Source organism: Lactuca sativa, chromosome 9 (genome assembly GCF_002870075.4).
Source record: "Lactuca sativa cultivar Salinas chromosome 9, Lsat_Salinas_v11, whole genome shotgun sequence".
Lineage (NCBI taxonomy): Eukaryota > Viridiplantae > Streptophyta > Magnoliopsida > Asterales > Asteraceae > Lactuca > Lactuca sativa.
In genome coordinates this window covers 214,244,693-214,316,781 of record NC_056631.2, presented here as the reverse complement: position 1 = coordinate 214,316,781, position 72,089 = coordinate 214,244,693, and the positions used below count along the sequence as shown (strand labels likewise).

Genomic DNA, 72,089 nt, shown 5'->3' with positions numbered 1-72,089 from the left:
ATCAGTGTAAATAGCTAGAGTCATTGGCATTGTTGGGACACAAGATGTGCTAGTTGGTTTTTGGGAATTGTGTTGTTTGGAAGGGTTATACATGGTGTCCTAGCTTTGGTAAGCACCGGTCATCAGCAAGGTGAGCATTGGAACGTAATGAGGATTGGGAATCCTGCAATTTTTTGTGCAGAATGGACTTAGTTGAATCTAACTGGGGGAGAACAACCTAGGTATCTAGGACGGAAGCAAGGGTAAAAGTGTTGTAATACTACGGGGGATCCGTAACATTCACTAACGGTCAGTTAGGGTATAGTGTTGTAAGACTGCGAGTGAGCTGTAGCATTCACTAGCAGTAGAGAGTGTTGTAAGATTACATGGGAGTCGTAGCATTCATTAGTGGTAGAGAGTGTTGTAAGACTGTGGGGGTGTCGTGGCATTCACGGACTTTATCAGGTGATCTGGACTAAGATAGGCTAGTTCGCAGGGTTGTGGGGGAACTACTGCTTAGTTAGCATCAGGACCACAGGTGATTGACCGATCAGTTATCCGGGGGTGAGCCGTCTGGTTATTGGAATTTTGGATTGGAACCGGTGGAGACTGTTGAGCTAAGGGTTGTATCGTGTGATACATGATCTTGTGGCCGAGTAGTGCATGTTGTTGTAGGGTTGTGTTTGGGTAGCCCTATTATAGGACCTCATAAGAACCTAGTGGTTGGACCGGGAGCAAGACTGGAAGTCTGAAGGAATCGGCTAAAGGTATTTATTAGGCGGACGAGTAAAGGATGACGGGAAGTCATGGGGCATTATGCAAATGAGGATTCAAGGATCTATGGATGGGAATGAAGTAACAATTCGGATTTGGATAAGAACCCTAATCAGAATTCGTGTCGGATTCTATTTCAGTGAGACAGGATGTGGTACACCTATATGCCAAGGGCATCCAGAGCAGATTTCCAGAGTGGTGAACGGTTTGATTTGCTGGTAGTTTAAGCCATTGCGAAGTGTCTCGGGTGGCTCTATCTATAATAAAGTCACGACATGTCTGAATCAGGAAACGGTGGGTCGGAGGAGACTGGGTAAGATGTAAGACTACAACTATTCTGGTAGTATACACCTTTTTGCGTCGGATTCAGTAGCGACAGTTTGTCAGCCAATCACAATCGGATGGATCAATCAGCTGGAAGGAGATAGGGAAGTTATGGTTAGAAAAGGTATCCTTCTGAGGACACAAGGGACTGATGAGTGTGGTTTGGCTTAACAATCAGGTAGGTGTACGGTGTCCTAGAAAGTTGGTAGACTGGTTGTTCTTCTAGAAAACAACCATGTGGCAGAAAGAGGGGTAGGAGCGACATCAGTGACTTGGGGGTTTGTGTGTGGAATTTCTTGTTATTAGGTAGTCACAATTGATTAGTGATTTCGTTTATTAGGAAGCCTCAAGGCATTGCGAGTGTGAAGTATTCTATTTACACTGGTTTTCTGGTGGAACGAGTTCGTTGATAATTCAATGTGGGCAGTCTATCAGGGAGACAGACCACCTCGAGGCTTTAGCTTTTAGATGAAACAGATGTGATCAGGTTGCAAGTAATTCGTTCATTCTTGGATTTCATGTTGCTGAAGTTGTCGCCCTGGAAAGGGATTATCAGGTTTCAAAAGAGAGGCCTGATGGGGCCTCTGTATACAGGCCGTTCAAGATCTCGGCCCGGATGGGCAAGGTGGCGTATCGCTTGGATATGTCGGAGGAGCTTAGCCAAATTCACAACACATTTCATGTGTCATAGCTTCAGAATTGTTTCACGGACAAGTCCACAGTCGTTTCATTGGACAAAATTCAGATGGATGAGAGTTTGAACTACATCAAGAAGCCACCTGCGATCCTGGTTAGGAAGACCAAGGTTCTTTGGAATAAGGAAGTAAGGTTGGTAGAATTACAAAGGCATCATCAAAGCGGCTCCGAAGGGACTTGGGAGCCGGAAGAGGTGATGCGAGAGAATTACCCGAATTTGTTTGGGTCAGCAGACTTCGAGGACGAAGTCCAGTTCAAGTGGGGGACTTGTAACATCTGATCCATGTATCATTGGGTTTGGTTGAATTTTAAGGGTTGTGGTGCATGGAATCGGCGAGTTGGGAGTCCAAACCCTAAAGCTTAAGATGACTTTTGGTGTAAAGTCAAATTCGTAGGAAATTGAGTCTAGTTTCCAGAAATATAAATTTAAGGTCATTTGGAGATCCGTAGCTCGAGTTATGACCAAAAAACTGAACATTGGTCAAATCTGAAAAATGCTAAAAATGAAACAATAACACAAACAATTCAAGTAATGTTAAAACTATTTTTCTAAGCACACATCCCTAAAGAAGATTATATTTTTTTAAGAGTTTGTGCATGCTTTATGTATTTCTTACATAATTATATGATGAATGTCATGCTATGATTTTATATCATGTTACATGTTATGATGATACATTATAAACAACTTTTTTGACAACATATTTTTTGGCAATATTATCCTATTGATTTTTTAATAATCTTGAAGGTACAAATGAAGAACTAAACACCTCTAGAAGATGAAAGTGGTGCCACAACTCCTTGTATGATTGTGATGAACAAAGAGAATGTTGGATATCGTCGACTTTATGGTAGAGGCATTAGTAATAAATTAAAAAAAAAAGTGGGTGGTGGTTATGCATCATGCATGATTTCGGCGGGACTTATGGAATCATTCAAAGCAAGTGAAGTTGAAAGAAATAAGTTCATTGAAATGCGAAAAGAGATTCAAGAGGACCACAAAAAACATGTCGAATTAGAAGCTATGTGAATAGATAGCAACAACCAAAGAGAAAACTTTGATGTCATGATGAGGAAGTTTATGGAACAATAACCTCCAGAAGGTCGATAGTTGCTAATATGATTTATCTTCTTTGTTTAGTACATGTCTAGAACGTTTTTCAATTTTTTTTTTTTTGTGATTATAGTTGAGAAATTTGTGTTGACTTTGATTTATGGTTGTTATTTTGAATTTAGACATGTCAAAGGACACCATAAACTTATATATGCTATTTATGTTATTATTCTTATGGTATAATTTTAGTAGTAATGAATATCCATAGCAATGTAGTAAAACATATGCAGCATTTACATGACTAGAAAATAGATGTAGGATTAGCATTAGAAAAGTCACCAAATAAATTTGCTTTTGACTGTAAACAAGATTGAATTTTTTTGCAATTAGAGAGGTAATAAAGATTGCATACATTTGTCATAGAGAAAGGTTGCAATTCTTTACTAGAAATATAATAAAGGTTGCAATTGATTATTAAAAAAGTTACATTTTCCTAACTAAAACGGTTAAAAAGTTTGCATCTAATTGTAAAAAAAGTTGCATGTAAGCATAAAAAAGTTTCTTTATCATAATAAAGGTTACATTTAAAAAGGTGGCATCTAAAAAGATTTGCAACTATTTCGGAAAGGGTTGCATTTTCCAAAAAAAAAAGTTGCTTTAGGTATAATGCAACTTTACCTAATGCAACCTTTGGTAAAAGGTTGCTTTAGGCTTTATGCAACTTTTTTAAGGCCTAATGCAACTTTTTAGCGGGGTTGCATTAGCTGCATTTTGTTGTAGTGATAGCATAAGCATAGTTCACTTACAACGGGTTTTATAGAAAACCAAAATTCACTTGGAGCAGTGTTTCTAAACCGAAAGACACTTTTTCTCGGGACTCCGGGAGCCTCGGGGCTTCCTTCGGGTGCTAGGGGGTTTACCTAGGCTTTAGGGGCTTAAGATAGGCTAGAGAGAGAAAGAAACTAGAGATAGTAAGTTTTGGTGTGAAAATGGAGGTAGCCCTCGGCCTCTATTTATAGCTGCGAGCCCTCACTGAACGCGCTGCGTTCGGTTGATCTACACAAGGCGTAGAGACGCGTGTTGCAAGGGTGTTGGGGCGACGTGGCCTGCTGCGAGACCATGCGTTTCCAAGAACGCGAGGCGTCTAATCTGCGTACGCGAGGCGTACTCGTACGGTGGGCATTCGATGCGAGCGTTGGGCTTCCGAGATGTGGTGTGTCAAGATCTTGTGCGAGACCATGAACAGCAAGCGATGGCTAGGATTCGGCCACGTCAACGGTTTCGCTTCACATTTCGCAATTTTCCTTCCCGACTTCAAAAATACGTAACTTTCACATATGAGCTCCGTATTCGACGTTCTTTAAATCCACGCGTAGGTGGGAACGTACTCTACAACTTTCGTTTAGACACCTTGGCTAATTTTGAATTTATTTTAAATTTTATATTATTAACAGGCCGGGACAGGAATGGTCAGTTAAAAATCCATAACTTCTTCATCCGACGTCCGTTTTCGCCTATCTTTTTATCGTCACACTACTATTAACGAGATCTTCGATTCTCGATTAGGTTGTGTCGGCTAAATACCGCTCATTCTAATATTTGCACTCCGGGTTGTACATCGCTAAACCGAAACTTCGAAAAATCATAAATTCCTCATACAAAGTCAAATTTGGTGTAACACCGTGAAATTTCAAAAAAAAATTCGTTTCAAATTAATAAAAATACTCCAATCACATATTCTCAGAAATGTGTATCATAGGTTTTTCACTGAACATAAGTACAAATCACAATCCCCAGAATCCCAAAACATCTTCACTGCAAGTGTGTACTGATCATGACGGCGCCTTCCCGCGACCATCACTGGTACCTGAAACACATACACAAAACACTATAAGCATTTAGTGAGTTCCCCAAAAATACCACGTAGACACATATCAGCCACTCAAAGCTGTAACTCTGATGACCCTCTGGTCGAATATCTCTGTGGGACCCTCATGGTCCCATAACTCTATGGACCCACTGGTCTGAACTCTGTAAACTCTAAATCATGCATATCATATATCAAATAGAAATCACAACACATAAATAGCATACAAGATACACTGTCATATAACTCTGATTACCACTCTAGGTAAAGTATAGTGAGAAGACTCACCTCGAAGATGTCGGATAATCACTCACGCTCAATCCTCCGACCTAACTTCCTCCTATAGCATAAATACATCTCTAATTAATACTTTCCTGGCTTAGTTTGACTAATTCCCTTAAGTCAACACAAGTCAACTCTGGTCCACATTGGTCAATGGCCACCCTTTGACCCAACTCGTCGAGTCAGGCGCTGACTCGGCGAGTTCAGACGTGAACTCAAGTCCCCGAAATCCCCTCTGACTCACTGAGTCACTCTCCCAACTCGGCAAGCCATCAACTTTGTGAATCACGGGACAACCCAGTCCAACTCGTCGAGTCTGCTCATGGACTCGGCGAGTTCATTCCATGCTCAAACTCAAAAGACCTTCTGAGGTCAGATCTGTTCCTCTAATCCATAGACTTGACCTTCCTAAGCTCATTTAACACGTAAAGGTTCAATCTTGATACTCATGCAACGTCCAAACAACTCTATTTGATGAATTAGCCCCAAATGCAACATCCTAAGTCCATTTCTTCCATAACTCATCATAAAGCAAGATGGATAAAGCTCTCTGGACCACTATGGGTCCAGATCTGAAGTCAAAACATGATAAGGGACCATATATCCAACAAATCATCCAAATAAAGTGTATAGAAAACCCTAAGTCCATGGATTCTTCAACAAAACAGAAAAGGATCGATATGCTACCGCACGAATGATGTTATTTGCTTGAGATCCACAGATATGCAACCTCCTTGGTCTCCTCTAAGCTGGAACCACCTTATACTTGCAAAACCAACCCACAAAGATCAAATAATGGCTTCTTTCCTCTCACAAATGCTCAAGCACTCTTAGGGTTTCTCTCAATGGTATGGTAGCTGCAAATGGTGGCTATAAGGGTCCTTAAATAGGTACCACACCCGAGAAATTAGGGTTTCTTTCGTCAGCTCTGACTCGGCGAGTGCACTCCCCCGACTCGTCGAGTTTAATCATTTTCCACGTCACCCATTCGCGACCTGACTCGTCGAGTCTATGCACCAACTCGTCGAGTCACTCAACACAACTCAAAATATAATATAAATTAATGTACCTGGGAACCCGGGCGTTACAATTCTATGACAACCCAAAGTTCTTTCCGTTATTGTAACCCGTTTCGTCAGTAAAAATTCGTCATTTTCGAATTGTTTCCGTTATGTTTTTAAATTAAGTCGTTAATTTTGAGTCGTTTATTATGACTTAATGGGTGTTCAAACACGTTAATAACACAAGAAAATATTCTAAATTAATAATTAGTGAATTTTTAGTTTCGACCATATCGGGTTACGACAACTTTATCGGGTGCCACCAAAAGCATCGTATAACGTCAGTATCGGGTAGAATTTCACCGTGTCCAAAACTTGAACCATATATAAAGCTCAATTGACTTCATTTGAAGCTTTTGCACCCTCTCTCACTACTATCTCTCTCTCTCTCTACAACTCAATTCTTGGTCCAAAATCATCCAATTCAAGCTCCAAATCATCAAGGTAATCATCCTAACTCATTGTATAACCTCTTCAACCTTCAAATCCGTGTTCAAACTATGTATTAGGACCATAAACATGTGTTTATGGCCCTGGAACACTCATGGGCCGTGAACACATATAAAATGGGTTTTGGAGCCCAAAAACCCTCCCAAATCACTCTTGGAGCTTGGAATCGACCTAAGGACTTATTGGAATGGACTTGGAACACCTTGAACTCAACATTTGGGGAGTAAACATGAGTTTACTGCCCAAGAACATGCTTGGGCCATAAACTCCATATCATGGGCAGTAAACTCAATTTAAAGTGTTAAGATGCCACTTAAACACATCATAAGCCTTGGATTAAAGTCTAGAAGCTACCACAATCGATTTAGGGGCCTTAACTTGATTAAAACCACTCCTGTAGGAGCTTACGGCTGTAAAACCCCCAAGGATAGGTTCCTGGGCCGTAAACTCCTATACCTTAGTCAAATGACGCCCTAAATCCATTATATGGCTTGTAAAATGACTTAGAATCACATATGATTAATCTAGGGCCACCAAATCATAAAAAGAAAGGGTACTTAGGAGCTTACGGCCGTAAAATCCTAGTTCACGACCGTAAAATCCATTTGATGGTTCCTTTGGTGGTTTAATTCCTTCCTATGCCTTAGATTAAATCCTAGCAACATTCCCCAAGTGATATTTGACCCTTGAGCACCTTAAAACCCATCATCCATGAGTTCACGGCCATGAACTCATGTGGACATGGTCTTAGGGCCGAAAACTCCCTAAGGAGTTTACTCTTGAAGAGCAAACTCATTATCTAAGCCCTATTCATCCATAAGTGCCACCCGGGTCACTCCAAACACTTGTTTTGAAGTGTTTTTGCGTCTTGGAGTGTATAATCACATCTAATTAGTGAATTAAAGTCTAATTAGATATATTTGTATATCATTCCATATTACATAGGAACCTCGCGCGTTATCAAGCCCCAAACTAAAACTTAGCATCCAAATCGACTCGTTTCTCGACTAGTGAGTTCATACCCCCTACGCTTTTTTCAGTGTTTTTCAATGTTTTCAGGGGGGAAATACAAGCAAACTATAAATGTTTTCGAAACTTAAAACTAATGTAATTCTATAAATATCTAGCAAACTTTTAGATATCTTTACCCCTTATGTATTATGCGGAGCATAAGGGATGTTTTATCGAATATAACCACATGGATTTCAGTAAAGGAAACAATCAAACTAATCAAATTATTATGGGAATAATTTGGGATCTTCAGTTCTCGTTTTGTGAATTCGGATTTCATGCAATGTTAATAGATAAACTATGTCTGATTCAGTTTATCTCTATTTGATGTAAAGTATTATGCCAGATAGTTTCTTTGTATTCTACTATTTATACGTTATTATTATTCGAAACGATTATTATGTTTGTTAACGATCGAGTACACCGTGAATAATTTTATACTAGCTTATGAGATTCGTCTTCATTAAACCCTTTGGGATATCAGTAAATCCTCCCCGGAAGTGTAACCAGAGTCTCCTGGAGGGAGAGCATGGAATTTGTGAATAGATCTTTTCGGGACTGACAATCCCACACCTAAACTGCTAGCTACAGTTAGGCGGGCACGCCTGGGGTGACAAATTCTGGATATCGTCCGACGTTTGACGAACGTCAAGGAGGTCTCGTTTTCATACTAACATGCTTACCCGACTCACAATACATATTAAAACATAGTTTATTCACGAATATTATATCTATCTTTGATCTAGTCCGGGATGGTATTCCCATGGTTTTCAATCTATAGTTTTATGTATTAAAACTATCTAGTACGTGATGGTATTCCCATGGTTTTCAATCTATAGTTTTATGTATTAAAACTATCTAGTACGAGATGGTATTCCCATGGTTTTCAATCTATAGTTTCGTGTATTAAAAACTACCTACTGTGATACGAGATGGTATTCCCATGGTTTTCAATCTAGAGTTATACGTATTAAACTATCTTAATAAGAAAATATGGGATTTTCTTGGATAACAACTTTTTCAGAAAACTAAAGGAAACATGTTCATTTTCAGAAAACAAAAAACTTATGAACTCACCAGCTTTATGCTGATTTTCAAACTGCTTGTATTCTCAGGTCCGCATTAGACAGGTACCCAGCAAGTCCTTTTGACGAAGATGGAGTTCGTAGAAGACACTTCTTTACTTTTGATCATATATACATATGTATAACACTTCTAACTTTTTACTTTCAAACAAATGTAAATTCTAATATGTAATGTAATGGTTGTTTACTTCGCTTACTATGTACATTGGTTATGATACTTAACATGAAGTCACCTCCGCCCCGGAATGTTTCCGCCCTGGGTTTCGGGGTGTGACAAATTCTCCCCCACTAGAATCAGACTTCGCCCCCGAAGTCTCGCTATGCAAACAACTCTAGATACTGCTCCCGCATTTGTAACTCCGGCTCCCAAGTCAGCTCGGACCCCTTCCAATGTTGCCACTGGACCTGAACCAGGGACACCTTCTTGTCTCCTCAGAACCTTGATTCTCCTATCTCGGATCGCGATCGGCCTCTCAACATAGTTCAGGCTCGCATCCACCTGAATGTCCTCTAATCGAACCACTGCTGACTCATTGGCAATACACTCCCTTAACTGAGACACGTGGAAGGTATCATGAATCTGACTCAGCTTGGCAGGTAGCTCCAAACGATACGTTACTTTGCCCACCCTAGCTGTCACCCTAAATGGACCGATATATCGAGGTCCCAACTTGCCTCTCTTCCTGAATCGAATCACACCTTTTCAAGGTGATAACTTCAGGAGAACGAAATCATCAACCTGAAACTCGAGCTCTGAACGAAGCCTATCAGCGTAGCTCTTCTGGCGACTCTGGGCCGTCAGCAACCTCTTCCTGTCCTCTGAATCTGCTCAGTCGTCTGGAGCACAATCTCCGTACTACCCATCACACACTGTCCTACCTCTTCCCAACAAATGGGAGTCCGACACCTCCTTCCATACAACAGCTCGAAGGGGAGGCATACCGATGATCGAATGGTGGCTGTTGTTATAAGAAAACTCAGCAAAAGGTAGATACGTGTCTCATCTTCCTCCGAAGTCTAATACACACGCCCGAAGCATGTCCTCGAGTGTTTGGATAGTCCGTTCACTCTGACCGTCGATATGAGGGTGATAAGCAGTGCTGAAATGCAATCTTGTACCCAACTCCTCATGAAACTTCTTCTAGAACCTGGAAGTAAAACGTACATCTCGATCTGACACAATCGAGATCGGCACTCCATGCTGAGACACCACCTCCCTCACATATATCTCTGCCAACTTCTCTGCAGAAGAGCTCTCACTGATAGCAAGGAAGTGAGCACTCTTCATCAATCGATCCACAATCACCCAAATTGCATCGACACCCCTTGGGGTTCTTGGCAATTTGGTGATGAAATCCATAGAAATTTGTTCCCGCTTCCACTGAGAAACCTCAAGTGGCTGCAACTTGCCATGCGGACGCTGGTGCTCGGCCTTAACCCGGCGATAGGTCAAGTACCTCTCTACAATCCATGCAACATATCTCTTCATACAAGGCCACCAGTAGTCTCTCTTCAGATCCAAATACATCATAGTGGCCCCGGGATGGATCGAGAATCATGATCTATGCGCCTCCTCCATCAAAACACTGCATGCCCCGCCAATAAACGGCACCCAGATCTGACCATGAAAAGTCATAAGCCCTCGGTTATCAGTCACAAACTCAGATACCTGCCCAATCACTCGCTCCTTCTTGCGGTTTTCCGGTCTCACAGCCTCTGCCTGGGCCTCACGAATGGTATCTAACACCGGAGTCATCACGGTCATTCTCTTACACATACCTTGTATCGGAACACTCTCTGCCTTCCGACTCAGGGCATCAGCTACCACATTCGCCTTGCCCGAGTGGTACAGGATCTCACAATCGTAATCCTTCACCACATCCAGCCATTTCCTCTACTGCATATTCAGGTTGGGCTGATCCATCAAATACATCAAACTCTTGTGGTCTGTGTAAATGGTACACCGAACCCTATACAAATAGTGGGGTTATATCTTGAGGGCGAACACTACCGCTCCCAACTCCAGATTGTGAGTGGGATACCTTGCCTCATGAGGCTTCAGCTGCCTCGATGCATATGCTATCACTTGCCCTCTCTGCATAAGCACTGCACCCAACCCTGATATCGATGCATCGCAGTATACCACACAATCCTCAACTCCCTCTGGAAGGGATAACACTGGGGCTTCACACAACTTTCGGCGAAGAGTCTCAAATGAGGTCTGATGCTCCAGACCCCATGAGAAAACAACTCCTTTCCGGGTCAACGGGGTAAGTGGCACTGCAATCTTGGAGAAATCCTTGATGAATCTCTAGTAATAACCAGCCAATCAAAGAAAACTTCTAATCTCGGTAGCGGATTTTGGCACCTTCCAACTCATCACCGCCTCAATCTTGGCCGGGTCGACCAATATACCATTCTGATTGACAAGATGCCCCAAGAACTGGACCTCTCGTAACCAGAAATCGCACTTGGAGAATTTGGCATAAAGCCTCTGCGATCTCAACACCCCGAGGACTTCCCTCAAATGCTCCTCATGCTGCTCTCGGGATCGAGAATACACTAGAATATCATCAATGAACACAATCACCGATTGATCCAACATCGGCCTGCATACCCTGTTCATGAGATCCATGAATGTTGCTGGTGCATTGGTGAGCCCGAAGGGCATCACCACGAACTCATAATGCCCATAACGCGTCATAAACGCCATCTTCTGGATATCCTCATCACGTACCCTCATCTGGTGATATCCGGACCTCAAGTCTATCCTGGAAAACCAAGACGCCCCCTGCAACTGATCAAACAGATCACCGATCCTTAGCAACGGGTAACGGTTCTTGACCGTAAGTTTGTTCAACTCCCGGTAATCAATGAACATTCGGCGTGAACCATCCTTTTTCCTAACAAAAAGGATCGGAGCTCCCCAAGGCGAGCTACTCGGCCGAATAAACCCTTTCCCCAACAGCTCCTGAAGCTGCGAGGATAACTCCTGCATCTCTGGCGGCGCAAGACGATAAGGCGCCTTAGCGATAGGCGCTGCTCCCGGAACCAAATCAATGCGAAACTCTACCTGCCTTTCGGGAGGCACACCCGACAATTCCTCAGGAAAAACATCCGGAAACTCGCGCACCACTGGAACATCATCAACCGAACTCGGCCTACCCGCGGCTGCTCGGGTATTCAACACATAGGCTACAAACCCCTTGCAACCCTGCTGAAGACTCTGTCTGGCTGAACAAAACGTTGACTCACTTCGGGTACCCTCGCCATATACCGTCAACACTCCCCCACTAGGGTCTTGTATCATCACCAACTGTCACTCGCAGTCAATAACAGCCCCGAAGCGGCTAAACCAATCCATGCCCACTATAACGCACACGTCCCCCATTGCTATCGGAACTAGATCTATCGGAAACTCAACACCGAAGATCTCAAGCACACATCCCTGGCATTCACCACTCGCTCGTTGGCTATAGAAACCCACATAGGTCAACTCATCGCCTCCCGTTGAATACTGATGTGCTGGCTGAACGCTAAAGACACAAATGACCGACTCGCACTCGAGTCAAATAACACCAAAGCAAGTACAAAATTCATAAGAAAAGTACCTACACATATCATAATATAAACATAATATCTCACGCATAGCATAAATAAATGGAAGGATACATACCAGGCACAACATCAGGCGCTACACGGACCTCCTCCGCTGTCAACTGAAAGGCTCTCCCACGAGCCTTGGGCGCGTCAGCCTTCACTGGCCGACTCTCTGTAGCTTGCACCGCAGCAGGGGAAGATCCGTGTGGTGCTCCCTGTGCCAACCCCCGCAGATGTGGGCACTCGGCCTTCCGATGGCCAGTCTGGTTGCAGTGGAAACATACTGCAAATCCCTTGGGGCAGTCCTTCGCCATATGCCCCTCCTTGTCACACTCTTAGAAAGATCCAGATCTACATACCCCCTCATGACCCTTGCCGCACTTACCACAAGTGCGGCCCTTCTGGCTCCCTGACCTCGCATCAGCGGGGTTTGCCTGCTCGGCTGTCGGCTGAGACTGAGCCGGTCGCCTCTCCATCCTCTGAGACTCGGCCTCCTCCCTGACATGTGTCTCGAGCTCGATCTCCCTCTTCCGAGCATTTTCCTGAAGCTCGACAAATGTACGGTACGTCGAGTTCGCCACGAACTCATGAATGTCCCTCCTCAGAATACTCAGATATCGACTCATGCGTGCCTGATCTGTAGACACCTGCTCATGGCAAAACATCGCCCTCTCGTGAAACATCCTGGTAATCGTGGTAACAGACTTAATACCCTGCTTGAGGGTCAAGAACTCCTGGGCCAGCCGTTCCCTTTCCACCGGGGAACCTACTCATCTCGAAAGATATCGGTAAACCTCTCCCAGGTCACCTCAACAAGCTCTGCAAAAGTGAAGTGTGTTGTCGCGAACTTCCACCAATCCTTCGCCCCCAAGCGAAGCTGGTTCAAAGCGAACCGTACCCTCAGATGCTTCGGACATGAACATGTGTAGAAGCACCCCTCAATATCAGAGATCCACCTCATCGCGGCTATCGGATCCTGAGTCCCATCGAACTCTAGTGGTTTCGTGTTGCTGAACACCCGGTACAGCAATGCGTCACCTCCCTGAGGCCTGGCAGCAGCAACGGCTGCAGTGGCTGCAACAACAGCAGCATCAGTAAGAGCAGCGTACCGCTCATCAAAAGTCTCAATCAGAGTGGTCTTGATAGACCCGAACATCTCTGAAATCTCAGATCATATGGCAGCAGCCACCTCATCATGAGTCATCTGGCGGAGCTCCTCATCGCTCGCAACCCCCTCGCTAGTCCCTGGCCTGTGGCGTGTCCCAATCATGATGTCTCTGAAACACAACATAAAAGATTATTAGAGACCTGCTTGAGCATACTCGCACTTGATAACTCAACCCTACTTGCTCCCCAACATCCTAAGGATTCCTACTTGGACTGTTCACTGACCTGGTGTTTCCAGTAGTACGGGCCCTATACTACCTTCCACACTGCATCAGTATTCATTCCAAGTTCCGCTCCACGGATCCCGTATCACAAGTACTCTATCTCTTGCTGCATACATAAGCTACTCTCACTGCTAGCTACTCTCTCTCTCTCTCAAGCATCTCGTAGTAGTAATCTCCCTAGGCTGAGGCATCACAAATCAGACAAATCTAGTCCTAATACGAATACTTAGCCTACTCTAGCATGCATATTAATCATAACATATCTCATGACACATAATATGAGGGTATTTTTGGGAAATCACCGTTCGGGCGCTGGCTAATCGTACACACTGCTTTCCTCTGTTTTATTCTCAATCCTTTTACTCTTAGGAAAAATCATTTATTTTATGAAAACTTTCTCAAATCCTTAGTTTGAGTTCGAATACACCCGAAGGTGGATCAGAATCCCTCAAACCAAGGCTCTGATACCAAATTGTAACACCGTGAAATTTCAAAACAATTTTTCATTTCAAATTAATAAAAATAATCCAATCACATATTCTCAAAAAACGTGTATCAAAGGTTTTTCATTGAACATAAGTACAAATCACAATCCCCATAATCCCAAAACATCTTCACTGCAAGTGTGTACTGATCATGTCGGCACCTTCCCGCGATCATCACTGGTATCTGAAACACATACACAAAACACTGTAAGCATAAATGCTTAGTGAGTTCCCCAAAAATACCACGTAGACACATATCAGCCACTCAAAGCTGTAACTCTGATGACCCTCTGGTCGAATATCTCTGTGGGACCCTCATGGTCCCATAACTCTATGGACCCACTGGTCCGAACTCTGTAAACTCTAAATCATGCATATCACATATCAAATAGAAATCACAACACATAAATAGCATCCAAGATACACTGTCACATAACTCTGATTACCACTCTAGGTAAAGTATAGTGAGAAGACTCACCTCGAAGATGTCGGATAGTCACTCGCGCTCAATCCTCCAACCTAGCTTCCTCCTATAGCATAAATACATCTCTAATTAATACTTTCCTGACTTATTTTGACTAATGCCCTTAAGTCAACACAAGTCAACTCTGGTCCACGTTGGTCAATGGCCACCCTTTGACCCAACTCGTCGAGTCAGGCGCTGACTCGGCGAATTCAGACGTGAACTCAAGTCCCCTAAATCCCCCTCTGGCTCACTGAGTCACTCTCCCAACTCGGCAAGCCATCAACTGTGTGAGTCACGGGACAACCCAATCCGACTCGTCGAGTCTGCTCATGGACTCGGCGAGTTCATTCCATGCTCAAACTTAAAAGACCTTCTTAGGTCAGATCTGTTCCTCTACTCCATAGACCTGACCTTCCTAAGCTCATTAAACACGTAAAGGTTCAATCTTGATACTCATGCAACATCCAAACAACTCTATTTGATGAGGTAGCCCCAAATGCAACATCCTAAGTCCATTTCTTCCATAACTCATCATAAAGCAAGATGGATAAAGCTCTCTGGACCACTATGGGTCCAGATCTGAAGTCAAAACATGATAAGGGACCATATATCCAACAAATCATCCCAATAAAGGGTATAGAAAACCCTAAATCCATGGATTCTTCAACAAAACATAAAAGGATCGATATGCTACCTCACGGATGATGTTCTTTGCTTGAGATCCACAGATATGAAATCTCCTTGGTCTCTTCTAAGCTGGAACCACCTTCTTCTTGCAAAACCAACCCACAAAGATCAAATAATGGCTCCTGTCCTCTCACAAACGCTCAAGCACTCTTAGGGTTTCTCTCAAGGGTCTGGTAGCCGCAAATGGTGGCTATAAGGGTCCTTAAATAGGTCCCAAACCCAAGAAATTAGGGTTTCTTTCGTCGGCTCTAGCTCGGCGAGTGTACTCCCCCGACTCATCGAGTCTAATCATTTTCCACGTGACCCATTCGCGACCTGATTCGTCGAGTGTATGCACCAACTCGTCGAGTCACTCAACACAACTCAAAATATAATATAAATTAATATACCTAGGAACCCGGGCGTTACATTTGGGCGTTCTTTTTATGGATGCTCTCAGGTTAACATATTCTAAGACTTTCATTTAGATAAGTAAGGCTAAAAGTCGATCTATCATAAATTCACTATTTACATTTCCCGGTGTCGTGCCGGTTCCGTTGCGAAACTTCGACGGGTCATAACTTCTTCGTTATAACTCGGATTTCGGCGTTATTTATATCCCCGGAATCCTTGTTTCGACCACTACAACTTTATGTAAAGATATCAGATTTATATCACAATTAATTTTTGACGCTTATTTTTATCCTTTATTTAGTATACATTTATAAATAAGGAATAAACACATAATTCACATAATACCCAAATAATTCATCTTTATTACTTCCAAAATAGTTACAATAATTAACCTATAGTATTACATCATCTACTACTCCTTAGCCCTAGAACACGGGCGTTATAGTTACATTGTTCAAAGAACAAAGATCGATGTAGCATATGACTTAAGCTAGAAGATTGAAGTAAAAGATAATTGAATCAATCAATAGAAGTATCACAATCACCGTGAAAGTAAGAAACTTGTAGCTAGAAGTGCTACATGCTAGAATGTGATTATATCACATTAGAACATGAAGGGAGGTATGTTTCATTCTGGAATTTGACTCTATAAGACCTGAGTCTAAGCGTTGCATCATATGATGAGAGATCACTAGAATATAACCTAATTGTCTATCACGATAATCGAAGTAAATAACTTATCTTAAGCTAAGACTGTTTACAAAGGAGCAAGAGTCTCCAATAAAGGTCATGTTTGTAACTTGAAGGTTACGATTAAAAGTCCAATGTGAGATAAAGAATAGGTGAAAGATTGAGCACCACCAGCATTCAAGAGATCCTATAGTTAGATACTCATTTGAAAGGATATAAGAGTTACGGTTATTACCTAGGATGATATGCTAACATATTTAGTCATTATAGAAGCCCTATTTTGTTGATGATAACCGGGACGTATTCATCCTAAGGGGGAGATAATTGTAACGCACGCAGATTGGGGCTAGTCAATTTAGAGATAATATGCATTAAAAATGAATTTTTAATAGATGATTATTTAGAGTAACTAATGTTAACCAAAATTATTATATATGTCACAAGGATTTTGTACATATAAGGAACACTGAAATCCAAACTATAACAGAAAAGTTATAACTCGTCGAAGTTTTGCGACTAAACCGGCATGACACCGCATATCCTAAAAAGTGAATTTTTGACAAAATACTTTTTAGCCTTATCGATCTAAACGAAAGTCGAAGTATATGTTAAACCGAGAGTGTGCATATAGACAATGTCCAAATCTAACTTCGTGTGAAGAAGTTATGGTTTTTCTAAGATTTAGCATAGTAGTGCACAACTTGGAAATCGAATTTTAGACCGATATATTTTTAGCTGACACAACCTAAATAAGAATTGAAGATTTTGTTAATAAGAGATCAACGATATAAAGACAGTAAAAAACGGATGACAAATGACAAAGTTATGAATTTTTAATAGACTTTAATTGTCTAAGGGGTTGTTTGGTAGCCTCTTAATTGACAAATTAAGAGGCAACCTCTTAATTATTCAGATTAAGAGTGTTTGGTAGCCTATGAATTAAACCCTCTTAAACTTTCAGAAGCCTCTTAAACTTTCAGATATCAGCTTATATCTGAATAAAAAAGAAACACGCTCTTCCCTCTTTTGCCCTCAAACACATTCGTCCATCAACACAAATCGATTCTACTATTCATTGTCTCGTTGTTCTTTTCCCACATCCGAACAACTCCAGCGCCGATCATCTTCTCTCATCACCGACCAAATCCGCCAACATCTTCCCGTTGTTGACCTCGGACAGCATAGCCGCCCCCATCTTCGACCTCACACACACGAGTCTTCAACAATGCCATCGTCGCCAGTGATGGTATCTGGCCTCGACAGCGCCGACGATAGCCACTGAACCGCCTTGATACACCGGGTTTGTTTATCTCTAATTTTCTAAAATCGATTTCTGTGAAATCTATTCTTCTAGTCTACACATGAAACCATTCCCCCTAATTTGTTATTAGCTATGATACACGATTTTGAAGTCTGATCGGATGCTAGGGTTTTTTGACCACTTTCAATTTTACTGCACAGGAATGGAATTGAGGTGAAAATTTGTTTTTTTTCTTTTTCTGAAATCTGATTTGGTGCAATCTCAAGAAATTCAGAAATATGTTGGATGTATTATTTAGTTGATGATTATCTCCTTAGACTACTACTATAATTAGGCATTTAAAATGAAGGTTATGGTGTTTCGCTGGAAAAGGATCAACATTAGTTATTGAGGAGTTTTTTTTTTTCCAAAAAAATGATTAACAATTTGATGTGTTGTGCATGCAAAGAATCTTACATGTGACTGTTAGATGTGGAAGATGAACAGAAAAAACATATGAGAATTAACGTAATCGAGTCACTATAATTTTGCATATATATTGTCAAGTTTTCCCATGTTCCTTTTTTACTTGTCTTGTTAACTTTTTTAAACAGATTATCATTTTTTCTACCTTCATACACCTACTGCAGGTAGTTTCTTTAATCCCCTAAAAGTTTGCATTTATACTTTCTTATGTATTTGAGTTTTAGTGATTTTACATAAATATTGTTTATCTTTTGTAAATTTGTTATTTGTATTAGTTACAAAGGTTCAACAAAATAACGAGGGTATTTTGGGAAACAAGTGATTTTACATAAATATTGAAGACCTTGATGAAATTTGAAGACGTTGCTATATATTGAACATGTGGTGAATTTAAGTAAAGAAATTATGGTTTACGCAAAAGGGTATTTTGGAAAACAAGTGAAAATTGACAAGAGAAGAGAAGATTTTTTACTTTAGGTTATCATTATTTTGGAGCTTTTAATTGTTTTGGGTACAACAATTAAAAATTGGTTTGTCATTTGTGATATGAAATCTTGATTTTCTTGTATTATTGCAATTAACTGCTTTGGGTATAATCAAGAAATGATAATGGTATGTTTGATTCGGATTTATGTCTAATCTTGTTTTATGTTTAACCTGGATTTTATACGGTGTTTGTATATATTTTTATAATTATTCAATAAATTGATTCAGTTATTTTATAATAAAAAATGTCAAATTCAGCAAAAAAACACAGAAGGGTAAAATGGTCATTTTTATAATTCAGCATTGCAATTCAGAGGTTCCAACCAAACAACATTTGTACATTCAGATCTTAAAAATTCAGACCCTCTTAGAAATTCAGACCTCTTAAAAATTCAGCTCTTAAAAATTCAGATCCTGCCAAACAGCCCCTAAGTCTGTTAAAATATAACTTAAAAAATAAATTCAAAACTAGCTGACAGAGTCTAAACAAAAGTTGTACATCGTGTCGCTACCTACGCGTAGATATAAAGAACCTTAAAAATGGAGCTCGCATGAGAAAGTTACGGATTTTAGAAAATAATTAGTTTTTGTTAATTAACTTCAGATTTAACACGTGGCTAAATCTTGATCGTTGCTTTCTCCCCACGCCATGCCACCGGATGCTGACAAGTGGCAGTGAACGCCCCGCTTAGCTGTTGGTAAGCCCCACGTACTGAGTACACCCATCGTACAGCTCTAGTACGCCCCGTGTACGTACTTCGCCCAGCCTATAAATAAAGTTCGTTTCTTCTCATTTTTTCACAGCAATTCACTTCAATTCTCTCCCAAGCACCCCAAACCCTCTAGGCTTTTTCCTAGCACCTCTTAGGTGTTAGAAGTGAGTTCCGGAGCGCCGGAAAGCCCCGAATGGCTTGAATTTTTTTTTAAAAACCGGTTTTCAGTTGAACTGTTCCAATGATCGATTTTCGGTTAAGCCTATTCGATCGTTGGTTCAACCCGACTTCAATAATTTTTATGCAATTTCTATTTTCCTACATATAAAATCACTAATTTTTATGCAATTTCTATTTTCCTACATATAAAATCAATAATTTTTCTACATTTGACAGTGATGTGCGTCGATCCTTAAGTTGTGTATACTTCGAGTCAACCAGGTCAATTGAATCGTTCAATTTGCTTTGAAAATATGTTGTTTTGTTAACAAATAATTGAAATTCAACTATCCATGTTTAATGAACCGGTTCAAACGGTTTTTTATCATTTCTATCATGTTGGTTCAACCTAGTGTTTAAAGAAACCGTCTGGTTTGATCTAGACTAGAAATTGACATAAACCCGGTTGTTGTTGAACCGTTCTCTTCTACGGTACCAGATCCAATTGGCTCAAACAGTCGGTTCAAACCGATTTTTAAAACATTGCTCAGAAGTAAAATACAAAGACTTTTTTATTTCAACTGCTAATAAATATTTATTTTAAGTAAAATGTTGTTATTCAACAATGATCAAACTCTCACTCGCACATATATTGTTATATTTTAAATTAAATCATTATTCAAACACTTATAATACGAGTACTTCCGAAATAAACGTAGTCCGTAAACCGCTCATCACTTGGTTCTTCGCCTGCAAAATTGCATTCAATAAGTCAAAACACATCGCAAAAAAAATATAGATTAATTGCTAAATTAAAGGAAACCAACAAATGGAAGATGCATCGCATAAAGAAGAATTATAGTTTATTTGCGAGTGGATCTCGTCTTTAGTAGTTACATGTTCCCTGTACCTTACAGTTTCTTGTTTGTTGATGGTTTCTTACGAATTTAATAAAATCTAATATGATTATTATAAAAATTGATTGAATATTATTCTATTTTTTCAAACGGATGTTTAATAGTTATAAATAAAATTCAACAAGTTTGTTAATTCGCTTACGCCCGGATTTAAACCGGTGACCTTCAATCAAAAAAAGTTACACCTTTACCGAACGAACTAGACCCACATTGGTCAATTCCGAAATGTTATTCTCATTTAGACTCTGAAATGAGAAATCACATCATTAGTTATCGTACATTTTTGTATCATAAAATATTAATATTATCGTTTTTATTCAAATATTTGGTTAATATCACTCTAAGACACAACAGTGTTTCCATAACCAGCTTAAGGGCATTTTTTTGGCAAAATTAGATGGAACATGATAGTTTTTATTTTTATATGACTCTTCAGCAAAAATAGTTTGAAACATTTAAAACATATAAAATTATATAAAATGAATTATTTAAAACACGTCATTGATTTTATCAAAAGGTAATTAAATCAATTTAAAAAAAATAAAAAAAAAAAAAACACCTTTTGTTAAATGTTAGTCGAAGTAACTTTTTGGATTTGAAGGTTTCCGCTTTAACTAAAAACTAAAGGCTACTACTTGCAAACAAATTGTTTCTTTTTCTCAAGTTTTTTCTTACAAACTAAATGCTAGAATCTGCCAAAAAATTATGTGTCGAACACCTGCTAAATTGTCGATCCATGTTAAATCGCCAATCCACAATAGTTCATATTTTCATAAATTGTCGATCCATGTTAAATCGCCAATCCACAATAGTTCATATTTTCAAATCTTCAATTAAAATTTGAAATACTTTTATGACATTGAAGTTTCATAAAGAAATTATGCATATACCCTTTATCATTGTTTTATATACCTACAAAATATCTCGTCGCCAAGTCCATGCATCACAATACGGGTTAGTGGCTGAAGTAGATGTAAAAGGTTGAATGAAATGTTCACAGTTACCATATAGTAAATATAGTAGTTTAAGAAAACCAATATTTATCCTATGTCTTCTCTAGACTTAAGTCGTGTTGGTGAAATTAGCTGGAAGTTATAGTTGGAAGCTGGAAGTGGTAGCTTTTATTTGTATAAGAGTGGTCACCAGTTGGGTTGTGATGCTTTGGTAAAACATATGAAAAATATGTTGGATAACCTATTAACCCATGTTTAAATTCTTGCATTATTCAGCCCATATGACCATGGAGGTTCGTCTGTAACAACTCAATGGCATGAGTTAGAGTCTCATGTTCGCAGCGTGGTATTAGTCGAGGTTCATGGAGCATGTGGCAAAGCAAAGGCTCCTACAAAGGGGGTTTGTTGCTCCTAGAAGAGGTTTGGAATACTTGGGAGTGATATGGAGCAACAAGGGAACCTTGTTGCACCATATGTTGAAGGGATGGGCCAAGAAGGATGATGTTGCACCAAACGCATTCCTTATTGCGCCATTATACTCCCTCTTGCGCCATGAGGATCCCTCTTGCGTCATCGAGTACTCCTATTGAGCCATGGAGTATGCTCTTATGCCATGCATGGCCTTGTTGTGCCATGTATGTTCATGTTGCACCAAGGTGGTGTTGTTGCTCAAATCTTGATGTTCTTGTGACACACTTGAAGCCTATTGCACCATCTATACCCTTGTTGCACCATTATGATGCAAGTTGAACCATCTTGGTCCTTAATGAGCCAAGTATGCTATGAAGTCCTCTATGTTGCTCAAGAATATTCCAAAAGATGTTGCATGACGGAATATGATTAGTTACCTCCATTCATAGGCCTATGGGCTAATGGGCTTGGCCCATTAGGGTTTTAGGCCTGATCTGTCTACTATAAATAAGGATGCATGCCAGGTCATTTTGTATCTTGAATTATAGAGTGATAGGCGAATCTCTATGTAATTGTACTTGTAACCTCTGTTTGAGAGCTCTAAAATAAAAGAATACCCCCCCCCCTCCTGCCCATAGACATAGCTCACCTTGACCGAACCACGTGAATACTGTGTCTTGTGTGCTTAGAGTTTTGCTAGTTATCCTCTTTACTTCCTAACAAGTGGTATCAAAGTTGTGGTTTGCACTCCTATGATTAAAGATGGCATCTCACACGACTGATTTGGAGAAGTTCAATGGCTCAAATGACTTCATTTTGTGAAAGGTGAAGATGGGGGCTCTTCTAGTTCAACAAGGATGTGCGGCGGCACTGGAAGGAGAGGCAGAATTGCCAAAGGACGTGGTAGGTGATAAGAAGGTGGACATTCTGGCGAAGTCACATAGTGCCATTTTTTTTAGCTTAATAGATGAAGTACTGAGGCAAATGTTGTACCGAAAACAAAGGTTCTATCTGAAGCAAAGGTTAGATCTACAAGCTGTTGACGTGAAGATTAAAGATGAACATTAGGCGCTCATTCTCTTATGTTCTTGTAACGCCCGGGTTTCAAGGCTAAGCATTTTTGTCAATGTAATAGTCTAGGTTAACTCTTGTAACTCTTTTTGAAGTAATAAAGATGAAATATTTGAGTATTATGTGAATTATGTGTGTTTATGTGTTTATTATTTAATTATAAATGTATAATTAATAAATAATAAAAATGAGCGTCAAAATTAAAGTGTGAGATAATCCTGATATCTCTACATAAAGTTGTAGAATATGTCTCAAGGTTTCCGTACATATAAAGAATGCCGAAATCCGAGTTATAACGAAGAAGTTATGACCCGTCGAAGTTTTCGCGACAGAACCGGCACGATATCGGAAAACGTAAATAGTGAATTTACGATAAAGCGAGATTTAGCGTTAGCAATCTAAACGAAAGTCGTAGAATATGTTAAACTAAGAACACCGATAAAAAGAACGCCCAAATCTGACTTCATATGAAGAAGTTATGATTTTTCGAAGTTTCAGAATAGCAGTGTACAGCCCGAGAATCGAAGATCTCGTTGAGAGTAGCGTAACGAGAAAAAGATGGGCGAAAACGGACGTCGGATGAAGAAGTTATGAGGATTTAACGGACCAATCCTGTCCTGGTCTGTTAATACTATAAAATTTAAAATCGATTCAAAATTAGCCGACGGAGCCTAAACGAAAGTTGTAGAGTACGTTCCCACCTTCGCGTGGATATAAAGAACGTCAAAAATGGAGCTCGTACGCGAAAGTTACGAATTTTTAAAGTTAGAAAGTGAAATTGCGAAATCTGATGCTAGAACGATGACGTGGCAAGATCCTGACCGTCGCTTGCTGATCACAGCTCGCTTCGGATGGCCGACACGTCGCCTCTCGGACGCCCAACGTTCTCTTTATGCGCCGCGTGCGAGGACGGAACACCTCGCGTACTTCAGCCTCCTGTGGTCCAGCTTGAGCCACGTCGCGCCCTTCGGAGGATGCCACCTGCTGATCTTATACGAGCCATTACGCCCAACGTAGGTCCGAGGTACGCCCAGCGTACCTAGGCCTCGCATGCTATAAAAGGCAGCGAAGGCAGCTTCATTTCTCACCCATTTTTCACTTCTCTCTCTACAATCTTTCTCTACAACCCCAAACCCCCCTAAACCCTAGAAAAACCCCCTAGCACCCTAGGGAAGCCCCGAGGCTCCTGGAGTCCCGAGAAAAAGGAGTCTTTCGGTTTCGAAACGCTGCTTCAATTAAGTTTTGGTTTTCGATAAAATTCGCTGTAAGTGTGCTACGCTTACGCAATTTTTAATATAACTTTCAAATAATTATAGGAATGTTATTAGGTTCTTAAAATAATTATTTGGGCTATTATTATGAGTTATATTGAGTGTTATTAACTCTTATATAATAATAATAATAATAGTCAGACAATTAATTTGTCGCGGTTATCGTTAGACTAAACCCTAGTGGTATCAATACTAGGTTTTATCGAAGGAAAATCGTTTTGAGAGTATCGAAGCGCTGTCTGAGTGCTGAGTCACCACCTTTCAGGTGAGTGCATAGTTACTTTCAGCTTACACATAGATATGAAGTATTTTATATAAATTACGTGCTATGTGTGCATATTATCTGAATACTTGCTATCTATGCTGGATGAACATTGTTATACATGTTTTCAATGATTTAAACTGTATATGTATTTTCTATCTACGAAAATGTTGGGGTAAAACATGGGTAGATGTAATAGGTGATGTGTGATAAAATGATGAGAGGCCTCGATGTTGATGTTGTTGATTCTTTCATCTAGCGGAGTATGGATGACAACCACGGACTCTTCTAGACAGTCCAGTGGAACACAAGCAGGCTCGCAACCTGTAGGTGTTTGTGAACGATGTCTTCACCGGTGTACTCCATCCCCCACATGGTTGCCTTTAGGACATTTATTGCTGAGGAATCCCCTTAGCAGTGGTGTCCGTCCCGATGATGATCCTTAGGCTAGGTCCCTTATGATAGGTGTTTAGGGACGTAAAGTGAGGATAACAGGAACGGGTAATCGGGTTATTGTTGATTGATGAAATTAATAAACTTATTTATTGTGGGTTGAAAACCCTATGTGCTCACCAGGCTCCCAAGCCTGACCCACTCAGTTTTATGTATTACAGGTAGTCGCGCTTGAGCATAGATATGATGTTGGAGAAGGGATTACGGATATAGGCCTGTAGATATGAAATAATGTAGTAAGGCTTATATTGTACTGTTTATGCTTTTGACCAGTACGAACATGACATCCCAAGTCTTTTAATGAAATACATTTCTATGGAAATGCTTTTGATAAATCTTTATCATATTTTGTTTTGGGACAAATTCTGCAACACTTTTATTTAAAATGTTACTCTGATTTTTAAACAAAGCATAAACAAACCGGTCTTTTCTGGCCGTGATTTTGGGGATGTCACAGTTGGTATCATAGCATTAGTTTAAGCGAACTAGGAATTTGTAGGATTTCTAGACTTAAACTTAGAATGCTAAGCGATGATTGTGAGGTGTGAGCACTAGTTTATTTTAGGAATTGTGCCTAAAATGATTTTATGTTCTAAATGCTTTGTGCATGATATGCTGTTATTTTGTTCGGATCTATGGTCTGTTGCCGACCGGATCTGGAAACCTTATGTGTTTAGGATTCTAAATGTACGACTACGACATTAGAACTAGCATGTAAACGTTTCGGAGTGATAAGGACGATTTAAACGTCTATCCTAAATAAAGATCTAAATTCACCTTATTCGGTGTATATATCAAGATGGCAAGGACCCGTAGTGGAAACGTAAACGCAAATGGAGATAGGAACCAACCCCCAGTGGTTCAACAAATACCTGTTGTAGAAGAAGTTGCACCTGAACCAGTCACGATGGTCGGAGTGCAAGCGATGATCCAGGCTATGTTGGATCGTCAAATGGAGGAAACTAGACGTTTGCTCCGGCAAAATCGAGAGGAAGAGACTATTCAGATCGAACAGCCCGAGTTGAACGAAGGGCAGACTGAGGAGGGAAACTACAGTGGGACTGTTGGTCAAGCCAACCCACCAATAGTTAGGCAAAACCACCAGGATGGAGAAAATGATGGACGTGGATGCAAATACAAGGATTTCCTTACGTCCAAACCACCGAGTCTATCTGGAAGCCCGAAGCCGGTGGAAGTCATGAACTGGATCTTTGAGATGGAGACGATGTTTGAGAGTTGCGAGTGTAGCAATAGGCAGAAGACCGCTCTCGCGGTTCCTCTATTGAAATTTGGGGTACTAAGCTGGTGGAAGCTACTAGCTGACTCAATGCCCAAAGATGAAGCAAGCAAGATGTCGTAGGAGGATTTTCTGGTACAGTTGAAGATGCAATACTGCGTTGAGCAGGATCTTCTGGAAATCAACAACGAATTCCAGAATCTGAAGAAGGGAAGAATGAGCGTTACTGAATACGCTGCAAGCTTTACTGAGAAAATGAAGCTTGTTCCTCACCTCGTCCCAACTGAACTCTCCAAGGTTAACAAATTTGCCCTCGGATTACCAGCGGACTTCGGTCCAATGGTTAAGCAAACTACCACTCTGAAAGCCGCCATCTGGGCTGCTAAGAATGTGGAGACCCAGATACGAGAGAAGGGTCTGGAGAGAGCGGAAGTGGGAGAGAAAAGGAAATTTGACGGATCCTCAAGGTCCGGTAAGAAGGGTAGATTCTCGAAGTCTGGTTCGAGAGGAGGAGGATCAGAATCGAAGTGGTGTGGCAAGTGCAAAAAGAAGCACTCTGGGAAGTGTGACGGAGGGGTCACTTGTTTCAAGTGTAGAAAGCCTGGGCACTACACCAACGAATGCACGTTCACTAAGAAGGTATGTTATGAGTGCAACGAGGAGGGGCACATTTCAAAGGATTGCCCGAAGAAGAAGGAGGCAGGAAAACACAACATACCACCGAAGCCGAAGGCGAGAGCCTTCCAAATGACGTTCGAGGCTGCGAAGGAGGCAGCAGACGTCGCTTCAGGTACCTTTCTTGTAAATGGTTTGCCTGCAAATATACTATTTGATTCCGGAGCCAACTACTCCTTTGTGTCGGTGGGAAATTAGCATTGCCTGTAGAAAAACTAGATAATGCCCTGATTGTAGAAGTTGCCAGTGGCAAATTCGTACCTGTTAGTAATCGTATTAGGAACATCGTCATTGACCTAAACAGAAACGAATTCCACGAAGAGCTATTTCCCATAGAGTTAAACGGTTTCGACATCATTTTGGGTATGGATTGGCTTAGCGCCAACGATGCTGAGATTCAATGCCGAAAGAAGATAGTAAGGGTGAACCCACCCGGAAATGAATCATTTATGGTGTACGGGGACAAACACAGAGTGAATTCTGGAATCATATCCCTGATGAAAGCCAGGAAATGTTTGTCCAAAGGATGTGCATCGTACTTGGCATTCGTAATCGATGCTAAGAAAGAAAAGAAAGAGGTGCAGAATATACCGGTTGTATGTGATTATCCGGAAGTCTTTCCCGAAGATCTTCCCGGATTACCACCTGATAGACAAGTGGAATTTCGTATAGACTTGTTACCAGGAACAACACCGATAGCAAAAGCACCATACCGATTAGCACCGACGGAGATGAAGGAGCTCATGACGCAACTTCAGGAGCTGTTGGACAACGGTTTCATTCGACCTAGTTCATCACCCTGGGGAGCTCCGGTGTTATTCGTGAAGAAGAAGGACGGAAGTATGAGAATGTGTATAGACTACCGAGAGCTGAATAAGGCAACGGTGAAGAACAAGTATCCATTGCCGAGGATTGATGACCTATTCGATCAGCTGCAAGGTTCGAGCTACTTCTCAAAGATTGATCTTAGGTCAGGATATCATCAGCTGAAGGTGAGAGAGCAGGATATTGAGAAGACTGCATTCAGAACAAGATATGGACACTACGAGTTCTTGGTTATGTCGTTCGGAATAATCAATGCTCCAACAGCATTCATGGATTTGATAAACAGGGGTTGTAAACCATTCCTCGATAAATCCGTGATAGTATTCATCGACGACGTTCTCATCTACTCGAAAAGCCAACAGGAGCATGGCAAGCATCTGCGGGAGGTATTAGAAGTGTTGAAGAAGGAGAAGCTTTTTGCAAAGTTCTCCAAATACGACTTTTGGATACGGGAAGTTCAATTCTTAGGTCATGTTGTTAACTAAGAGGGAATAATGGTTGACCCCGCAAAGATCGAGGCTGTAATGAAGTGGGAACGTCCAAAGAGTCCCACGGAGATTCGAAGCTTTCTAGGATTAGCCGGATATTATCTACGATTTATCCAAGGCTTTTCTTCGATAGCTGCTCCATTAACAACTTTGACTCATAAAGGAGCTACGTATTCATGGAGTGAGAAACACGATGAGGCATTCGAGAAGCTAAAGAAGAAATCATGTGAAGCACCGATACTTTCTCTACCCAATGGAGTTGAAGACTTTGCGGTTTATAGTGATGCATCTGGAGTTGGGTTGGGTTGTGTTCTGACCCAAAGAGAAAAGGTGATAGCTTACGCATCTCGACAATTGAAAGAGCACGAAAAGAACTACCCCACTCATGATCTGGAGTTGGCAGCGGTAGTATTTGCCGTAAAGATATGGAGGCATTACCTCTACGGCACGAAGTGCAAGCTCTTCACTAATCATAAGAGTCTCCAGTATCTCTTTAATCAGAAGGAGTTGAACATGAGGCAACGACGCTGGCTAGAACTTCTCAAGGACTACGACTGTGAGATACTTTACCACCCAGGTAAAGCAAATATTGTTGCTGATGCTCTCAGTCGGAAAGTCAATCTTGAAAGGAAAAGGCCAAGAGCGTTAAGAATTGAAGTCGTCTCGACGATTGTGGAAAGTATCAGGAAAGCTCAAGAAGAAGCTTTAGAGAAGAATGACCGAAAGGAAGAACGTTAGTGTTCGGTACCAACAATCGAGGACTGAAGGTATTCCAAGATCGAATTTGGGTACCTAAGACGGGAGGAATAAGATATCTTCTGATGGAAGAAGCACATAAGACCATGTACTCAATTCATCCCGGTAGCACTAAAATGTATAGGGACCAAAAACCCTACTACTGGTGGCCGACGAAGAAGCTCGATGTTACGAAGTATGTGGCCGAGTGCGTAACATGTGTGAGGGTTAAGGCACAACATCAAAAAAACGTATGGGAGTTTAGAACCTTTACCTGTACCCATGGGTAAATGGGAAGACATCACCATAAATTTTGTGACTAAACTGTCCAGAACGAAGAACGGACACGACATGATTTGGGTAGTCGTGGATCGTTTCACCAAGAGTGCACACTTCATAGCAGCCAACGAGAAGTGCTCTATGGATAAGCTCGCAAATTCTTACGTGAAGGAAATTGTAATTGTTCACGGTGTCCCTCTTACGATTGTGTCAGATCGTGATAGTCGTTTCACGTCGAGGTTTTGGAGGAGTCTACAAGAGGAATTGGGTACGAACTTATGTTTGAGTACTGCTTACCATCCGCAAACCGATGGTCAGAGCGAAAGAACGATTCAGACACTGGAAGATATGCTGAGAGCATGTACCCTCAAATTCCAAGGGAATTAGGACTAGCACTTACCTCTGGTAGAATTCTCATACAACAACAGTTTCCACTCGAGCATCAAGATGGCACCTTATCAAGCCTTGTATGGACAAAAGTTTCGTACGCCGTCTTGTTGGCTTGAAGCTGGAGAGAAGCAGTTTATGGGACCCGAGATAGTCCATGAGACTGCTGAGAAGTTGAAGGTGATTAGGGTTAGAATGTTAGCAGCCTAGGATCGTTAGAAGAGCTATGCTGACAAGAAAAGATGACCAATAACCTTCGAAGTTGGGGATTCCGTTTTGCTTAAAGTCTCGCCGTGGAAGGGACTTATACGATTTGGGAAACGAGGAAAGTTGAGTCCAAGGTTTATTGGACCGTTCAAAGTTCTTCAGAAGACTGGGAACCAAGCTTACAAGCTGGAATTGCCCGAAGAACTCAATGGTATTCATAACACCTTCCATGTGTGTTATTTGAGGAAATTCACGAGAGATGTTCCCGACATAATTCCAATCTCAGAGTTAAGGATGGATGAGAACAAAAGGCTAATCGAAGAGCCCGAGGCAATTGTTGACCGTAAGACTAAGAAGTTACGACGCAAGATGGTCGACTTAGTGCTAGTCCGGTGGAAACATTCGAACGGGCCGAATCTCACTTGGGAAACAGAGGATGACATGATGAGTCGCTATCCACATCTGTTTGTTGATTCATGATTCCGGGGCGGAATCATCCTAAGCGGGAGAGAATTGTAACGCCCGGGTTTCAGGGCTAGGCATTTTTGTCAATGTAATAGTCTAGGTCAACTCTTGTAACTATTTTTGAAGTAATAAAGATGAAATATTTGAGTATTATGTGAATTATGTGTGTTTATTATTTAATTATAAATGTATAATTAATAAATAATAAAAATGAGCGTCAAAATTAAAGTGTGAGATAATCCCGATATCTCTACATAAAGTTGTAGAATATGTCTCAAGGTTTCCGTACATATAAAGAACGCTGAAATCCGAGTTATAACGAAGAAATTATGACCCGTCGAAGTTTCGCGACAGAACCGGCACGATACCGGAAAGCGTAAATAGTGAATTTACGATAGAGAGAGATTTAGCCTTAGCAATCTAAATGAAAGTCGTAGAATATGTTAAACTAAGAACATCGATAAAAAGAACGCCCAAATCTGACTTCGTATGAAGAAGTTATGATTTTTCGAAGTTTCGGAATAGCAGTGTACAGCCCGAAATTCGAATATTAGATCGAGTGATTTTAAGCCGACACGACCTAAAAGAGAATCGAAGATCTCGTTGAGAGTAGCGTAACGAGAAAAAGATGGGCGAAAACGGACGTCGGATGAAGAAGTTATGAGGATTTAACGGACCAATCCTGTCCCGGTCTGTTAATACTATAAAATTTAAAATCGAGTCAAAATTAGCCGACGGATCCTAAAAGAAAGTTATAGAGTACGTTCCCACCTTCGTGTGTATATAAAGAACGTCAAAAACAGAGCTCGTACGCGAAAGTTACGAATTTTTAAAGTTGGAAAGTGAAATTGCGAAATCTGATGCGAGAACGATGACGTGGTAAGATCCTGACCATCGCTTGCTGATCATGGCTCACTTCAGATGGCCGACACGTCGCCTCTCGGACGCCCAGCGTTCTCCTTATGCGCCGCGTGCGAGGACAGAACGCCTCACGTACTTCAGCGTCCTGCGGTCCATCTTGAGCCTCGTCGCGCCTTTCGGAGGATGCCACCTACTGATCTTATCCGAGCCATTACGCCCAACTTAGGTTCGAGGTACGCCCAGCGTACCTAGGCCTCGCAGGCTATAAAAGGCAGCGAAGGCAGCTTCATTTCTCATCCATTTTTCACTTCTCTCTCTACAATCTTTCTCTCTCTACAACCCCAAACCCCCCCCCCCCCAAACCCTAGAAAAACCCCCTAGCACCCTAGGGAAGCCCCGAGGCTCCCGGAGTCCCGAGAAAAAGGAGTCTTTCGGTTTCGAAACGCTGCTTCAATTAAGTTTCGGTTTTCGATAAAATTCGTTGTAAGTGTGCTACGCTTACGCAATTTTTAATATAACTTTCAAATAATTATAGGAATGTTATTAGGTTCTCAAAATAATTATTTGGGCTGTTATTATGAGTTATATTGAGTGTTATTAACTCTTATATAATAATAATAATAATAGTCAGACAATTAGTTTGTCGCGGTTATCGTTAGACTAAACCCTAGTGGTATCGATACTAGGTTTTATCGAAGGAAAATCGTTTTGAGAGTATCAAAGCGCTGTCTGAGTGCTGAGTCACCACCTTTCAGGTGAGTGCATAGTTACTTTCAGCTTACACATGACATGAAGTATTTTATATAAATTACATGCTATGTGTGCATATTATCTGAATACTTGCTATCTATGCTGGATGAACATTGTTATACATGTTTTCAATGATTTAAACCGTATGGCTAGGTCCTTTATGGTAGGTGTTTAGGGACGTAAAATGAGGATAACAGGAACGGGTAATCGGGTTATTGTTGATTGATGAAATTAATAAACTTATTTATCGTGGGTTGAAAACCCTATGCGCTCACCAGGCTCCCAAACCTGACCCACTCAGTTTTATGTATTACAGGTAGTGGCGCTTGAGCATAGATATGATGTTGGATGAGAGATTACGGATATAGGCCTGTAGATATGAAATAATGTAGTAAGGCTTATATTGTACTGTTTATGCTTTTGATCTGTACGAACATGACATCTTATGTCTTTTAATGAAATACATTTCTATGGAAATGCTTTTGATAAATCTTTATCATATTTTGTTTTGGGACAAATTCCGCAACACTTTTATTTAAAATGTTACTCTGATTTTTAAATAAAGCATAAACAAAGCGGTCTTTTCTGGCCGTGATTTTGGGGATGTCACAGTTCTCTTCCTAACTCATATGAGTATTTCATTGATACTATGCTCTATGGTAGGACAACGATCTCTATGAATGATGTGAAGGACTCTGTGATGTCAAAGGAACTGAAAAGAAAATTTTAATTTGGAGAAGATGTGTCCAGTTCTGGTTTCCTTGCATGGAGAGGGAGGACATAAGAGAGGAAGGGGGAAATAGAGGGAGATCATGTTCAAAATCGAAGTCTAGGGGTTCATCGAACATGAAATGTTATAACTGCAAGGAGAAGGGACACTTCAAGCAAAATTATCCACATCTAAAGAATGGGAAGTCCAAGAGTGAATCAAGCAGCAATAACATTGTTGTTGTAGTTCATGAAAGTTCTAATGAAGGGGATGATGGTGATGTACTAATTGGACGTACATCAAGTTATGTTGATGCTTGGGTCTTGGATTCTTGATCATCCTATCACATGATGTATAATCGTGATAGGTTCGCCTCCTTCAAAGAGTGGGATGGCACAATCAAAATGGGTGATGATTAGGTGAGCAGTATTAAAGGTAGTGGCACAGTGCAGATCAAGATGCACGATGGCATGGTCAGGAATTTAGATTGCTGGTACATTCTAGAACTTCAGAAGAATCTAATTTCTCTCGGTACATTGGCTAAGAATAGGATGAGGTACACTGATGAAGGTGATTGGGTCAAAGTGACCAAAGGATCTCTAGTTATAATGAAATGGAAGATGAATCGTGGAGTGATCTATATCCTAGAAGGTAGTAGGATTATAGGAACGATGGCTATCTCCTAATCCTTGAATGAAGTTGATGACAAGACAGAGTTGTGGCATCGTAGTTTGGGAAATATGAGTGAGAATGGCATGTCATTTCTAAGTAAACAAGGACTGCTTGGTGTAGAGGCTACTCAAAAGATAATGTTTTGTGAAGCTGGCATCATGGGAAAGCATCGCAAAGTGAAGTTTGGTACCGTTCAACACACAAGCAAGAAAATCATAGAGTATGTTCACTTAGATCTATAGGGTCCTGCACCAGTGAAGTCTCAAGGAGGATTATCATACTTTGTGACGTTCATTAATGACTATTCAAGGAAGGTTTTGGTTGTACTCTCTAAAGACCAAAGATGAGGTGTTTGGCAAGTTTATGGAGTGAAAGACCATGGTTGAGAAAAAGACTAGAAAAGAGGTCAAGACTCTGAGGACTGACAATGGGTTGGAGTTCTACAATGCTCCAATAGATAATTTCTACAAGGAAGAAGGTATAGTAAGGCACCGCATTGTACGACACACAACACAACAAAAGTGGAGTTGCAAAATGGATGAACCAAACTCTTATGAAGCGTATAAGGGGCATACGAATATTTGCTAACTTATGCAATGAATTTTGGGCGGAAGCAGCTAACACTGCTTGCTATCTGCTGAATAGATCACCATCAACTGCAATAGACTTGAAGACTCCTCAAGAGGTATGATCTGCGAAACCCTCTGACTATTTTGGTTTATGTATATTTGGATTCCCCGTATATGCTCATGTGAATGATGGTAAACTTGAGCCAAGGGCAATGAAGTGTATATTTATAGGATATGCAACAAGAGTAAAAGGTTATCGACTATGATGTACAGAAGAAGGAAGAAATCTTAAATATATCATGAGCAGAAATGTGACCTTTGATGAATCTGCCATGGGTAACCAGGGAGGAGGTGATACAAGTCAAGCAGGGAACAAAGTTCAGGATGCTAGCCAGAAGGTGGAGTTTACAATTCAAACTCCATATAGAGTTATGAAAAGTGACAAAGAGCAAGGCGGCAGTAAAGAGCCTGGACAACATGAAACCCAAGAGCAACCCATGGGTTCATCGTCCAGTGGTGCTGATGTTAGGAATGATGATATGTCTGAATCTATAGAAAAGAGAATATAAAAAAGGTTCATTAGACAACCTGATAGATATGTGGAACGTGTGAATTCAGGTGAACTTGACTCCATTGCTTTTGCTTTATTAACTGGAGAAGACATTGACACCGAGGAGCCTCAATCATATAAAGAGGTTATGGCGAGGAAAGAAGCAAATGAATCGTTGATGGACATGAATGAAGGAATGCAATCTTTAAAGAAGAATGAAACATGGGACCTATTCCCATTACCAAAAGGAGCAAAGCCAGTAGGATGAAAATAGATCTTTAAGAATAAAGAAGAGATACCAAGAGTTGAACCGACTAGGTTCAAGGCAACATTGGTGGCGAAAGGGTTTTCTTAGAAGGAAGGAATTTATTATCACGAGGTGTTCTTAACGTTCTTGAAGAACAAACAATTCGAGTTCTTTTGGCCATGGTGAGTACATTAAATGAGAATTTTTATATGTCCCAGCCAGAAGGGTTCCTTGATTCTAAGAGGGATCATGTATGTTTGATGAAGAAATCCATTTATGGGTTGAAGCAGTCTCCATGACAATGGTACAAGAGATTTGATTCATTCATAATATCGAATGGCTATACTCAGAACCAGTTTGACAATTGTGTTTACTCAAATGAATTGTCACTAGATTCCTACATATATTTGTTGTTATATGTTGATGATATGCTCATCGCAGCTAAAGACATGGTTGGAATAAACTACTTGAAGCCGACCCTAAAGAATGAATGTAGAAAAGAAGATATTGTGGATGGAGATTCAAAATGGATTGAAGATCAGGGCAGTTATCTATTTCTCAACAAAAGTACATTGAGAAGGTTCTACAGTCCTTCAAATGTGATCAGTCCAAGCCAGTTGGAACTTCTTTGGCGGCTCATTTTAAACTTGGTCTAAGCACTATACCCACTACTAATAAAGAAAGGAAGTACATGAGCAAGGTTCCATACTCAAGTGATGTTGGTAGTCTCATGTTTGTTATGGTCTATACCATACCTGATTTGGCTCATGCAGTTAGTGTGGTTAGCAGGTTTATGAGTAATATAGGGAAGACTCATTGAGAAGCTGTAAAGTGGATCTTGTGATACTTGAAGGGAACAACTGATGTTTGATTGTTGTATGAAGCTAATACGAAGAGTGACATGGTGGGATATGCTGACTCTAATTATGGTGGTGACTTGTTGAATTGCAGGTCACAGACGTGCTACATATTCACTTTATTCGGATGTGCCATCAATTAGAAGTCAACGTTACAAGATACCATTGATTTGTCTACAACTGAATCCGAGTACATGTCCATGACAGAAGGAATGAAGGAGGAGATATGGTTAGAAAGGATTATTCAGAGTCTTGTTCTGAAGGTGGAGAAGCATGTCTTGTGTTGTGACAGTCAAGGTGATTTGAGTCTTGCAAAGAACCTTGTGTATCACGAGAAGACGAAGCACATTGATGTCACGCTGAATTTCATTCGGGATATTTTGGAAGGAGACAAATTTTTAATAATAAAGATTGATACCAAAGTCAACCCAACAAATATGTTGACAAAGTTGTTGCCAACGGAAATGTTCAAGCTTTGCTTGGATTTGGTTGATAATTGCAGGAGGTAGATCTCTTCGGGGACGAATGGTAGCAAGGGAGAGGAAGTTCTTATTCGAGGTGTAGTTCATAGGATGCTCAAGTTAAGGTGGAGATTTTTAAATGTGACTCGAGCATTTGGATCATCTTCATGGAGCATTTGGAGCACTTGGAACTCAATGGAGCAATTAGGCTACATGGAGCATGTGACAAAGGAACAGATCGTCCAAAAGGGGTTTGGAGCACTTGGGAGTGATATGGAGCAACAAGGGGACCTTTTTGCGCCATATGTTGAAGGGATATGCCAAGAAGGATGTTGTTTCACCATGAGGATCCCATTTGCGCCATGGGGTACTCCTATTGAGCCATGAAGTATGCTCTTGCACCATGCATGGCCTTTTTGTGTCATGTATGTTCTTGTTGCACCAAGGTGGTGTTGTTGCTCTGATTTTGATGTTCTTCTGCCATACTTGAAGCCTGTTGCGCCATCCATACACTTGTTGCACCACCATGGTGCAAGTTGGACCATGTTGGTCCTTGATGAGACAGGTATGCTCTAAAGTCCTCTATGGTGCTCAAGAATGTTCTAGAAGATGCTACATGGTGGAATATGATTAGTTACCTTTATCCATGGGCCTATTGGCCAACGGGCTTTGAGAGCTCTAAAATAAAAGAATAATTCCCTCCTGTCCGTGGACGTAGGTCACCTTAACCGAACCACGTAAATACTATGTCTTATGTGCTTATAGTTTTGCGATTTATCCTCTTTACTTCTTAACACTTTTCACACAAGTTCTATTTGATTATAAATAATGTCCCTCCCAACACAAAGGTTGAACTAGATGATTTAATGAAACTTTGTTAAGAAAACTTGCAAATTTTATCAAAAATTGCAACTTTGATTTTAAATTTTTGCAAATTTTATTGAAACTTGTAAAATTTTAAAGTAAAAAAGTTTCATATTTTATTGAAAATTGATACTTTTTTAAAAAGAGTTTCAATTCTTATTAAAAATTTTAACTTTTATTATAAAAAGTTATGTTGTTAATTTTAATTCCCTCCAATTTTATTTTTTAATTACCCTTGCAATAAATGAGAAAAAAATTTAGGTTAACACAAGAAAGATCGAAAAGATGTAAAATAAACATTTGAGTCAATTTCAACCAATTATCTAAAGCTCTTGATGGGTTAAGCCAAACCCTAAATCTTAAGATGACTTGTTGATTCAAAGTTAAATTTGGACATATTCGTTGACATGTCTTGCGAGGGTGTAGAGGTCATTCTCGTCCGAATTTGATGAAATCACTACAAGAACAAAGATGTAGGAAATCAAGTCTATTTTCCAGAAAATTTGATATCATCCTGTTTAAAGTGCAGATATTGCTTTGTGATCAAAACACAAAACATGGGCCAAACTGAGAAATTCTAAAACACTAATGAAAGTAAGCCTACACCTAACTGTAATATTTATACTATATTTGTGAAAGTACTAAACTTGAGAGAACCTGGTAATACGATTGTTTGGATTTGTTTAGGGTGTTCGGTCGTAGTGTTTCGGAATTTCTTATTTGTTTGCTTCACTCTTAGCAGGGTTTGAGGTGAGTCAATCATTGTCATCATTCTCGATCATTAATTTCAGTCTTGAGTCTTTAGAGAGTTCCTAGCAAGCTACAAATTCACAGTTTCTTGGTGAGTTTCAGAGTTCTTTTTGTCCTTTTTTTTGGTATGCTCATTGATAAAACCCTCCATACCAACATATCCTTATCAACTATCCTTGCTTGATATTTATGTTTAGTTTCTTCTTCATTTTGCTCGTGATTTGTATTTTTATTTTCCAATACTTTGATACTTTCATTTTGATATTTATGTTACCATGAATACAAAAAAATGAAGATTCAAACAAAGAATTCCTCACTCGACGTCAAATATTTTAACGTATACGTAAAATGATAGATAAGCGTGAATTTGTTTATTCATATGATGACCCGACAATGAAAATTGTAAGTTTGTATATCAATTTCACAATAGATTTTTCCTTTTGATAGTAAACGACATTTTTGATGTTAAATTAGAGCTTTTAGATGTTAAAATGTAGCTTTTAGATGTTAAAATGTTGTTTTTTACAATAAAAACAATCTTTTGATAACAAATTTTTGGATGTCAAATGACTATTTTTACGTAATAAAAATACGTTTTTTTGTACACTGAAGTGCAATATTTTTTACAATATAAACAACTTCTTAACAACATATTTTTAAGAAATATTATCCGATTCATTTTTTAATATACTTGAAGGAACAAATGAAGAACTACAAACCTCTAAAAGATGGAAGTGATGTTGTCGGTCGTTATATGGTTGCGATGAACAAATAGAATGATAGACACCATGACTTTATAGTAGAGGTATCACTAATAATTAATAAAAAAAAAGTGGTGGTGGTGATGCATCATACATGATTCCAACATGAATTATGGAATCATTCAAAGCAAATGAAGCTCAAAGAAATTAGTCATTGAAATGCAAAAAGAGATTTAAGATGACCATAAATAAAATACACCGAATTAGAAGCTATGAGAATAGATATTTAACACTCAAAGAGAAAACTTTGAAGCCAAAATGCAAAATTTTGTGGAATAACAAACTCCAAAAGGTCGATAGTTTCTCATACGATTTATCTTCTATGTTTAGTACATGTCTAGGACGTCTTTAATACATTTTTTGTGATTATAGTTGACAATTTATTATTGAATTTGATTTATGATTGTTAATTTGAATTTAGACATGTCAAAGGAGACCATAAAATTATATAAGATATTTATGTTATTATATATGGTGTAATTTTAGTAATAATGAATATTCGTAGTATTGTATTAAAATATATATACCGCATGCATGACTAAAAAAATTACCGTATTAGCTTTAGAAACTCACAAAAATAAAGTTGCATTTGACTATAAACAAATGTTGCATATTTTTGTAATTAAATACGTAACAAAGGTTGCATATACTACAGAGAAATGTTTTAGTTCTTTACTAGAAACATAATAAAGGTTGCAATTAGTTATAAAAGATTGCATTTGTGTAACTAAAACAGTTAAAAGAAGTTATATCTAAATATAAAAAAGCTACATATGAGCATAAAAAAAAGCTTGACTTGCATTACAAAGGTTGAATCTAAAAAAGATATACAACTATTTCAGAAAGGGTTGCATTTTTTCAAAAAAAATGTTGTTTTAGGTCAAATGCAACTTTATTGAATGCAATCTTCGGTAAAAAAGTTGTTTTAGGCATTACACAATTTTCAAGGCCTAATGCAACCATTTAGCGGGGTTGCCATAACTTCATTTTGTCGTATTGATTGAAATAGTATAATGATTAATTTATTCTTCCAGACTATAATTGTCACAAGTTAAAAATCATCCGGATTTTAATATCAAGCGTCCGTTATGCCAATCAATTGGTAAAAAAATTATGCATATTAATAATGTTGTGTTTGGCGTCACATAACTAGCTAAATTTTCAAAAAAATAGAAGTTGACATGTTTACAAGCTAATAGTAGCTTATACATTACCTTTTTAAAACCTACTTAGACTATTCTTGTGATTACAAGCTAATAGTAGCTTATACATTACAAAGGTTGAATCTAAAAAAGATATACAACTATTTCAGAAAGGGTTGCATTTTTTCAAAAAAAATGTTGTTTTAGGTCAAATGCAACTTTATTGAATGCAATCTTCGGTAAAAAAGTTGTTTTAGGCATTACACAATTTTCAAGGCCTAATGCAACCATTTAGTGGGGTTGCCATAACTTCATTTTGTCGTATTGATTGAAATAGTATAATGATTAATTTATTCTTCCAGACTATAATTGTCACAAGTTAAAAATCATCCGGATTTTAATATCAAGCGTCCGTTATGCCAATCAATTGGTAAAAAAATTATGCATATTAATAATGTTGTGTTTGGCGTCACATAACTAGCTAAATTTTCAAAAAAATATAAGTTGACATGTTTACAAGCTAATAGTAGCTTATACATTACCTTTTTAAAACCTACTTAGACTATTCTTGTGATTAGTGAACCAAACTAGGTGGTTAACTGGCTTATACGCTACATTTTTAAAACCTACTTAGACTAGAATTTTAGTTGCTTTTAAAAAAATTTAAATATACCCTCGATTAATAATATAAAAACATATATTTTCAAATACTCTTTTATATCATTTTATTTCATTCAACTATCTTATCATCTAATTTACCGAATGTCATTTTTTAGTAGCTAGCTTTTTTAGTTATATTTAATTTTTTAGCTAATATGCCAAACATATAGCTTATGTTTTCAGGATTGTTTTTTTTTTTTTTTTTTTTTTTTTTTTTTTTTTTTTTTTTAAATATGCGCTTAACTAATGATATCATTTTATATTTTTCAGCTAGCTAATTAGTTATGTTTATCAAATAATATTTTTTATTAGTTAATTTTTTTAACTATGGACTAGTTTTTCATATAACAACTAGTTTTTCTATTATAAGTTAACTTTTTTCAGCTAAGAGTTAGATTGTCGGTTAGTAGACCAAACATATCGTAAATGTTTAGTATTTTACAAATAAATTAAATAAGATATTTCAATTTTCTAAGAACCCATACCAAATAATTTTTAGATATTACAAGTGTTTCAGTGTTTTAAAAGAAACAATATTATTTTATGTTATTAATTTTGGTTTATAAATTAATATAATAAATATTTATTACTTTGTTAGATGAAAACTAATAAGTTATAAAATCTACTGATAGTTGTTTCAAATAAGGACCTCATAATGATTAAATTATATTTATATTTAATAATATAAGATAATTACCAACAATATGGATATGATTTATTTATTTAAAAATATATTTAAGTCAATTTCTAAAAATCTAATATAGTTTTTTGTTAAACGCTAGTTGCATTATTTTTTGTTTTTAAGTTCTTTTGTTAAAAGTTAGAAGTTAGAAGTTCTCAAAAGTTGTATGACGAACACATCTACTTATCAATAAAACGTCATTTTACAAAATTTTAAATATAGACAAATGAATTTGTTTTTGAAGTAATATCTAGTACAAATTACTGAAATCATGTGGTTTGTATAAACAATGTGCTTGGTCCTTAAGGTTTTTTTTTTCTTAGACTGTCTCTAGTGTATTTTTTTATTCCATTTTTGTCTCTCACTAACTTAAAGTGACTTTTTTCGTTTATGATTTATTTTATTAGGATTTATTATTTGCATTTATATAATAAAACAAACTAAAATGCCCTACTTCATAAACCCTTTTTCCTATATGGGGTTGGCTAAAGGGATACATCTTTTTACCATTTAGACATTCTCTATAGTTTTTAAAGTATTTTTATTGGTTAAAATTACATTGTTTTTTTTTTTTAAAAAATGATTAAAAATTGTTACCTATTGATTGACTTTTGATAAAGATGTCTATATGGTGTCTAAATGATGTCTTAATAGTAACACCCCCTATACACTCCTCTTCTAAACCTTCTCACTATAGAAAACCCTTAAGCACTCCCAACTACCATTTTAGCCCTTTTCGTCAGGTTGCGATGGGAAAACAACCTTCGTCTGCTTCTCTACCCCCCCTCCCCCCGCCCTCCCGCGAAAAAAATATCACCCTCACCTCTAAACCTAATCTACAACTTAAATTTAAGATCTCATATCACCTTTTTCTTCATGCCCATTATCAGCACCTGCGAGACCAAAACTCGAACAAGACCAGAATGCCAACAGACACGACATACACCAATATCGTCGCTTGGAAGCCACCACCATCATCTGATCCAGATCAATTGCTACCGCCGATTGAAGCCAACACCACCACAGGACCCTAAAGCTAACACCATCGGATCCAGATCTTCTGCTATGACCGCCGCATGACTAGATGACGATAAACAGTCAGATCGGGCCAAGAAAGGAAAAAGACGAAGTAGAGAGAAGCAACAAGATAAGAGAGTCGAGAAGTACGAAAAGATGGCGGTGTGATAGTTCCGGCGGCGACCGATGGTTTTAGTGGTGGAGGGCTATGTTCCAATGGTTTAGGCTTCTATATTTTTCAATTGATATGAGAGAGAGAGAGAGAGAGAGAGAGAGAGAGAGAGAGAGAGAGAGAGAGAGAAGAAGAAGAAGAAGAAGAAGAGAGATGAGAGGGTTAGATGGTTGAGGTAAGGTTGAGAGTGGAACCTATATATATATATATATATATATATATATATATATATATATATATATATATATATATATGTTTATTAATTATTTAATTTATTTTTTATAAACAATAAATAATAAAAATATCTAAAAACATGGAGCCAGAGGGGCTAGTGGGTGTTTTGTCCCCCTAACTCCATTGGTATTATTGTATTATCAGTTAAAGCTCCCTTCTATATATTTACAATATTCATCTTAGCTCCTACTAATCTAAAATTCTAGGTCTGTCCCTGTCTAAAAATGTCTAAAAATATACAGAAGGACATAAAACATAATAAAAAAAATAACAAAAGGACGTCCAAGTGCAAAACAAAGAAAACCTAGAACCAAACGTACAGTTAAAAAAACGGATTTTATTTGCTCGTATATTTAAGACTATTTCTTATTTCTCTATTTAAAGTTATTCTTTCTACGTAATGTAAAAAAGAACCACTAAGTTTGCTTTATTAAGTCCATTAAATAAAAACACTCAGAGTATTAGTAGTAATAATCACCAATGATGCTTAAAATACCTGCATGGATTTATAGGGGCTTAGCTGGAGCTGGAGCTGGAGCAGTAACTGGTACATCTCTAGATTGAGGTGGGGGGACATACAAAGGAAATATCAACCCCGGATTATTGAAAAAACTGAAGAAAAAAAATATAATATTTTGCAGTCAATATCAAGGAGACATCATGTATTGTTTCACGATTCAAATAAGTAATAGCAGACCTTAAAGGTGTAAATTTTGCAAAGGAGCCGTTGACCGGAACATGTCCACTCAAACGATTGTAAGATAAATCACTGTGATAAAACCACTAAATATATTAAACGTGTTGCACAAAATACATAAAATGCATGAAAGCATATATGCCAGCTAAATTGGATACTAACAGAACATTTAGTGTAGTTATAGTGGTTAACGAATATGGGATAGTTCCTGTCAAAGCATTACGGTGGAGACGTCTGCCCTCGCACAAGCAGAAAACGACACAGTGAGCAATGATATGTCGAAAAGATGATCATAAATATATAAAATCAATAATATTGTGAAAAGAATTTGAAATATGTGAAATCGTACAGGTAGCGAAGCTTCTGAAGGTGGCCTAATGTGCTTGGAATGTGACCTTCTAACTGATTCATGTAAAGATCCAAACTAACCAAATTCTTTAAGTTCCCAAGCTCTTTAGGAATTTTTCCCGTGATCTTATTACCAGAAATCTCCCTGTGATCATGAGCATAGATTGATCTATTTAGAACGTTAACTAAGTCGTCAGTTTATGGTTTAAAAAAGTTATGTTTAAGTCATCCCTGACCGAGTGACCGTTATTGTCACTATTGCTATTATGGTTTATATTATTTATTTACTAAAAATAAGAACATGTTGTACTTAATAAAATACGTATAGTTTCAATTGCTAAAAGGCCGCACTTACAAGTAGTACAAATTGGTGAGTTGACCGAGCTGCGGAACAAGTCGACCAGTCAAGCTCATGTTCCAGAGATCTCTGCATTCAAGAAATCCAAGAACGCACAGGATTTCGTTTTGAAAATCATGACAATAGAGAAAGTACTATAACAAAATTTAATGTAAAAAAAAAGTAGGATATGCTTACAATCGTGTGACACTACCGTTTGAGTTGCAACTAACATAAAACCAAGTACACGGGTTAACATGGCTTGGATCCCAACTTTGGAGAACATTGTAAGGATCGCTTAATTGTTTCTTGAAGGTGATCAGAGCATCACCTGTGTTACACATTAAATCAATTACAAAATTACCTGGTCATCTTAAAATCCGTACACTCACAAGGAAGAAAGATGTTAAGATTAGCTGAAGTGAATTACTATGTCTTGCAAAGCAACATTGCAACGTTTTAAATTGGCACCAAGCGAACATACCTTCAGAATTCCCATAAACCGATGAAAAAATGTATAGCACCAAAATAAACCGAAGGAGAGCAAAAGTTGAGGTTAGAGTGGAGGTCCGATCCATTTTCTTCAATAATTAATCAACAGGGCCAAGAAATACAGTAGCACCACACTTGTAACATTTAACACTGTTCAAACAAACAAAACCTATTTATAACATCAAGAGATAAGCCTTATATATAAAACCAGGTTAAAACCCGTGGAACCCACGGGTGTTAATTTTAAATAGAATTTAAAATTTAATTATGTAATAAAATAATATTTCACTAATTTAGAAAACTTATGAATTGTAATATTGCATATTTTTAAAACCCTGATTTTTGGTCTATGATTCTCGTTGAATGAACGCAGATGATGCCTTACCAATGTATGTAATGAAATTAACATAAAAAAATACAACACGTAATTATAAACCGTTTTTCAGATCAATATTTCTCAGTAACATTACTGAAACACCAATTTTTAAAACTAACTTATGATTTGGTAGACCGAATACTTTGAGACCATTTAATACGTCTGGTGAGTATAAATTTGCATCAAACAGAACATGGACAAATTCGATAAACAATAATAGGATAGGATATAAAATGTATAATTAGGTAAAAAAAAATATGTTTTTATAATAAAATTGAAGAAATAAACGTAAAAAATATAGATATGTTGATGTAGTATCCAAATTAATATTATTTGTATTATCTAAGTAAAAACTATTTAATTTTCTAGTTTTGTTAGAAGAAATTAAATGTATTGTATGTCTGCAACGTTAACAAACAACTTGAATTAGTTTATAAAATAAGACAGATAACAATAAGTAATTCATATATAATATTTATATATATTAAACAAATGGGTAGAATGTCATTTTTTTGACATATTGACAAATTATGAGTAAATTACAAATTACAAATAAATAACATATAAATCTACAATTTGGTAATATGTAATTGCAATATTTTTGTAAAACTTTATAATATGGCCTATTAGTTTCAAATATATACATTATCATATTTTTATACAAATAATATATTATAATAAAAAAAGTATACATATTAAATATTAAATTAGGATATGTTTAGATATGCATAAGTTATGTTTAAAAGTTTATAATGAAAATAATTTAACGTAGTGATATTTAAAAATAAATATATTAGCATATTTTGTTATTATGTAATATAAATATTGTAATTAACAATTATGTAAAAGATATATAAAAAATTAAAATGCCTTTTATATTCCTTTAAACATAAGATTGGATTTTAGCAAGGTAACATAATTCCAATATAATGATTAAAAAAAGTATAAAATATTAAATTATACATTAATAATAAAAAATGAAAAGAAAAAATCAAATTGGATCGTAATTAAATTGTTTGAAATGGAACCACATCCTAATACATATCCACCATTAACAAATCTAACTGTTCATATTCTAATCTAATCCAACGTCACCCGTCCCGTACTTCTTCGGAGGTTTGGCTGCCTAAGTGGGTCTCATTGCTTTTGGTTTCTTGTTTATTTATTTGCACCTACTTAAATGTTACCGAAGAGGAGCAGATTGACGGCGACGTACAGAGAAACCTTGAAGCCGGAGATGCGGAATCCGATAATCAGAGCCGTCGTTTGATTTGTTTTCGTTGTCGTTTGCAGGCCAACCCGATTCCTCACCTAATCTATTTTCTCTATCAAATTCATACTATCCATTTCGTTTATCCTAATTCGTGAATTGAAATATCTGTCTAATCGAAAAACCCTAGTTTTTCCTCTTGGCATCCGTTTCATTGTATGTCGAAGATTACTTGATCGTGCGTATATTCGTAAACACAGAAAGTATACAGGTATGTTACTTGTTAATTTTTTCATTTCACGGAAGTCGTCAAAATGGTAATTCTTAGGTAATTGTTGTGGGGTAATTTGCTCTATTAATTAAGGCGACAATTAGTTTAAACTTATGGGCTGGACCTAGCTAGTCTATGGTTAGGTACTCTCTTCGAAAAGGATTCAAAGACAATAAGTTTGTTATTCCTCACCAGTCACCATCACTGCGGTCCAAATTCAAAGAGCTTCACCCCTAAACGTTTATTAATTTTCACTGGTATTTTAAATTTTTACTAATTTAAGAAGTAAACTCGTCATGTGGTACACGGGGTCTGTCTTTGACATCTTTTAAGAGAGAGATTTTTTTTTCTAAAAAAAAAAACTATATTTTATCCAAATATCCATACTCATTAGTAATTATTTTGTTGAACTTCTATTTTTCCTTTTTCGTTTACCTCATCATTTAAACTTGTATATAAAAAATTTCCCACCGTTTTATGAATTTTACCTCAAATATCGCTATGATATTCTACACGATGTTGATTCTTTATTACATTTCATGTTAATTTTGTTAATTTTAAGAGTTACACTCTTACTAGTCTGACCAAATTTGTGTTCTCAAGAACCGAATACAACATGATCAATCTCACATCGGTCATGCATTTACCTTTTAACATATATAATAAAAGCATCACTGTGTTGAAACTTCTCAATGCATACTATATTCATGTTATAATATTTAATCATATCATACAGTTTGTTATATAACGAAAGTTACTTGATTTTCGATGTATGCATTAAAATTTGGATAGAAAAATTATTGAAAACGCAGTGCACCCATGTAAATAAAAAACGAGATTAATACAGAGGTTAAACGAGCATCCCACACCCAAAAGGTGCCCCACATAGGTCTTCCCCGAAACCCCCCAGTAACTAAGGTAAACAACGTAGAAAAAGCACCCATTTATGTACCGGTTCCGAAAGAGCGAAGAAAGAGGGGATGTTTTGTTAATAGGAACAAGAACGTGTTTATAGTCGTAGCGATATAAACACGAATACTCATCTGAGCCGCAGGAACGTGTACATAAGGAATACGAAAATTTCCACCTTGTTGAAGTTCTAATGGTTCTACCCGAGGACTTAAATGAATAACCATCGCTGTTAAGAACAACCGAGATCCAATGAAAATTTTCGTGTAGCTTCTAGTCTTTGACATCAAAAAAGAAGGTTGTAATAATGCTTCATATTTTTGTGTAGCATATGAATGTTTTATGTTTTGTAAACCTTTACAAAATAATAAAGAAGCCAAGACAATGAAGATCATAAAGATTTAACATAGTTCACTTGATTAAAGTAATCAAGCTACATCCATAAACGAACTAGAGAAATTTATTCATAAACTTGAATATAAACAATATACATTAGGGTTGCAATCATATATATATATATATATATATATATATATATATATATATATATATATATATATATATAGAGAGAGAGAGAGAGAGAGAGAGAGAGAGAGAGAGAGAGAGATGTTTCTAGAAACTACTGTGTACATGAATGCACCAATAGAAATTTATGAATAATTAAATAATTAAAAACTGTAATAAGGGTAATTATGTAACTTTAGCATGATAATTAAAGTTAAATCCCTTAATTTATGGATATTACCATAAAAATCTATTTGACCAACTATTTAACCCTAGTCTCTCATATCATACGTATTCTATTTCTGCCTCCTCCCATTTTCTTATTGACGAATGAACATCGTCTAATAAAAAGTGGTAGTCAAACCTCTTGTTGAAATCTGTTTCCCCATTCTGTTGGTTATGCAGATGTTATTCTCGATGGCTCCATCTCCAATCGAAGCTAGCTTCTATCTCCAATCAAAGACATGTATCGTTTGGGAATCTTGTTGCTAGGTTAGGCGTTAATTTCCGATTCCAATTTAGTTCAAACGACCACGCTAAGCACCGACTCGGCCGCCAATCAAGAATCACAACTCCCGACTGTTGTTAAAGATAACTTGGTAGCTGTTGATGGTGAAGGAGATAATGGAGAAAAAGAGCTTCATGAGCTTTTGTTGCCTAACGTCAAAGATCTCCCCCTCTCTACTCCTTCTGCAATTGAATTAAATTTCGTCACTTACTTCGCTCCTGGTATGTAATTTCACCAACCAGTGCCATTAATTTCGTTAATTTAATTCATGATTCATTCTCCTTCCACCATAGAAGTAACAACCTATGATTCTATAGAGTATAATCTAGTTTTATTTTCATATTCAAATTCAAGAGAATCTTTTGACACATATAATTATTACTATTAAATTTGAAGATAAAGTTAGCTAATTTAATCTGAATGCTCAAATGTGTGTATCAAATTTGTAATTTTTTACTATAAAATGTCAAATGTAGGTCAAGTTTGTAACATCCCCAAAATTTTCATTTTAACTCATTAATAAAACCATAATTATCTTTAAACATATAAAAATTATAAACTATGTATCTCAAGAATAGCATAACATCTGTCAAATATATTAGAGTATAAACATCACAGGCTGAACAAATGGTGTGTGTGTTGCAATCTTCCCGAGCTCCTCTTTTGAAAACTAAAGCACCTGAAATCAAAACTGAAACTGTAAGCACGAAGCTTAGTGAGCTCCCTTAACTACCACATACCATACAAAACACATATAACAAATAACATAACTTTGGGACTACTCCCACTACATCGGGACAAATCTCGGCATCGGCTTACCCGACATCGGACTCCTGTCCGGCATCGAGCTTACCCCGACATCCGACCGCATCGGGTATTAGACTCACCCCGACATCGGGCTTACCCCGGAACACATAACATATAACATAATCACATATACTGCATCGAGCTTGCCCCGACATCGGACCGAAGCCCGGAACAAATACATATAACACATAAACTAGCATACCTTGAGCTTGCCCCGAAATACATAAAACATGGCATAATGACTAACTTACATCGGGCTTACCCCGGAACACATAACATATATCATAAACATATAACATAATCACATAATCGGCATCGAGCTTGCCCCGACGTCAGACCGAAGCCCGAAACAACTAACACATAACACATAATCATACATGAATCACAAAGACATCAAGCATACATAACTACTTCTCGGGACCGCCTCGGCATCGAACCGATGTTTGGAAACATATAGACTGCAATGGGCTAACCCCGACATCGGGCTCACCTCAGCATACTCTACTACTTAAAAGAGTCGGCATTGGTGCCTTAGACTCATTCCTACTAGAGGAAAACTCACTTCTCAAACTGGATATTGAAAAACTCAGACGGAGGTATCTCTGTCAACTACTCCAATGACTCCCTGGCTATTATGACCAAAAATAAACACTTAGTCAAAAACTGAGAATCCATCTAAGGGTAAAATGACTATTTTACCCCTTTTGATCTAAATTGGACCATGATCGAGGCCCAATCCTTTCTAGTATTTCCAAACTCACTAAGGCCCATTAAAGTCCTCTAGTGGCCCAATTTTCTAAATTGAGCCCAAATCCTCAAATGGGCTTTCCACCCAAACCCAAACTAGCCCTTAGGCCCTTAACTGTCTCCTGGTGGCCCATCACGGCCCAACATCTGCTAACCTAAGGCCTGGCCCCAAACCAAGGCCCAATAACACAAAGTCCATAGTCTGACTATACGCTGCGCGTACAGTTTCATGGCTTGTACGCTACGCGTACTGGCGTGTACGCCCAATGTACTACCCTGATAAGCCATATTCTTCAAAACTGCTTAATCCCTTAAGACACAAATTCCAAACTACAGATCTGAGTCCAATAACCCTTCTTAACCGATAAAGTTGATCACTTGGTGGCTTGCACCTCACTAAATGAGATCAAACTTGTTAAAATAACAACTATCTTCATGGAAATGGCTAGATCTCGTGCATGAACACAAATAGGCCTTAAAGATTGCAACTTTCTTGCTCAAGGGACTCAAGTAACTTCATGGGTGGCAACCGTAAGTCCAGAAATGGATTTGCATCATAAAAATCCAATCTTGAAACCAAAAGGAACAATATCCATGAGAACCTAGATCTATGATGTAAAAGCACCAAGATGTGAAATTTATACCTTCAATAGGCTGGAAATGATGTAAAACCTCTGGATCTACAAGCTCACTTCACTCTCTTGCTTCTTCTTTAAACACCTTCTTCTTCAAAAACACCAAAATACTTCTCTAATGGTGTGACAACCCGAAATTTTTATCTTGTATAGTCAATCAATTCAATCAAAGTCAGACTTGTTTCTCTTATTTGTTAGCACTGTTTAGAGTCTATTTGAGTGTTCTAAGCCTAGTATATTCAAGAATCGGGTGTTAGGAAGTATCTGCTTGAAACCATTGCGCCTAAATCAAGCTTTAAACCCATTAAATTAATGGATTTTACGACCAAACCTTCATGTTTGGGCCGTAAACTCATGAGTTTGGCCGTGAACTCATGTTAAATACATGAGTTTACATCCTTTTCCTCATTTCTTTTCCATTACAAGGCTAGAAACCCCATTTCTCTCTAAAGTATCATAAGATCTTTGGTGGTTGTCGAGGCCAACAAAATAAATGCCCTAAATATTGCACACTAAAATAGTGTATAGTGGTAAGGGGATCGTATCCACGAAGATTGGTTCAATTCAAATCTCTATGTAAATCTCTTTGTAAAATACTTTAAAAAAAATTAAAAGTAAAATAGGGGGGGTGTTTAATTCTTTTTGATTGTTTGACAAAATTAAAACTAGCCAGAATGAAAATATGACAAGTAAACAAGTAAAAGTTTGGATTAAATTCAATGAAGTAAAATTGATTGAGTTTTTGGGTACACCTCATGGATGATATGATTGACTTATCATTAGACTTAATTGAATAACACTTGTGAATTGTTTTAACTTGGTTATAGCAATTCATAAGCACAAATTGCCTCAACTTTTCTTAGAAATTAAAATGGTTAGAGGAGCTCTTAACACATTTCCTAAATTGAATTCACAAAATCAATGAAGCATAAAATCTTGTGAAAATCAATTAGCTTTAAGTTATAAGAGTTACCAAGTCCAAAAGATAATCAAATGCTTACATTATCATTATGGAGGAAACATTTCCATGGCCTAAATGAAATGAAAACAAACATATAAACCATTTGTTGCTTACTAATTTGAAGGTCCATTACTTAACCAAGAAATTAGTCAACAAAAACAAGCATTCATTCATCCAAGCTCATGATCAAAGATAAATAAGCACAACAAGATGTTTAACTAGAAAACATTTCCATAAACTTCAAACACAAGGTAATAATAAGTCTTCAAAGCAAATAATCATCCATGGTTTAAACCCTAATCAAGCAAATGAAAGTTTAGCCAAGCATGGCGAAAGTGAAAGAAAAGCAATATAATTTAGTGGTACCAAACATTGTCTTAGATGCAAGATGGAAAGAAATTACACTATTCTTCCAAAAATCCTTCAAATCTTCCAAAGCTTTCATGAGAGAGAATGGTTTTTGTTCTTCAAGTGATGCCCTCAATAATGGCTCCAATCTCCAGCAAAAGGGAGCTGATTTCCAGATTAAAAAAGGTGTCAAAAGCCACCCACCAAACTTCCACAAATAGAGTCAACAAGTCAAAACCTGGAATCCACTCAGCACAATTCATGTGGACCGCGTATGGGTCCATGCAAACCGCGTGGGTCACGCTGAATGTGTGAGTTGGGCCATTTAACATGCAATCTAGCCCAATCTTCAACTCTTCAACTTCAGCCCACATGCATAACTCTTTAGAGCCCATTTGTTCCATTCCAAAGCCTTCTAATGATTGATCCAATACTCCTTCAATTTTCTTGTAGCTTGATTCCGCGTCGCCTCATCATCATCCTTGCTCACAAATTAAGTCCAAATTGATTTCTTCTTTATGCAAGCACCAAGCCCAATCGCACCTTTCCAAATCCACAAGCAAACTGCAAGCCTCCATAAGTCCCGCACCCTTCTAAGCCACCAATAACAAAAAGTCTTCGATAAATCCTGCAAATAAGCTTAAAAGACTGGAAAGCACCCGGTGAAGGAGAAAAATAACAAAAAGAGAAAATATGCATGAAGAATAACTAAATGAGATGGTTTTAACTAAAAATAAACTACGTAAAGAAGTAATAAAATGAAGCTATCAAATCACCCCAAGCTTGAACCTTACTTGTCCTCAAGTAAGACAAGACTAAAATGAACTTGAGACAAACTACCCTAAAAATAAAAAGAATGGATAGAACCATGGAACCTGTTCAACGTTAGTCAACATGGTCAGGATTGATCTCGCTGCTATCTTACAACTTTTTCATCCGATGACAATAGGACCATAAACCATAGCCAGGACAACTCCTCTAGGTGAGCAAGGAGGGATGGTCAGTCGTAGCCTCAATGGAACATGCATACAATGAAGAACATCTGTAGTAGGGAGAAAGCAGTTGGATGGGCTTGTGTGGAGCTCTTCTTTAAGTGTACACTCTGATCTCACGTCTGCCGGTTTCTCTCATGTGTAACTAGGTTTAATCGCTCGGGCACCATTGTAGGAATCGACTCACTTGGTGTTGGCCCAAACCTCACGTAGTATCCGACTCGACAATCTCCCTAACATCACCAATTTGTGAAAAACAACTCGATCTAAATACAGTAAATCAAACCTATACAAATGAATATCAAACGCCGGGTGACCAAAATGTTGGAAAATTTTGTTCAATAATTGAACCGGTCACCCTTCTCAGATTTCTGCAACTGGGAATTTGCCTGCTTTTTTTGTTTTATTATTATTATTATTATTATTATTATTATTATTATTATTATTATTATTATTATTATTATCACAAATTTTTTTAACTAGAAAACCCCTTTGACTCAAAATTTGGTTCCCGAAAGTATGTAAGTGGAACCGAATGGGTAGAAATAACAATCCGAATGGTCTAAGTTTTGTTCAATATCCCGTGAGAAGCAACTCTCCACCCCAGCTTTAAGCTTTGTTCAATATCCCGTGAGAAGCAATTTACCGTGGAAACCCGAGAAATCCGGCAACGACTTGAAATTCCGGCAAAATTTTCTGGTGAGCTATGAGAGATATTTTTGGTGGGGTTTGTAGCCCTGTCCAAGAAGAGCACAATGGTGGTGTCGGAATAGCGAGAGGTGGCCGGAGTTGGCCGGAAAGTGGTGGTTGAGTGGTGGTGGCGCCCCGAGCTACAGCAATCGATCGGACCCGGTTTTTAGTGGGGTTTGTAGAGCTCGGAATTTAGTGAAGAATAGCGGTGGTCTCACGAAATTCCGACTGGCGGTTTGACGGGAAACTGAGTTTTAGTGGTGGAGATGGAGGTTCTATAATGGAGGTTAGGGGAAAGGAAGAAGAAGAAATGGGAAGGAGAAGAGCCGGCTGGGGGTTAGGGGGTTTTAATTTGCGGTCAAACCTAGTCAAAACACGGTCAATGCCAATCAACAACTCACGCAGACACGACTACGAGTACACGCTGTCCGCGTGAGTAAGCCCATAAGCATTCTAATTTCCTTTCATGACACGAGATCGACTCCAGGCACTACACACAGTCCGTTTTAATAAACACATGGACAAGTCTCCGATTAAACGCGGACCGCATGAATTGTACTGGAACTATCTGTTTGCTAATGATAGACGCGGACGTTTTGAGGGACAATACGCGGTCCATTTTAATAAACACGTGGACAAAACTCCGATGACACGCGGACCGCGTGAATTTGCTTGAAGTTGTTATATTTGCGGATGTTGGACGCGGACACTTGTAGAGACCACACGCAGGCCATTTTTTTATTAACACGGATGGACCTTGGATTACACGCGGTCCGCGTGAATTGGCTTGCCATTTTTCCCAAATTTTTTTTGCTCTTTGACCAATAGAACACCGGGTCCTCAAATCCAACATTCTTTTACTGCAAGAATTAAGAAGAAGAGATGTTAAATGCAAAAATGGATCATCTACGACATTTATTTGGAACTAGAAAAGACGAAAACTTTTTGTTTTCCAAAAATGCCCCTCTTTAGCGTGTTTGGCGAGATGTGCTACCCTCTTGATTTTAGTACACCGGGGCATCCAATTGGATGACATTTAGGACATTTGCGTTAAAACCTTTATAGAAAGGTTTCAATCGATGCCCATTGACTTTAAAGATTTGCCCAATTTCTTCACTTTGAATTTCAACCGCCCCATAGTCAAATGTCTTTATCACAACAAAAGGTCCAATCCATCTTGACCTTAGCTTGCCTGGAAATAACTTCAATCACGAATGATATAGTAAGACCCTATGCCCCGGTTCAAAATGCTTTCGGGTGATGGACTTGTCGTGGAAGAGCTTCGTTTTCTCCTTATAAATCCTTGTGTTTTCATAAGAGTCGTTTCTCAATTCTTCTAGCTCTTGGAGTTGAAGCTTCCTATGCCTTCCCGCCTCGTCAATGTTGAAGTTGTATTGCTTGACCGCCCAAAATGCGCGGTGCTCTAATTCGACGGGAAGATGAAATGGTTTTCCAAAAACCAATCTGAAGGGAGACATTCCTATCGGGGTCTTATAAGCGGTCTGATAGGTCCATAAGGCACCGTCAAGCCTCAAACTCCAATCTTTCCTTGTCGGATTCACTGTTTTCTCTAGAATAGACTTGACTTCACGATTCGAAACCTCCCATTGACCATTCGTTTGAGGGTGGTAGGAGGTAGACACAAGATGGGTCACGTTGTACCTTTTTAGCAAGGACTCCATCATCTTGTTACAAAAATGCGTCCCTCGATCACTAATCAACGCCCTAGGCACACCAAACCTCACAAAAACATTAGATTTTAGAAAGTCGATAACTTTTTTGGCATCGTCCGATCTTGTAGCTTTGACTTCAACCCACTTAGAAACATAGTCAACCGCGAGCAAGATGTAAACGTTGCCAAACGAAACGGGGAATGGGCCCATGAAATCAATCCCCCATATGTCAAAATTTTCACAAACAAGGATTGGATTTTGTGGCATTTGATTTTTTTGTGAAATGTTCCTTGTCCTTTGGCACCGTTCACAACGTTTGCAAAACAAGTAACAACGTGTGACATGGTTGGCCAAAATAATCCACACTCAAGGACCTTTCTCAAAGTCCGACTAGGTCGGAAGTGTCCCCCACAAGCAAATTGATGATAGAATTGCAAAATGGATTGGTGCTCTTGTTGGGGTACACATCGCCTAATGATTTGATCGGAACAATGTTTCCACAAATAAGGTTCATCCCACATATAGTATTTTGCATCACTTTTGTGCTTGTCTTTTTGAGCACATGTGAATGTGTCGGGATACCTCTTTGTGACCAAAAAGTTAACGATATCAGCATACCAATGAGTAGATTGAGTGAGGGAACAGAGATGTTCATCTGGAAACTTGTGCCGCAAAGGGAGAGGGGTTTCATTTGAAGTGATTCGGCTTAGGTGGTCGACAACAAGGTTCTCGCATCCACTCTTGTCCCGGATTTCCAAATCAAATTCTTGTAACAATAAAATCCACCGGATGAGTCTAGGCTTTGCATCTTTCTTCGTCATCAAGTACTTAAGAGCTGCATGATCCGAATACACAATGACCTTGGTACCAAATAGGTATTGTTTAAATTTCTCCAAGGCAAATACTATGGCCAATAACTCCTTCTCCGTAGTAGAGTAGTTGCTTTGAGCATTGTCTAGTGTTCTCGATGCATTGTAGATCACATGGGAGGCTCTTCCTTTCTTTTGACCAAAAACGGAGCCTATTGCATAGTTGCTTGCATCACACATAATCCCAAATGGGAGATCCTAATTTGGTGCTTGCATGATAGGGGCGGATGTGAGCAACTCTTTCAGCTTGTCGAAAGCTTCTTTGCACGCCTCATTGAACTTGAAATCAACATCCTTGTGCAAGAGTTGGCACATTGGTCTTGTTATCTTCGAAAAGTCCTTGATGAATCATCGGTAGAAACTTGCATGGCCCTAAAAAGAACAAACTTGCCGAACACAAGTCGGGTATGGTAAGCTTTGAATAACATCTATCTTGGCCTTACCTACCTCAATTCCTTTCTTTGACACAATATGACCCAAAATAAGACCTTGACTCGCCATAAAATGACATTTTTCAAACTTTAAAACCAAATTTGTTTCAATACATCTTTTCAAAATTTTGGTTAGATTGGTCAAACACTCTTGAAAGGAGCTTCCATATACCGTAAAATCATCTATGAAAACTTCAATTATATTTTCAACATATTCTGAAAAGATACTAACCATACAACGTTGGAAAGTGGCCGGGGCGTTACATAATCCAAATGGCATTCTACGGTATGCGAAAATTCCAATGGACATGTAAAAGTTGTCTTTTATTGGTCTTCCGGCGCCACCGGAATTTGGTGAAAACCGGAATACCCGTCGAGACAACAATAGTGGGATTTTCCGGCCAACCTTTCTAACATTTGGTCAATGAAAGGTAATGGAAAATGATTTTTTCGTGTGCTTGCATTGAGTTTGCGGTAGTCAATACATACTCTCCACCCATTTTGCGCACAGGTGGGGACCATCATACCTTTGTTGTTCTCGACCACTGTGATTCCCGTCTTCTTCAACACGACTTGAACCGGGCTCACCCATTTGATATCCGAGATTAGATAGATCATTCCCGCATCTAGGAGATTCAAAATCTCCTTCTTCACAACCTCCATCATAGGCGGGTTCAGTCTTCTTTGCGCATCCCGACTCGGCTTGCATTCATCCTCCATCAAGATATTGTGCATACAAGTGGAGGGACTCAAACCTTTGATATCCGCAATTGTCCAACTCATTTCCTCTCTATGTTCCCTCAACACCTCGAGGAGTTGTTCTTCTTCACCCTTTGTTAGGTGAGTCGAAATGATGACCGTAAGAGTCTCGTTGTCTCCCATGTACGCATACTTCAAATGTTGAAGAAGGATCTTTAATTCTAATTGTGGCGATTGGAAAAGGGAGGACGGCAATCTCGTGCGATTTTGAGATAATTCGATTTGCTTCACACTAAATTGGGTGGTCTTCTTGATCTCCAAATTTTTGACTAATCTTTTAACTTCGGGGTCTAGTGAGTAGAGCTTCAACTTCTTGGCTAATTTTTCACAATCAAACCCTTTGCTCAAAACCATCTCCAACATGTCACCATTAGACAACTCGAACAACTCTTGGATTAATGGTTCAACAACATCAACAAAGCACAAGGATGAAACATCACTAGGATACCTCATAGCATCATAAATGTTAAAACTTATTGTTTCACCATCAAATTCCATTATACACGGTTTTGAGGATACTGATTCATCTAGGTCAATCACATAGAAATCCGCCGGGAAGACCAATTGGTTTACTTGCACTAGGAAATCTTCCAAAACACCTCTAGGAAAGACACTTGATTTATCCGCAAGAGAGATTATGACACCGGTTTCACTTAAGGGTCCAATATTCAATGATTCATACACCGAATTATGCATGAAATTGATAGAGGCACCAAGATCAAACATAGCACTACTAAAAGTGACATCTCCAATCTTGCAAGGAACCTTGAACATTCCGGGATCTTTGCACTTGGGTGGAAGCTTCCTTTGTAAAATTGCGGATGCATTTTCGTTCATCGAGATTTTCTCATTTCCTTTCAACTTTCTCTTGTTGGTATAAAGCTCCTTCAAGAATTTTGCATATCTCGGAATTTGTTTGATTGCATCAAGTAAAGGAATGTTTACTTCCACCTTTCGGAAGGTGTCCAAAATCTCTTTCTCCTCCAATTTCTTCTTCGAAGTTGCAAGTCGGGAGGGGAATGGTGGTTGAGTGGCTATGGGTGTTACAAGGGGAATAGTCTTCTTCGGAACTCCGGCTTGTGCATTGTTCTTGACCATAGGTTCTTCAATGGGAATGACTTCTATTTTCTCCTCTTCATCCATTGGCTTCTTCTTTGTACTAATTTCTCCGGCTTGTTTGCCACTTCTCAAGGTCACCACATTAACATTAGGATTCTTTTCGGTTTAAGAAGGAAATTTCCCACGGGACTCCAACTTGCTTATGGATGTAAATATATCTCTCATTTGTGCTTCAAGGTTAGAGATACTAGTTCTTGTCTCTTTTTGGAACTTTTGGGTGCTAGTGGTTAGGGATTTGACAATGACTTTGAGAGACATTCTGAAGCTACTTGGTTGGGATTGAGGAGGTTGTTGGTGGTGTGGAGGGTGTGGTTTGGATTGATTGTGTGGTTGTGGATGTTGGTAATGAGGTTGTGGTGGCGGATAGGATGGTCTAACCAATGCATTTTTAGGCAATGATCTTGGGTTGTAGCTCATGTTGGGATTTGGCTTCCAACTTGAATTGTAAGCTTTTTGTGAATCAGATGGTGTGTTGTGGTAGATTTGGAACTCTCCTATGGCATTCACATATTCCGCATCTTCTTGGAGAATGGGACACATATTCGTAGGGTGTCCCATTTTTGCACATATCCCACAAACCATCACTTGTGGAGTTTGTCCGAAGGCTAGCTTTTGAACAACGGAGGTTAAGTCTTTGATTTGAGACTCAAGGTTCGATGATCCCACTTCATTGACTTTGTGTTGTGTGTCTTTTTTCATGTCTTGGCACGGGCCAACGTGTTGGGAATTCGCGACTATAGTGTTGAAAAGTTGTCTTGTTTGTTGTGGAGTTTTACTAAGAAATCACCACCACTTGATGCATCAACTAGTCTTTTCTCCATTGACAACAATCCCTCATAGAAGTGTTGAATGAGGAGATGTTCTCCATCATTTGCCTCAAAGTCTTTCGGGAACCTCTCCTACGTCCACCATTACAATTGGTTTAATATTTGTAAACCCCTTTATTTTTTTTCCAAAGATTTTATTAAACGTATATTACATTTTAAATTAGAATTATATTAAATACACTTAAATCTCACCAAAAATAAAATGAATTAAATTAGGAATTCTATTAATGACAATTAAATATCACCAAAAATAAAATGAATTAATTAGGAATTTTATTAATGACAATTAAATTTCACAAAAAATAAAATAAAAAATACTCTCCCTGCCTCAATTCTTTACATAATATATCTAACCTAAGTTTTATGGGGGAGAAGAAAATGGGAGAAAACAGGTTGTTTTGATTAAACTTTACAATTTAGATTTGTAGTCGAATGACTGAAATTATAAATACATCAGAGAAAGGTATGAAAACATGTAACTCAAATTCCACTTGTCAACTTTTTAGACATCTCATATATGTTTATTTCTTGATAACTAATATTTGTACTATTTATCGATGTTTGTGCTAAAGTTGTGACAACATTAAATGATTGTTACTCAAGTTGCTTGATTTGTTTTTGATTTCTTGTAGGTCGAAATTGGAGTTGACAAACAACAGAAATGGTTAAATTCATTTGGGTTCTTGTCAATGTAAGGAAAATATAGTTTGATTTTTATGTTATGAGGGTGTGAAATTTTGTGGTTTTAAAATTAATTGTCACAGTTGTGTTATTTAGAAATTTGAATCGGACCTTTCTATGAGATTCCTCATTTTTTTCATACTTTTGATGAATTGTTCAATAAGTTGAGCAATCGAATTATAAACGATAGAATCATACACAATGTATGTAATATGCTTTGATTTTGGTTGTTAAAATCACAAATTTGTTTTTTTGGATATGTTAGGATTTGAGACCTTGATTTGTATACTTGGAAATTTTGTTTGGTCTACCTATCTACTACCTGTTTGATGAAATGCTTAAGAGAACAATATTGAGATAAACCTACGGTCAGATTTAAATTACTTTAAAAATATATTGGTTTAAATTAATTAAAAAATATATTTGTCGATTTTTGTTATCCTTCATGGTTTAAATTTGTATGTTTCTCCTTAAAGTTTCATGTTTGATTCCTTATATTTCTTTGTTTATGTTTTAGTTCTAATGTCTTCTTTGACTCTTGATGACATTGGTTAGTTTCTCATACTAAGTTTTCTTTGAAAATTATATTTAATTGCAAGTTATTATACTATCTAACACCCCAATAATCTCTAATATTTGTATAAGATGGTGACACTTATTATTTTTTATTGCAGCTTCTATTCATATTGATTACCGGATGTGATTTGAGTTATGAAATGCTGCGACTGAGGGGATTCCAAATTGTGGGGCAATGGAATTCATTACAAAAGGAGACATGATTTATATACCTTATTGGGTATTGATGGAAACATTTAATTCTTGCTCATGTAGATTGATAAATATTTTACAATATGTTCTTTTAACCTTATATTAGGACCTTTTTTTGGAAAAAAATTGTTTTTAATGTTGAACTTTGAAAAAAAATGTTCATATATAGCATCATACTCTTAAAAAATGACATTTTTAGATTATTTTTAGTTGATATGGAAACTTATGGAAACTAACCAATGATTGTCTTTTGGAAAAAAAAATTCATTAATAGCATTAAACTTTGCAAAAAATTTTATTAATATCATCGTAGTTTCAAAGAATGACATTTCGGTATTCTTTTTGGCTAATCTATAAAAATTTTATTTTTTTCTACATTAGAACTCATTAATAGGATTTTTTTTAAAACATTTTGTTAATGGAAAGTACATTATCATTTTCTTTTGCGTAATAGACCATTTATGTAAGAAAAACATTTCAAATATGGACCATTTATGTACTTTTGTTCACAAGTAAACCATTTATGTAGTTTATGTAAGAAAAACATTTCAAATATGGACCATTTGTGTACTTTTGTTCACAAGTGAACCATTTATGTAGTATATAAACTTAATTGTTAATTAATAGGTCATTAATGGCAATTTTCTAGGAAAAATTTTTAGTATTGAAATTCGCAAAAAAAAAAAAAAAAAAAAAACCAGAATGATTACAATGTATTAAGTTATTTTGTATTCATCATATATATATATATATATATATATATATATATATATATATATATATATATATATATATATATATATATATATATATATATATATATATAAAATTTATATCATAATTTAAGTTTTTAAATAAGACATAACGATATTACCACCTTATAAAATAAAAATAAGATAGCAATTAACGAATTAATTGATTCTCTATGTCAATATTTCATTATTATCTTTAAACGATTAATTATCTTCTAAAGTTTTGTTATACAAAAATTTTGTCAGATATATAAAATTAATCGTGTTTTAATTTTCCAAATTATAAAAGTAATCATTGTTTATGTTTTTCATATATGAAAATCATATTACGAAAAAGAGTACTAACATCTACCCGTTTTAAAATAAACTTCACATATTATTGTAGTTTTTAAATATATATTTTGACAAAATAACTATTTTTTAGGATTAATGTATACTTATATATATATATATATATGAATAGGAGATGATACAAGAACAATATATTACGTGTTCTTTAAAGTATAACATGTTTCTGCTAAGAACATATGAAAATTTGCATTCATAAATAAGTCTTATTTTTTAACCAATTTGCTAATATTTATTGCAACACACCCTCCCTCTAAACCTTAAGCCCCTAAATAGTCGTCTGAAACTGATCATCAAAAGAAACTATTTGGTACCATTGCATAACTAATAGTCAAAATAAACTATCTAGAGATTTGGTCCAAGGTTTCCTCTATGTCTGCATGAAGATGTCATGTTAGCATTCAAACTGATAAGAAAACAATTTGTAATCAGATTATGTTTCACGATGATAATCAATAAAGCTTACGGAGAAACAATTCCAAATGTAGGTATTTATCTCCCAGAATCAGTTTCACGCATGACCAACTTTATGTTGCACTGTCTAGAGGGATATCACGTGCCAATACAAAAGTATTAGTGAACTCTGACGAACAGTTCAACGACAATGAAGTTTATACATCATATATGGTCAACAAAGAGGATATGATTGCTCTGTAGGTATTTATCTTTAAGAATCGTTTGGAGGCAAGACCATTTTATTTTGAGATGGATTTAGACAAATTCTTCTAGCAATACAAAGAGGTAATTGTTCGGATACTATGCATGCATCATATTCATCTAAATTACGGCGTGATGTACAGTTTTACGTTTAACCGTAAACATGAGATTTATTTTGGTTATCTAACTAATGATTTGGATGAGACAAAAACATTGATGAGTGGATTCTTAAAATTGGTGAAGGTAATACTGACGGCCTTAATGATGGTGAAGCTGAAATTGAATTTCCAGAAGACGTTGTTCACTCTATAGGTGACTATATTCATTTAATTGTATCCACCTTTTATCAATCCTTTGAAAACCATCTTGATGATGAATCATATTTTCAAGATAAAGCTATTTTGGTCCCTACAAATGAAGAATTTGATGCTACCAATGACTATATTTTAGGATTGATGAAAGTTGAAAGGAAAACATATATGAGTTTAAATTCTTTATGTGATACAGAGTTACCAGGTTTTTTTGAGGAATCAATCTACTCTTTAGTTGTGTTGAATGGTTTTAAGGCATCTAGAATTTCCAACCATAAACTTATACTAAAAATAGGTGTTTCAGTCATATTACTTTGTAATATCGACCAAACCAAATGACTATACAATGGTACTAGATTATAGATTGTTAGGCTTGGAAGAAACATCATTGAAGCCTTAATCATATATGCTAGATTCTTTATCGATACTATTTATATACCTTTCATAAATTTAACTCCGTCTAATTAAAGACTCTCATTCCGTTTTCAGCGGAGACAATTCCCCATAGCAGTTTATTTTGTTATGGCCATTAACAAAAGTCAATGACAATAATTATCAAATGTTGGATTCTAGTTGCATAAGCTCGTCTTCACTCATTTTCAGTTATATATTTTTTGTTTCTCGCGTCACAAGTGAAAAAGATTGAAGGTACTTATTTATTACGAGAAAAGTTGTCCAACTAATAAAACAAAATGTTATGTTTACAAAGAGGTCCTTCAACTATTATAGATATTCAAGTGTTTATTTGTTTTTTTCAAACATTTAAATGTTAGCAATAATGCTAAATCTGTTTATGTTATTTTATTTTTTTATAGTGTCAACTTTTTTAAAGTTTTACATGTACATTTTTATACGTTTTCCGTGTTTTACGTGGGTTATAATCTAGTATATATATACCCCAACTTATAGGTGTTAGTTAAATATGAACAAAAATGGTACTTCTTATTCGCATAGGGAACGCATGAATACATATGTTAGGTACAATTCTCCCCAATAGATAAGCAATTTTGACGGATTAATACATGACACATTGGTTATCCTTATTTCATCCGTACCCATGGTTTCCGTGGCTATGGGTCTCGTTTTACTAAAACAGTAAAGCACCCTTGAAATGAATTCTATTGACTAAAACACCGGTCATATCAAATCTTGAGATTTATGGAGTGTTTGAGGTCTCCTATTTGAAGAACATGGCGCCCTAATGGAAGCCTCATGTTACCATCTTTATCAACCACGCTCAATTGCTTGCAAACATCGACCTTAAACTTAACCGAAGTTTGGTTCCATGGTCCCAACTGCACCCTCTTGAAATCCAGCAACTGTTTTTGAGGCGAATTATATATCACCTGAGGTGGGTAAGAGAACAACAAGACGGAGTGGCTTCCGGCCATCTTTCCGATGTTTGTTACCGTGATTTCAACATCAAATGTTTGGCTACCACAAACCTTGTCAGTTGCATCAATTGATTTGCAGGTAGATTTCGAGCATTGATCAGTGGCTGGTTTCTTTAGCGAGATTGTTAACTGTTTGGGTGCTTTAACGAGGTGATGAACGTATAATGAGTAACTTAATCCATAGCCAAATGGGTAAACTGTTTCGCCTCTATAGAATCGATAGGAGCGACCTGGATAGCCTGTCGATGGATCTGCCCTCATGTTCATGTTGCTCATGGTCACCGTATCCGTATAGGATCGTGGATACCATGTCATAGGTAGTCTTCCACCTACAAACGTAATCAAAGTGGTGTCACTTTTAGTTCCATGATTTATAATTATTCCGTTAGTAAAATAATATACATTTAGCAACGGATGTTATTGAGTTTGTAAATTGAATTCGTTGGTGTTGGCAAAGTACCTGGATTATAACGACCAAAAATGACATCAGCCAAAGCACCTCCACCTTCTTGTCCAGGTAACCCAACCCACATAATGCTAGTAACTTTTGGGTTACATTTTGCAAAACTAACATCAATCCCACCTCCCGACATGACAACAAGAATCACCGGTCCTCTAGCTGCATATGCAACCTCAGAAACAAGAAGGTTTTGTTGTCCAGGAAGATCTATTTCGGTCCTATCTAGGGCTTCATGCTCTATGGAAAGATCTGTGCCCATAACTAGAACCACGGCATCTGCTTTAGCAGCAATGTTCTTGGCCTTTTCGAATCCCTCAGTAGAGTTACACATCACATGATCACACCCTTCCTCGTAGATAGTTTCAACTGAATCTGACAGACCTTGTAGAGGAGTTGTGTATTTGCATGGAATTCCTGCGTAGTTGCCAATCATGGCTACCGTGGCATTAGCATTAGGCCCGATTACAGCTAGTGACTTGATATCTGATGGAAGAAGTGGCAAAGACCCTAAATTGTTCTTAAGCAAGACAATTCCTTGTCTAGCGGTTTCACGGGCTAGATCCTGGTTGGCTTTGGTGCATATATCTTTCTTGCCTAATTTCCCGTACATTTGCTTGCTTGGGTTACCATCGAAAAAACCAAGCCTCATAAGTGTCGTGAAACTGTTTGTAACAGCCCGATTCACCATTGTTTCGTTCACTAACCCCTTCTTCACTGCACTTGCTGTGAAGTTCTTTAGTGAATCCCCGCAGTTAAGATCCAACCCTGTTAAAATCCGCATTCGAAACAATTAATAAAGGAACTTAATTAATCAATAATATTATACAATAACCACTGGAGTTACCTGCGTTTAACGCATCTGCTGTAACTTCTTCTGGTGTTTTCTCATATCGCATGTCTTTGAACATGACGTCTAATGAATCACAATCCGAACTAATGTATCTGTTGAACCAAAAACAAGGATTACATATTTTTAATTGGAGAATGCAAGTAATTAAACTATGCATCAATTTGCTCAACACTTTACCCATTTAATTTCCATTTTCCCCGAACTGTATCTTCCAAAAGCTCCTTATCGCCACAAGCGGGTACACCATTAATTTTGTTGAAAGAACACATAATACTTGCAACATTTCCATCCAAAACACACTTTTTGAATGGTAGGTTGTATGTATCCTCCAAATCTTGCTGTGTTACCTACAAAAGTGAAAAACAATTTTCACCCCTCGCACTTACGATATATAAAACTTTATACTAAGCTTTCATTTAAAGAAATAAACATACAATGGCATTGAAATGGAATCGATCAACGCTAGTCCAATTATCAAGATCATAGGCAGTGTAATGTTTACAACAAGCTCCGATTTTGAGTCGATCTTCATCACCATCCTCTGTTTCTTGTAAACCTTTAACATAAGCTACTCCATATCTACTTGCTACGAGTGGATCCTCTCCTGGTGTTTCTTGCCCTCTTCCCCATCTCGGATCTCGGAAAATATTCACATTTGGTGACCAGAATGTTAATCCTGCTACACCAGTATTGTACATTGCTCTAGCTTCTGTCGAAACCACCTATATGATCATCAAGTTTTTGTACATTATGATAATGACTTAAAAACATAAGAAGCAAAGAATTCGAAAACAAATATAAATACTTTTCCAAGAAGATTCCATAGAGATTCATTGAACGAGGCTGCAGTGAGGATGACTTGTGGGTAGCTAGTAGCTCCAGGCACTACAGTTTTGTTGAACCAGGTTGCAGGTCCGGTGTCAGAAACGCCATGCAAAGCCTCCGACCACCACCCATAAGATGGTATCCCAAGGCGATCTATGCGATCGGCTACACTCACAATGCTCCCCGCTTTTTCTTGCAATGTCATCATATTTACTAAATCATTAACCCGTGTTTTCACATCCAGTGAAGTGTTACAGAACAGGAATTTCTTCAAGCCTGGATTTTTGTCAATGTCGCAAGCAAAACGAGGGGAGTATTGAGCCGAAACAGACAGGAAAATGGAGAGGAGAAAGGCAATGGCGAGTAGAAGAGGGAAGTGTGGATTAATAGTTTGAGAAGCCATGGATGGATTTTTTGGGAAGGAGAGGTGATCAGTGTGAAGAAAGGATGTTGTGGGAATGGGTCTTTATAGGTAGAAATGTACGAGAACTGAGATTAGTAGCTGACTGTTGGTAGTACCTTCTGTTAGACCAATGTTCTCGGGGATCTAGACAGCAAAGAGTGGTGTTACGGTGTTAATTGCAATGTTTTCTTAAGCAGTTTGACCATTTACCCACAATATCCTGTTTTTCGGACCATAATTCATGTCCCATGAACCAACACACAAACCATTGCTAAGATAGTCACTAATTTTGACAGAAGTAATAACCATTTTTAACTTAATTAACATTTTATTTTTATTGAAAGAATAATTTGTACAAATGGTTGGTCTTTGTTGGTAACATAACGTTTAGATGATGAAACTCGAATGATATATATTAGGGTCTTTAGTAACGCCAAAAGTCGTTGTTAATTGTTATAGAATATAGATAGCAAATTGGTCCTAAACAGTGTAGTGGTTATTGTTTGCTGCTTGATTCGTAATCTAATAAAACAAATTAAGATAATTTTGTTACATGTCAATTTTTAATGAGTTTTTAATATTTGTTATTTTGTAATATTTCTTAAATAAATAATATTTATATGTCAATTTATGGTTTTTTTCAATTTTTAAAATTAAAAAGCCACATAATACTTATATTTATATATGTGAAGTATCAAATGTAATAAATATTATACTAAATTGCAATTAATATATTTATAGATTCCTTATTTCAAAATTTTATTTTGAAAAATACTTATTAATTACATTTTAATATTTTATTTTTTTTAATCAACTCGTGGAATACACGAGTTTTACACATAGTCTATTATAATAAATAAAGATAATTTTGTCAAATTTCAATCTCTAATGAATTTTAACACTTGTCATTTCTTAATAGTTTTTAAATAAATAACATCCATATGTCAATTTATGGTTTTTTTTTTCAATTTTTAAAATTAAAATATCACATAATACTTATATTTATATATATAACTCAAACATACTCTCTCAAAATGTCTTCTTCAACTCAAACATACTCTCTCAAAATGTCTTCTTCAACATCTTCATTAGGCAAGTTTGATGTCGTGCTTGAAACGATTATAAAGGTTATTCGGGAGGCGGAGCAGATGATCGAATGACTACAAGAAGAAAATGCTGAGAATGCACGGCGGAGGAAGAGAAGATACATACAAAGATTTCTTGAGGCGGCTAATGATCGACTCATGCATGATTACTTTGTGGATGATGCCAACTTTATATGATATAATTTGTCTTCAGTTCTATATGCATAAATCTTTGTTTTTGCATGAGATTACTTTGTGGATGATGCCAACTTTATATGATATTATTTTCGTCTTCGGTTCTATATGCATAAATCTTTGTTGATCGAGTATTTGGAGCTTTGAAAAAACGTTGACATATTCTTAAATATCCCGCGTCGTATATGGAGGAGAAGAAGACGAGCGAGGTGATGTATACTTGTATCATATTGTGTTATATGATTCTCGAAGACGAAGAAATGCAATATGTGAGTATAATGAAAACGAGATCGTTCCACCGATACAAGCTTTTGAGGTTGGAAGCACGAAGTGTATGTCGAGGAGGGCACTAGTTAATGATGTTGAGACATATCATGTTCTTCATAGGGACTTAACGGAACATATTTGGAACGTCAACCACATCGATCTAAACATGGAACCAGTCGACGATTTTGAATGTCAGTTTTCCGATGAAGATGTTCTTTAGGTCTATCTAGGTTTTGTAATTTTAGTTTGTATGCTTTTTATTTTAAATTATATTTTTTGGTGTGTTTGTTGTTATTTTGAATTTCAATGTTTTTATTTTAAGTTTAATGAATTTTTAGTTTTTAAAAATTGTTATGTTTGAAAGATTTATTTTTGTATATTAAAAAAAAAGTAGTAAGGCAAGTATGGCAACCCATGCCTACCAAACGGTAACTTTTGGTAAGAATGCGCAAACTGTGATATGGTGCCTACGTGTACCGTGACAAATGTGACATCACACCTACCAGTCTAATAGGCATGACAATGACATAGTTATAGGTATTTTTGATGAATTTTATTAAATACCAATAGGCATGACAACGTCGCCACTATTGTCTGATGAGTTTGGAATACATTTAGTTTTTATTATGTTTACACATTAGAGATTTCATATCAATATAGATTTCATATTAAACATAATATTAATACATTAAAATTTCCAATAAAATATTTGACGTTTAATTTTTTAGAATAGACAAAATGCATTAAAAAAATTAACCCATCAGGTAGCTGGAATAATACAAGAGTTTGAATAAAGATTACAAAAATGGAAGCTAATAGTACAAGGGCAACAATCAAGATTACAAAAATAGGAAACGAAGACACATTACAGCAACACTTGTAGAAACTGTCGAGGCTCTACCCCACCCTAAGGGTAAAATCGTTCAAAATAGCCATAGAAAGAAATGCCCAACCCTGAGCTAACTCAATTAACTGAGAAATCAGAACCCAATAGATCTCAAAATTCAACTTGGACATGTGAGGAGGCAACCACAAGCAAGACTCTTCAGCCGATCATAAGGACAAAATGATCAGTACACTACAACAAAAATGACTTACATACACAAATTTTAAGGCCTATAAAATTTGACCGTATCCTATTGTCACACTTAAGTTTTTTGATCAAAAATATAACTGTATATCGTGGCAACATAGGTGTGTTACGGCCACATTGAAATTCATCATTTAAGTATGACTATAATCTATCTTTTAGTCACATATAACGTGAGACGAGTAGGTGTTAGCCATGGTTAGTTTATATTTAATGTGACTATTTTTTACCCTTTCACATTAATCTATATCTATATCTATATCTATCTATATATCTTATAAATCTATCATTTTTCCTTTCACCACATTCATTTGAAACTCCCATTCATTTTTCCTTTCACCATATTCAATTGAAACTCCCATGACTTTTCAATCTCTTCCTAATAATTGTTATAAGTTGGTTAATAAGATTAAATAAATATCAAACATAAAGTGTAATCATATACAAACTAAATTTCAATATTAAAAGAATATATTTACTTTACTTATAAAGTTATGGTTTTTAACTTTTTACATATTATACTTAATTTATTAGTTTTAATATATTGTTGGGTGTAAATCATTATCATTTTAAAGCTATAACTTTTGAACAATTTGTATAAAATACTTAAATTATAAATTTAAATATAACATTACAGGATCAACTTAAATAACCCAAATAATATTTTGTAAATAGTTAAAAGTGATAAATTGTAGTGTCTTTGTAATAATGATTATAAGTTGGTTAGTAATGTTAAATAAATATCAAACCTAAAGTGTAGTCATAAATAAACTAAATTTCAATATTAAATTAACATCTTTACTTCTACTTATAAAGTTACGTCTTTAATTTTAACATATTATACTAAATTTATTAGATTAAAATGTTGTTGTATGTAAACCATTATCAATTTTAAATAATTATACTGATAGAAATTAAAACATTAAGCAAAGGAATTTTAAAAAGTTAATTAACAATAATAACAACATTAAATAACAATAAACCATATATTATATTTTATTTTCTTCATGTGTAACTGGCGGGTCAAAGTCATTCAAACGATTGACATTATGTAGTTATAATAGATGCATATATTATCATATAATTCAAAATAATCAATATATTATATCAATTTAGTACATCAGTTATTATATCAAATTTAGTAACAACTTTATTGTTATATTAAAAAAAAACATATATTTACAAAGACTTAAACTATATATGTTTTTCGGCGCAACGCGCGGGCATTTGCCTAGTTTATGTTAAATCATGACGTATGATATCATTTAATCACATAAAGAAAACTCATAAAGAAAATAATGTGACCATTGGTTAGATATTAGTGATACATAATTTTAAAAAGCATCGTTGAATATTACTTATAGCAACACTTGTTTTCTAAATGATGTAGCCATTTTATACAATTTAGTGACATTCTTTTATTTAACCGTGACATATAAAATCATTTAGTCACAAGAACAAAACACATAACGAACAAAATGTGACCATTGTTTGCTTTTTGGTCATACATAATTGTTAAAACCATCGTTGAACTACATATAACAACACCTTTTTGTAAATCATATGGCTATTTGTTACCCTTTAGTGAGTACGTTATATTGTGACATATGATATCATTTAGCCACATAAAGAATACTCATACAAAAATGAATGTGACCAGTGGCTGCTTTCGGCGATATATAATTGTTAAAACCATTTTTGTATCTTACTTATAACAACACATTGTTTCTAAATGATGTGGCTATTTGTTACCTTTAGTTACATTATTTTACGTAAGATCGTGATGTATGATATCATTTAGTCACATAAAGAAAAACGTAAAAAAACATGACAATTGTTTGTGTTTGGTGATACATAATTGGTGTGACTATTTGTTACCCTTTAGCCACATCTAATTTTGTGACCATAGTTCTAATTAACACTCAGTAACACTTATGAATGGACGACGATAATATTAAAATGTTGCACATATATATTACATGAGTAAAGAAGAATAGAAGAAAATAACATTAACCATATAGGCAACTTAAATAATATACAAAAATATTGTAATCAAAATATACCTAGCAAGTATTGTAACATTTGGGGTCCCGGGTATAATTTGTTATAAGTTATGAGTTTTCTAAGGACATTATTGGCCACGATATGGGAATGGTGTCCCCACGACATGGCATGGCGAAGAATGATCTCAGATGAATTTTTTGCCTCACGATATGGCATCTTGTTCGTCACATTGTGGCCACAGTCTGAGGGAAAAAAAACCCTATTTTTGTTGGGCTTTAGGCCCTATATAAGGTAAGTGTGAACTAGGGTTTGCTCACCCTCGGCCTCCAACACCTTCCTTTTTAACCCTAATCAGATTTAGTCTCCATTGTTGAGTTTTTGAAGAACCTTGTGTTGTTTTTTGGCATCTTGAAGGAGAAGGAAGCTCATTTGGTGCATTGTTTCATCGTGCAAGCCTCAACATCCTCATCTAGCAAATCTTTAGACCTTTGTAAGTGTTCAAGATTAAAACTTTAGGTTGCATGCTCCAAGATCTTGGTTCCCTATCCGTTATTCTTCATGTTGTGAGAGTTTGAAAGAATGGATTCCATAAAGTTGGCAACTTAATGGATCCTTGAGGACCTTTTGGTGTTATATTTTCCAAATCTATGATTCTTTGTGGTATTTGGTCTCGTACGTAAGTTTGAGCTCTCTTTTTCCTTGATTTTGACCTAGTTTGGAAGGTGCTTGCATTTGACATGAATATCCATAAAGCATTGATTTTTATGGTGGTTTTAGAGTAGGAAACCCTTCTAAAAGTTATGGACTTGAGACTTTGTAAAAACCCGATCTAATGTACCAATCAAAGTCACTAGAATTGGTGTGAAATCCTAATTCAATGATTAATGCAAAACAATTATATCGAATTAAGAACACAATATCGGATCTTCAAAGAACACTATATTGATCAATAGTCTAGTACATTAGATCTCTATGTTTCTCGGTTCTCTATATCTCTCTAAACTCGAAATCAACTTCTTAGAACGACCAACCCTTTACATGGATGAAAGTCAAAAATATTTTTATACTAGACCTAATTACAAAGGCCCAACGCAAAACCCAACTAAAAGCGTCATTAAGCTCACCGAAATCACATGGTGATTTCAGTCCAAACACCACCCAAATCATGGTGTTTTTGGTCGTAAACCGAGTACTCTAAAAACTATTAAAAGTAAAGTATAAACCACAAATCATGTCCTAACAATCTCCCCCTTGGTTTATAGCTTTCTTTTCTTTTCAATCTTCTCTTTGTTCTTGACTTTCAACTTTTATCTTTGATTTCTTCACAAATTCGGTATAAGGTCTTCTTGTACAGGTTCTTGAAAATCAGTGCTTTCGGCTTTGAAAAAATTCAGAGATAATTACAGGGAGACCGATTATTTTGGATCACTTCATCAAGTTCATAGATAGGAGCAAATTGATTGAGGAGGATTCAATGCAATTCGACATATAACTTCAAATACAGTTTCACCTTACT

General features: G+C 37.2%; 2 protein-coding genes and 1 long non-coding RNA gene across 3 annotated transcripts; 1 reads left to right on the top strand and 2 right to left on the bottom strand.

Annotated features, from left to right (window-relative positions):
- Positions 1–19,929: 19,929 nt before the first annotated feature.
- Positions 19,930–43,990, bottom strand: LOC111899053 (BRASSINOSTEROID INSENSITIVE 1-associated receptor kinase 1). Its single transcript, XM_023894942.3, has 8 exons — positions 43,840–43,990; positions 43,554–43,686; positions 43,374–43,445; positions 43,020–43,163; positions 42,833–42,904; positions 42,671–42,742; positions 42,470–42,585; positions 19,930–20,129 (listed from the first exon to the last, which is right to left on the bottom strand). The coding sequence occupies exons 1-7, from the start codon at positions 43,931–43,933 to the stop codon at positions 42,480–42,482; spliced, it is 693 nt and encodes a 230-aa protein (XP_023750710.1). The 5' UTR covers positions 43,934–43,990; the 3' UTR covers positions 19,930–20,129; positions 42,470–42,479.
- Positions 43,991–45,262: 1,272 nt separating this feature from the next.
- Positions 45,263–60,103, top strand: LOC122196202 (uncharacterized). The gene is made up of 3 exons (XR_006187517.2): positions 45,263–45,704; positions 59,116–59,174; positions 59,839–60,103. It is a non-coding gene; the product is annotated as an uncharacterized LOC122196202 (long non-coding RNA).
- Positions 60,104–62,974: 2,871 nt separating this feature from the next.
- On the bottom strand, positions 62,975–65,939 carry LOC111899078 (beta-xylosidase/alpha-L-arabinofuranosidase 2). The gene is made up of 6 exons (XM_023894965.3): positions 65,510–65,939; positions 65,139–65,426; positions 64,882–65,051; positions 64,699–64,796; positions 63,855–64,619; positions 62,975–63,723 (listed from the first exon to the last, which is right to left on the bottom strand). The coding sequence occupies exons 1-6, from the start codon at positions 65,930–65,932 to the stop codon at positions 63,143–63,145; spliced, it is 2,325 nt and encodes a 774-aa protein (XP_023750733.1). The 5' UTR covers positions 65,933–65,939; the 3' UTR covers positions 62,975–63,142.
- Positions 65,940–72,089: the final 6,150 nt, after the last annotated feature.

Excerpts from the sequence above, each read along its gene's own strand:
- LOC111899053 (XM_023894942.3), bottom strand. The coding sequence starts at position 43,933 with ATGGATCGGACCTCCACTCTAACCTCAACTTTTGCTCTCCTTCGGTTT. Across the intron at positions 43,687-43,839 it reads GGTTTATGGGAATTCTGAAG|GTGATGCTCTGATCACCTTC; the intron begins GTATGTTCGCTT and ends TGTGTAACACAG. Across the intron at positions 42,743-42,832 it reads ATAACTACACTAAATGTTCT|TGATTTATCTTACAATCGTT; the intron begins GTTAGTATCCAA and ends GTTTTATCACAG.
- LOC111899078 (XM_023894965.3), bottom strand. The coding sequence starts at position 65,932 with ATGGCTTCTCAAACTATTAATCCACACTTCCCTCTTCTACTCGCCATT. Across the intron at positions 64,797-64,881 it reads GGAAAATGGAAATTAAATGG|ATACATTAGTTCGGATTGTG; the intron begins GTAAAGTGTTGA and ends TTGGTTCAACAG. Across the intron at positions 63,724-63,854 it reads TTTTGGTCGTTATAATCCAG|GTGGAAGACTACCTATGACA; the intron begins GTACTTTGCCAA and ends TTACGTTTGTAG.